The 65,281-nt window shown below is 38.1% G+C and overlaps 3 protein-coding genes and 1 long non-coding RNA gene across 16 annotated transcripts in view; 2 read left to right on the top strand and 2 right to left on the bottom strand.

The window, feature by feature from the left end:
• Window positions 1-5,023: 5,023 nt before the first annotated feature.
• IQUB (IQ motif and ubiquitin domain containing) lies at window positions 5,024-30,808 on the bottom strand. 5 transcript variants are annotated; one of them, XM_074595592.1, is made up of 12 exons: window positions 30,698-30,808; window positions 29,725-30,202; window positions 28,357-28,518; window positions 28,078-28,253; window positions 27,678-27,833; window positions 25,518-25,728; window positions 21,247-21,422; window positions 16,281-16,451; window positions 14,777-14,953; window positions 12,844-13,092; window positions 8,652-8,837; window positions 5,024-6,531 (listed from the first exon to the last, which is right to left on the bottom strand). In XM_074595592.1, the coding sequence occupies exons 2-12, from the start codon at window positions 30,167-30,169 to the stop codon at window positions 6,364-6,366; spliced, it is 2,277 nt and encodes a 758-aa protein (XP_074451693.1). In that variant the 5' UTR covers window positions 30,170-30,202; window positions 30,698-30,808; the 3' UTR covers window positions 5,024-6,363. The 5 variants fall into 5 exon arrangements, with proteins under 5 accessions (XP_074451693.1, XP_074451609.1, XP_074451775.1 ...); XM_074595508.1 differs by lacking the exon at window positions 30,698-30,808 and adding an exon at window positions 30,544-30,654; XM_074595674.1 differs by lacking the exons at window positions 27,678-27,833; window positions 30,698-30,808 and adding an exon at window positions 30,544-30,654.
• Window positions 30,809-34,494: 3,686 nt separating this feature from the next.
• NDUFA5 (NADH:ubiquinone oxidoreductase subunit A5) lies at window positions 34,495-38,430 on the bottom strand. Its single transcript, XM_074595988.1, has 5 exons — window positions 38,326-38,430; window positions 37,850-37,894; window positions 36,049-36,165; window positions 35,262-35,327; window positions 34,495-34,704 (listed from the first exon to the last, which is right to left on the bottom strand). Exons 1-5 carry the CDS (start codon window positions 38,344-38,346, stop codon window positions 34,603-34,605), a joined length of 351 nt encoding a protein of 116 aa, XP_074452089.1. The 5' UTR covers window positions 38,347-38,430; the 3' UTR covers window positions 34,495-34,602.
• Window positions 38,431-38,501: 71 nt separating this feature from the next.
• Window positions 38,502-56,255, top strand: ASB15 (ankyrin repeat and SOCS box containing 15). 9 transcript variants are annotated; one of them, XM_074594759.1, is made up of 11 exons: window positions 38,513-38,816; window positions 39,019-39,180; window positions 47,535-47,663; window positions 48,172-48,224; window positions 48,320-48,451; window positions 48,871-49,029; window positions 51,089-51,334; window positions 51,939-52,110; window positions 52,483-53,053; window positions 53,624-53,777; window positions 55,247-56,255. In XM_074594759.1, the coding sequence occupies exons 3-11, from the start codon at window positions 47,548-47,550 to the stop codon at window positions 55,417-55,419; spliced, it is 1,776 nt and encodes a 591-aa protein (XP_074450860.1). In that variant the 5' UTR covers window positions 38,513-38,816; window positions 39,019-39,180; window positions 47,535-47,547; the 3' UTR covers window positions 55,420-56,255. The 9 variants fall into 9 exon arrangements, with proteins under 9 accessions (XP_074451288.1, XP_074450860.1, XP_074451013.1 ...); XM_074594912.1 differs by having other exon boundaries at window positions 38,533-38,875; XM_074594847.1 differs by lacking the exon at window positions 39,019-39,180 and having other exon boundaries at window positions 38,533-38,816.
• A 7,848-nt stretch (window positions 56,256-64,103) lies between these two features.
• The window catches only part of LOC141746298 (uncharacterized), a 2,338-nt gene continuing 1,160 nt past the window's right edge, over window positions 64,104-65,281 (top strand). The window contains exon 1 of the long non-coding RNA XR_012588301.1: window positions 64,104-64,205. This is a non-coding gene — a long non-coding RNA (uncharacterized LOC141746298). The remainder of the gene's footprint in view (window positions 64,206-65,281) is intronic.

Here is a 65,281-nt window from a genome sequence, read left to right as displayed (position 1 = left end):
AATGAAACAACAGAGAAGCTAAAACAAGGGAGAGAATTATGAAAGAAAGGTATATTTTCCCTGTCTCTTTCCATCTGGTAATATCTCAAAAACTGGATTATCCCTTGGTTTGAGAGAGATCTTTTGGAGGGTGTTTGCACATGGTAACCACATCACACACAAGTGAGATGGAGCACGATTGGTGGGTACGCTCTCCACGTTCTGCCTTATAGAAACAGTCTTAAAACTTTTTGAAACAAAACCAGATTGTTTTCTCTCAGGTTACCATATTACTTATGCACAAACTTTTAACTGAAAACAAACTGAATTTTCCTTTTTTTTTTTTTTTCCACCACAGTTTGGGAACAACTGAAGTGAAGAAAGCTTTGGAAAAAAGGAATGAGAAGAACCTATTGAGTGGGATTTTAATTTGCCTCCCTCAGTAAATTTGGCTTATAAATGCGTCTGCATATATTTTCTCCTTTTTCTTTTTTTTTCTTCACTCCTAAATATAAAGATTTTTTGCCAAACGATAAGAAAAAATATACCTATTGCAAGAAGCTTTTTCAAAAAGATTCCTTTCTTTCATTTGATTAAAATGAGATGAGATCACAGTGGGTTTTTATCTGTGAGCAGGAACCTAAAAGCACTTCTGATTGATGTCTGTTGGTATACACAAAAGCACACACAGTTTACTGTCGCATCTTCCGTCGGGCTTTTTCCTTGAAAACCCACAGGTGACCCTGAGGCCAGATTTAGAACTGCCTGCACATGAAGACTTTTTTGAATCCAACACAAATTCAAAATACTGAAACTCAGATTACCGTGAAATCATTATGAAACTGCAATGAAGAAAAAAATACCATGCCCCATAAGCATGTGTCTCCACTTAGCTAAAATAATTTTGTTAAGAGAAGCTATAATATTGACATACCTCGTATTTACATTCTGCTCCTACCCATTTCCCTGGATGTATACACGCTTTCTTTTACAATTGGATGCCTACCACATATCCTATATATTATTCCGTCAAAGTTGAAATAAAGGACTCATAAAAAATAATTGGAGAGAAAAGGCCAAGATGATGGAGGCTTAATTTCTTTTGCTTATGAATCCTTTTCTTAAAAAAAAAAAAAATCCTCTCAAGTTCAGAATTCTAGACTCCCGATGTAAAAAAAATTGAGTAAGTGTGAATGCCAGATTTGTGTGGGATGAAGGTAAATTTAGGACTGTAAGTCAGGCTAAAAGGGATGACTGTTGTATCAAGGACAATTTACCGTGCAAGATAAGCCAGAAGAACTATCTATAGATAGGTGACAGAAATAAGTGCCATCCATTCTGCATGCAAATTTGATCATTGAGCAATAGGTTTGGGAGCTAACATGGTACTACAGCAGCATGTTAAAGAACCTCTTCCCCCAGCTCAGGTAATAGACATATTCAAATTTAGGCTCTTCAGAAAAAAAAATAATAATTAAAACAAACCAAGATTTGGATTTTTTTTTTTTTAATCTCAGTTACTATCAGTATCATTTACTATTGAAAAAGTATTTTCCATATGCCAAATAATGGTCAGCAACTACTTTGCTACCCTCACATATTCAATTTATAATCCCATTTTATCACATTTTACAATCATTTTATTACCTAAGAAGGGAACTAATGCTTTATCCATTGGGACAACTCTTGCGGGTAAGGAGGTGGAGGGAACAATTACTCCGAGTTCTTCTTCCTTTGAGACATAAATTGGGAAATTTAGATCCTGGAAAAAGCATGGACTTTCCTCTTGGGAGTGGAGAGGCAAAATGCATGCGTTTCTTTGCCAAATTAACATATTATCCACTTGTGCATGCGGGAAGAAAGCTGGAACTTTTCCCACTGGAAATGGATTACCAGTGGTGTCGGAGATGGGTAGAAGGCAAATTTTGCTTCGTGCTTGAAGAGTCCTGCTCACAAGAGAGTCCTGTGAGGTAACACCTGCAGATGGTAATTGGCCACATGTCTCTGCTAGTGCAGAAGGAGAAATACAAGCCATAAGGACCAATCCCCTTTTCCTGGCAGTGCATATCCACATCTGGGAAAGAGCTGAGGCAAACCCAGCATGTCTCACCAGTATTTCAGAAGCGTGGATTCCCCATGGTCTCAACCTCTAAGCTACGGTTTAAGAGACTATATAAGCCTATCGCTTTATCCGTTTCTCAGAAGTGAAGAGAGCAGGTTAGAATGTCACCTTACAGTCTATTCTCCTTTGAAGAGGCACTAACACTTTGCAATCGTTTGTTTTCATTATCCTGGAAAGACCTAGGCTCCAAAGCAGATGCCTTTCTACCAACAAATTCCAAAACCATCTTGTGAGTAACTCTGAAATTCAAGCAAATATGATCAGCTGTGATTTTAAAGAATTTATTCAGTTCTAACAGAAACTGGCTGATCTGACCCTTTTTCTGAATAGTTTTCTTTTCCTAATAAAATGCAATGACTTCTAGAAATATAGTATTTTTAATCTTATTCTCATCTTTTCCGTCAGCTTTTCCAGTATCTGCCACTGTCTGATACAGAGAACACTTTCATTCTTCATCCTTGTCCAGTATCTTTTCTTAATATCACTTGTAAGCTACATAAACCGGTGAAGCAACACAGTAACTATTAGAGAAAAGTTTAAAATTAATTCCTTTTCAAAACAAAATACAATTATAAATGCGATGGACAAAAAGGGGGAGAAATAATTGTTTTTAAATTCAGTAAATTATCATCAAAACATTTAAGATGATCATAGTAGCAATTAAAGAAAACTAACATGAAGGATTTTATACTATTTGCAATAATGCTAGATTTTTTTTTTTAAATGTTATCCTATTTTTGAATTATGTCGGCTTTACCCTAACAAAAGGATTCAACTAGCTACTACCCAAAATATTGAAAATACTTTTTCCATTTTTCAACAACTCTCTTTCAATACATGATGTCCTCCAAAACGTTCAATCTCTATGCTTTCAAAAGCCATTTTTGGATACCAACTTAAGGACGACATTAGTTTTCACTTTATACAGGTAGTCACTTGTTTTGTGGACTGCCACGTCACAAACATTAGTCAAGTATCCAATTCACTATAATTGCAACACAAATTTTTAACTATTTACACAAGAGCTTCCACAGTGCAATTAGATGGTACTGCCATTATCAGGGACAATCTGCCGGACTTCTGCGTAAACCAAAAGAATTGTGTGTGTGAGCAGTTCCCTAGCAGGCCAAAACACTAGTTTGCTTGAGAATACTGAACTGAATATAGAATCTAGAACTTTTCAAGCATAACTCTGTAATACTGTGTCAGATGTGGGCCTTTCAAATCAAGAAAGGCTTTGATAAACTGGAGCAAGTTCAACAGAGGTCCACTAAGAAATTCAAGGGGCAGAAGCACTTGACATGTGAGGAGAGGCTGAAGGAACTGGGCTTGCGCAGCCTGGAGAAAAGGAGGAGTGGGAAAAAACTGATAGCAGCTTTCCAAAACTTAAGAATAGATTATCAAGAAGATGAAGCCAGGCTTTTTACAGCTGTGCATGGTAGAGGATGAAAGACAATATACTCTACTGAAATTAAAAACTTTTTTTAAGATGAGAACAGTCAAGCACTGGAACGTGTTGCCACTAGAGTTTATGCATTGTCCATCCTTGAAGATTTTCAAGACCGAAATGGACAGACCCTTGAGCAATTCAGTCTGAACTTATAGCTGACTCTGCTTTGAGTCGGAGACAGAATTCTGAGGTCCCTTCAAACCTGAATTATTCTACAATTTTGTACATTCCTTCTATGACAAGGTGAACCACTTAGTGGATGAGCGAAAAGCTATGGATGTTGTCTACCTAGACTTTAGTAGTCTTTGACATCATTTCCCACAGCATTGTCCCGGAGAAACTGGCTGCTCATGGCTTGGATGGGCATATACTTTGCTGGGTAAAAAAACTGGCTGGATGGCCAGGCCCAAAGACTGATGGTGAATGGAATTAAATCCAGTTGGTGGTCAGTCACAAGTGGTGTTTCCCAGGGCTCAGTATTTGAGCCAGTTCTGTTTAATATCTTTATCAATGAATGCACCCTCAGTAAGTTCGCAGACAACACCAAGTTGAGTGGGAGTGTTGATCTGCTTGAGAGTAGGAAGGCTCTACAGAGGGATCTGGACAGGCTGGATCAATGGGCCAAGGCCAACTGTATGAGGTTTAATAAGGCCAAGCGCTGGGCCCTGCACTTGGATCACAACAACCCCATGCAGCGCTACAGATTTGGGGAAGAGTGGCTGGAGAGCTGCCTGGCAGAAAAAGACCTGAGGGTGTTGGTCAACAGCCAGCTGAATACGAGCCAGCAGTGTGCCCAGGTGGTCAAGAAGGCCAACAGCATCCTGGTTTGCATCAGAAATGGTGTGGCCAGCAGGACTAGGGAAAGAGATCATCCCCCTGTACTTGGCACTGGTGAGGCTCCACCTTGAATACTGTATTCGGTTTTGGGCCCCTCACTACAAGAAAGATATTGAGCTGCTGGAGCGTGCCCAGACAAGGGCAATGAAGCTGGTAAAGAGCCTAGAGAGGAAGCCTTGTGAGGAGCGGCTGAGGGAACTGGGGTTGTTTAGCCTGGAGAAAAGGAGGCTGAGGGGAGACCTTATCGCTCTCTACAACTACCTGAAAGGAGGTTGTAGAGAGGTGGGGGTCAGTCTCTTCTCCCAAGTAACAAGTGACAGGATAAAGGGAACTCAAGTTGCGCCAGGGAAAGTTTAGATTGGATATTAGGGAAAATTTCTTCACTGAAATGTTGTGAAGTATTGGAACAGGCTACCCAGGGAAGTGCTGGAATTGCCATCCCTAGAGGTATTTAAAGGATGTGTAGATATGGTGCTTCGGGACATGGTTTAGCGGTGGACTGGGCAATGTTCGGTTAACAGTTGGACTTGATGATCTTAAGGGTCTTTTTCAACCTATCTGATTCTATGATTCCAAAAATCTTTAACACCCCATGGCATTGAAATCAATGGACTAGTGACTTTTCACATTTGTTTGAATTATTTCCTTACTGTTTATTTAAATCATCCTCTAGGGTTGTAAAGTACATTTTTTAAAAGCTGTTTAAAAAGATAGGCGACAAATTTATAAAGACTTACATTACTATCTATATGATTCATGCTTTCCTTCTTGCCATTCAACCCATAATTTTCTACAACAATCCTTTTAGCAATCTGGAAGAAGCCCAATCTCAGCATCATTTCCTATCGTAGGGCTGAGATCCAGGAAAGCACATAAGTCAACCGGAATGCTCAGGTGCTGCAATTTTACCATTAATTCAGTACTGAACTGAAATTCAGAATCTGAATTTAATGGTAAAATCGATGGAAAGACTCCACTGATGTTAGAATGCCCTGATCAGTCAGGTACTGGTTCTGCAGTTCATGTTCTGTTGAAGGAGTCAATCCAGTTTCCAGCTGTTTGCTGCCAAATACATGCTTATTTCCGTTTGTAAATACTACTGCTTTTTCCTATACAGTTCTATTTGTCAGAGCAAAAGGTTTTGTCCTGGGTCAATACTATGTCTAGAATAGAGGTTTCAAGCAGAACTTTTTGACTTTCTGTAGGACTTTATTGAATGTACACCATATCATATTTTTCTCTGTAACTATAATCAAATATAAGCATAAGGAAATAAGTTTAGGGGAGAATTGAATTCTACTTTAAATAACACTAGCTCCTCAAAAAATAAACATGTTCCAAACAGTCTGCATTTTGTACTTCAAATTATAAGTCTGATTTACAATAACTTCAAGATCTTGGATACAGTAATTATATGCTGCCAGTTCCACTATGACCATCAAGGTGAGCTATAAAAAGTAAAGTTATTCTTTTGCACAAATTCTTGCAAGGCAAAGCAGCTACATTTTGAAGGGCGTATCAATTCCGTTGATCTGTAGGAATTTAGGGTTCGACGGGGTTTCTGCCTTATATGGTTAAGACAAGAGAAATAGATTTAACACAGTGTTTATAGTATTATTTTTTCTAATTAAAAGGTGACAAAGAATTAGCTAATTCCCCCAACAGGAATATTACATTACATACAGAATGTTCCAAGCCACACAGGGACACACAGAAATGCAGTCATTGCTCTAAAAATTTAGAATTTACAAAGCTCATCAACAACATTTTACTTCTTAAATAATGAGGTTATAAAACGTGAAATGCAGTTATATTGACTGGCCAAGATCAAATTATTTTATCCTTAGAAGTTTATTTTGATCTGTGTAATACAATTAAGGTATTGGTGAAAAAGTAGATTTCTTTAAAACCAAGGAAATTGTATTAATCAATAATTCAGTTAACTTCTTTAACTTCAGTTAACTTCACCTAAGAGTTATGTTTTTATCCCAGTAGGAATAGGCGTAGCTATTAAAAATTCATTTGCATTAGCCTGGTTGTCACTCCTGTGCAAAAATGATGCCATTGCTGGAATCTGAGCAAAGTAGTTTTTTGCCCGGATATGCTTACGTTTTATTCTGTGAATAAATGCCGCTTCATAAGCCTGAAAGGAAAAAAAAAATCCAAATCCCATTAAATACAATTAAAATATATAGCAATCTACATGTTGTTTCATATTTCAGACAGTACAAATAGTGACCCTTTACTAAACCAAGCCAGATAATTTATTCGTATATGATAAAAAATTAAATATTTTGCAGTTCTATACTGCTACCTTATGGCCCAATAGTGAAAATTACTAACAGCTCCTTGTGCAATATTAGTCACCTTTTAAAAACAGAAAAACTTCTGGCATTTTTTTTATCCATTCAAGATAAAGCTTATTTATTTCTTTTTAGGTAAGAACATCTGTACTTACCTTTGAAAATTAAAAAAGGCAATGCCTAAACATCAACATTTGCAAGGTGACGACTATAGGAAATTTACTTGACAAGAATCAGAGTGATTATTTCCAAATAATCATGGCAGCAAGCATTTTGCAGCATTTCAGTCAGCCTTTGCATTCATTGGTGACATTTTCCTAAATTTCTAGTGACCAGTAGTAGTTCAGATGATGTAATAAATAACCAGAATATTTAGTTGAAAAAACCCTTTGCTATTGCTATAGTCACTGTTATGAATAATTGCTATTGAAGAAAGTGCTTGAAAGGCCTATTTTTTTGTTTCAGTGAATGAGAAACAATGATTCAACTTCTGACATTCTAACTTTGCGTCATTTTCCTTATTTCACTTTTTTTTTTTTTTTTTTTTTTGAAACAAAGCCTTGACCATTACCAGTGAAGAAAGGTAAGCCTCACTATAGCTGGTCCACTTCTAATTTTTGTAGCAAAAACTAAGTGAAAATACCTTACAATTTTTAGGTAGGCTTGCATACTTTACCTGTTGCTTTTCTGGCCTAACTCCTATCTCCACTGGACCTAATCAAGTTAATGGCATTTCTTTCCCTATGACATCCAGACTCATGAAGTTAAACCAGGTAAGTGCATAATCAGAATCTTTGCTTGCCATAATGCTAGTAACATAAATTTATGGGTGCAGAGAAGCATCGCTAGATTCACACTGTCTGAACAATCTTTGTTGACTGAAAGTAGACAAAGGAGTCAACAAAGGAATTTCCAGCTTGAAATTGATTTTACCTTTAAAAGCTAATGCTCACATAAACATGTGTCTGCTTAAGACACAAGCTGGGCACACCACACACAAAAAATATCATGGATGGCGGGATTCCCTTTACCTTTAGAATTACCTGACTGGCACATTTCGCCCCCAAAGCACACCTTTCTTTAAGGTTGCAATTAATTTGCTCTGTCAGTTTATTATCACATACTCTTAAGACTTTCCAAAAGAAGGGCAATGCGTAACAGCTGAAGTTGCATTTGTGATGCACACATATTGTGTTAAAGATTGAATTAGGAACACCCTGAACAAAAGGACACTACACAACAATGACCTCAGATCACTACTTACATAAATAAATAACCTAGAGGTGAAAGGCTTAATAATCCATTACTAATTGCAGGACTAACACAGCTCACAGGATTCTCCCGTGCCATAGAAAACTAAATAGTCTACCATATGATGTCCAGTGGAATAAGATATTGACCAAAATACCATGTTTAGATATGGAATTTGGGGGGAGTAGTGTAAGAATACACAGTTTCAATGACTTCTTTAACCAATTCTTAATTTTTTTTTTAACTCGGAAGAGCAATTATGTTTTAATTGCTTAATTGCAAGCTATGAGATTACATTGTCGGGGGTAATTGAACGAAACGTATGTAAGAAAGTAAATTGAGACAAATTTTATTATGACAAATGGTTAAGTTCTAGACAAAGAGCCATGCTGTTATTTGATGAGAAATTTATAAGGCCAGAAACTAATGAGGCCAGAGCATGTGCAAGAGCACAGGCACACAACTTCGGGAGAGAGAATCAGTGCAAGACAGAGTTCAGGTACATGGATGCAAGTTGTACACGCCAGCTGCCCTCTGTACTAGTGGCTGTTCTATTTAATAGTACAGATGGAATAATTTCAATAGTCACATTGGGACAATTTAAACATGGATGAGTGTAAGGATTAAATTTGGTCAAACATCATTAGTCACAGGATTCCATAAAAACATAACATAGATATTGTAAAAAATTAAACCCATCAAATTTTACCTTCTCAAGGTTACACAGCTTAAGATGTGCATCTGCCTCATCTTTAGTGAGGAGAATAGTGTTCCATGGAGACCACTCCCGCTGCTTATCCCATCTGACCATAACCAAATCATAGAGGTCACTGCAGGCACTGAGAGCTGACTGAGAGCCCCATATGTTCTCAATCATGTACTGCAGATCTTGATGCTGAAATGGAAAACAGGGTTAAGAAGGAAGCAGCATGTTTCATTCTACAACAAAAGCATTGCAACCATATAAGAAACCAAATAAGCTTTGAGTAAAAATTTTTCTATGCGTATGTCATATAATCATTTGGTTAAAGAATGTCTAGACATCCACATCTTCCTTCAGCATAGCGTGGCAATTATTAACTGCATTTTTCTTGTATCATCTCTAAAATATTACATTCTTACTTTGATTGTCTCTGCCAATGGCAATTCGTATTTTGTGTTGACATCCTGATTGCTTAACTGCTCTTATAAAGCTTCCTAAATCTCATGGCTTTTTTTCTTATCTAGCATGCTTAAGCCTGTTCAGACCTTTCTAGTTAATAACGATAATTCTTCTCTGTCATTACTGAGATGACTTCCCCATTTCATTCTTGCATTCAGAATTAATGTTATTCGATAAATGACTTATTACACTACTAAATTACTTAAATCTTACATATAATCAGAATAATCTGGCCTGGAAAATGTGGGAAATTGGGACAAGAAAAAATCCCAGCTATGACAGACCCCAAATCACTGCCTGCTCTCTTTCTTCCCCTCCTTCTGCTGTTAACATATGGAGACTTTATTGTGCTCATGATACCGTTGCTCATTTTACCAAATGAGATTATAAGATCATAGAATGTGTTGGGTTGGAAGGGACCTTTTAAATGTCATCTAGTCCAACCCCCCTGCAGTAAGCAGGGACATCTTTAACTAGATCAGGTAGCTGTGCTACAATAATAACAAAAAATAATAGAAGGTCTGTTTGTAAAGGTCCTCTAGTACAGAGAGGCCTTTAAGTGTTCTTTTAACTTATGTCTAAGGCTAATTTATGTCAATCTTAATTTGTTTAATTTATTACTAGCCACCTGAAATCAATACTAAATCTTGATAAACACAGCCTCCTGAATGAAAGAAAAAAAATAATAAAAAATTGGGACAGCAGTTACCACTGAACTTTGGCAAGTTTTACGGTCACTATTAATTTTTCTCTGTATTAGTCATGGAAAATTATTAGAAGATTTTTATCTACAGGAGTCTGTAAACAACAGACTTTTAAATAGGCTTTTCTCCATTTGAAGAAGGCTAACCATTTGAAGACGACTCATCCCTCTAAAAAGAAATATTGACTTAATTAATTAAATAACAGTGTTTACATGTTACTTATTAAATTCCTGATAAGGGATGAACGAAACTATACCAACACAGTGCTTCAGTGAAATGTAGCTTTGTGTATACTCGTCCAACTTGCTTCCAAAATCCAGAAGCCCATGTAAATTCTTGCCAGGGAAAATGTAAGATAAAAGCTGGGCTTAGAACCTCCACTGGTAGTAAATCTCTGCCTACTGATTCCAAGAACATAGAACTGGTCCTACATCTGGTCTTAAATCTCATCCTACAGGGCCTCCTTTATTAGGTTTCACTAATTGGCTTCTGTTTTCAGTATTTCCTCCTTTTCACAAAATTTCAAATAACTTCAGTATCTTCTTCTTAGAAGGCAGAAATTCCTAAGTAGACAAGCAAGTATTTCTATTTTTGTGTTAAGCTACACATCTCAAAAATTACCAGAACCTGCAAAAATCTATGCTGAGGCATATAAGGGTCCATGTAAAACAGATCAATAATTTGACTCTGCCTTTTTTCTGGTTTATTTCCTTTTTTTTTTATGCATGAAAAATAGTCAAAAGCTTATTCTATGTTAAAACTTCCCAGGTTATGGGGAAGAGTTTGATTTGAAAGACTTCTGCACTTTCTAAAGGTAGGCATGCATTTTGCTGTGAAATTTTACAGCTAATTCATTTTAAATGATGCTTTCCCATCTCCCCCCAATTTGTTCTGTGCTCAGGAGAAAGAGAAACAGCCTTCAAGTACTGTCACCTGACAGGTTAGGAGCAAGTATCATTGAATGCTCAGCAGGTGAGACTGGGAAACAAGGGTAGACAGCAAACCTACTAAAGGAGTTAAGTGTATTTGTAACTTCAAATGAATAGGACATTGCCATTAGGATTTTGCTCATCAAGAAAAAAGTCAAAGCCATAGTATGTACCATCTATTCTAAGGAGCATGGTGTAGTTAAACTCTCTGAAAGAATAAGAGGCAGCCTCAGGCCTTGACATATTTGCTGAACTAGTTCATTTTGATACAAAAAAAAAGTCTTTAGCTGCAGTAAGTGGAACTTCCTGGAGCTACCATAACTCTCACCAACTGCTTTTTGCCTTTTAAAACTTAGCAGCACTCTCATAGGTAGTCAACCCAAACACAGTTAGAATCAGTATGCAAGATATCTGAAGAAAAATCCTTTTATCTTATCTCAAAAGTCTGGCATCTATCTACAGACGATACAATCAGAACCAGTAACGGTACTGCACTGGTCAATGAATGAAGCTGTCATAGCTGCTGCAAAAGTCTTTTAGTTGTGCCCAAGTCATTTCTAGATGCCTCAGAGCTGTTTTCTGCATATAAGCGCAGAAGGGGGACAGATGGTTGTTGGGAAGGGAAGGGGAAAAAAGCAAGTAACTCAGAAAAAAATTAATAATTTAAGGAAATGTTAGGAAAAAACCCAGGGCAATTAGTGATTTAAGATACAAACCTCTGTTGTTTAGATATTTACAGCTCTAAAGAAAAGCTTGTTTGGATGAAAATGACACAGTATCTAGAGATGTTACAGTGTCAAAGACACAAATGGAACCGCAAGTGAGGGCTTTCGGTAACAGCCGTTAAGAAGCAGTCATGTTGCAGTGGTAAAACCACAAACGAAACTGCAAGTGAGAGCTTTCAGTATCAGCAGTTAAGACGCAGTCATGTTTCAGTGCACCAACAGCCACCAGCCATCAAAGTGATGTGATGTGAGACAGGTCAAAATAGATTTTGGAGGATGTTTATATATTAAGATAAACGAAGTTAGACACAGACAAAAAACTTTTCAGCTTAATTGAAAACTAATATGGATGAACAATGTCTACAAAATCCAGGTTCTTTGATAATATTTTGTAACACAGGCATGATAATTAAAGAATCCCAATCTTCCTTTTGTCAGCTGACATTGACAGAGTGCTAAACCACAGCATGGCTTCTTTCGATAGCAGCGGGATATTGATGACTGGCTTTTGTTTGCTTGTATGTTGTTTCAGACATACTGAAAATACAGTTGAAAAAACTATTCTATGAATGTTGATGCTGTAGAGGTTTTTATTACTAAATCTCAGAAAGTTAAAATAAATCTTGGCTGTTCAATATTTTCAATAAATAACACTTTGCAATTATCTCAGGTTTAAAACTTTCCCAGTAGATGTTGGATGTCAAATTCTTTTGCTGACAAATTAATAATAATTAAAAGAGAGGATTTTCTGAAGACAGAGGCAAGAAGTTCTTTGAACTGAGTTATTTCAATAATGATTATTAGGAAATATTAGCTACTTAGTAATATCTCAGAAGATTACAGATGATGGCAAAAAATTTAGAAAATTAAAATATTTAGTGAATCCCTCTACTAATAAATGCAAAACAATAAAACTTCCAACTACACAGATATTCTACTGACATAGAACAGGAATGTCAAAACCTCAGCCCCTTTATTTTTTTTCCTTCTGAGAACACAAGGCAGTTTAGTTGTATTATTAAAACAGGGCAAATAATGGGGCTTAAAATGTTTTATTAGCATTATTGATGATAGTATCTTTAAGGAACAGGATAGCCATAGCAGAATCAGAAGAAGAATTTGGATCATCTGATTCTTTGACCTGTCAGCTAGACTTCTACCTTCTTTTAATGTATAGCTTGTAACCACTTTTAAAAGTACAGCTATACTACAAGAGCTTAAGTGCTTCCTCTTTATGGTATGGAACATACCATATCACAGGAAGAAGGTTTTGTAGCTTTTAACCTATTTCTCAACCTGACAACAACATACACAAAATAAAAGAAAAATTATAGTCAAAGCCATTGATTTCCATGAGTAGCAAAGCTCTTTCAGACAGTACCTGAACTAAGAAGACAATTTTAGCATCATCCTGATAATCAGCTTCAGACTTTCTGAGATTTTCTAGTATAAGTTTGTACTTCAAAAATGCTTCTCGTCGCCGAGCCTCATTATCAAGCTTGCAACACAAGCGACATCTGCCAATGGTGCGGGAATTAGCAGGAACAGGAAACTCACTAGATGGTAAGTAATTTTCGCAACTATGACAGAAGTTAACATTTCTATAAAGCTTTAAGGGATCTGGTGGAACCTAAAAGATTTAAAAAAAAAAAAAAGTTAAATTACCACAAAGTATCTTTGTATTACTTGTGTGTCACCCTAACTCTGTTAGAATACATTTTACATATATTAATGCAAGTATTCTAATATGTAAAAGCTAGTAATATTTATTTTAAAATATCCCAAAGTTTGGGGTTTTTCTTTGTTTGGTTGAGTTTTTTGGGTTTGTTTTGTTGGTTTTGTTTGTTTGTTTGTTTGTTTAATAGAAGACAAAAGACATTGTATTTTCTTATTGTATTTGTTAAAATCAATTATATAAATCAGTCAATAAATTTTTAAGCTATACAAAGATCCTAGACACTATGTCCCAGTACTCTTGCTGTCAATTCTATGTATGCAGGTTGTCAGACATTTTGGAAAGATGACAACACAGAGAAAACAGAAACTAATTCTTCTGCATTTAATTTTCCACATAGAATCTTCCCTTTATGTCAAAGATTAAACTCTGAGGTTATGGGCATATTAATATTTTGGCATAAGAATATAAAATCATCAGAGCTGCATGTCCAAAAACAATACAGGGGAAGATAATAAACTAAACTTGCTAATGACCTCCTCACCCTCATATTGCTTCAGGGGTTCTGGAAAGAATATAATGCAGTCTGTGCAGAGGGACCAAGTCTGTAACTGGGTAGTTTGAATAGTCTGATAATCCAGCTACCTTTTTTGGTCATCTGCCTTTTTTTGAAAGTACCCTAAGGATTTGGTCTCTTTTACTGTCTGTTGATTAACTGCCATATTTTTTTATGGTCTACAGAAGGTTACAAGATTCAAATACAAATATAGGTGCAATTCAGCCTTCAACTCAAGGTACAGTTAACCAAAAGCTATATAGAAGACAAAGAACTCCCATCTCTAGTCTCTCCTATGACACATCTAGGTAACCCTGTTCATAAATCTAGTGTAAAATAACTGTTAGGTGGTTCTAAATCTGACTAACATTTACTGACAGATTCTCAGCTCCTGAGATATCATCAACCACTGTAAGAGGAATCCTCTTCTGACAGATGCAGAACACATGTTTCTGCCTAAAGCAGCGACATATGATAGCATATTTTTAATTGTAATCCGTAGTCAAAAAATAAAAACAATCACACAACTTGAGAGGTGTCTACCACTTTCTCCGCTTCCTAGCTATGTCTTCTTCTCATGAAGTAGCAACTAGTTGTACAACAGAAGCTCATAACATCTCTTGCTTAGGTACAAACTCATTAGGCATCACTTTGACAATGGCAATGCTCTTCCTTTCTGTATGCATGGGATGCTGCCCCTTCCTTGTCCGGTGGAAAAAAAAGATAATTGCTCTCTCTATTGGTTCCCCATTTGCTATTACATTTTACTGTTACCATCCCATAAGATCTACCATTTATAATTCTCATATTTTTTATTTCACACATAGAGTTCCTGGGTGCTCAGTGCTACCAGCCATTCATCAGGTTCTTATACCCATGTCTATGCCCCATGCCTCCTATATGATTTTATAAGCTTATTTGTGTGAAGCTTGTGTACTTGCTACGTTTCACTTCCTGAGGAAGTCTTCCAGCAATTCTACAGCAAAATGTAAAACAAAAAAAGCTTTCATTGTTTTTCATTCCCTTTCTCCACCATCCTTAGTTCAATGGCCACTACATCAGACTGCAAAATAGGAATAATACCTTCAGTATCCTAGCAACTTCAGGGTTAAACTTTGGAGTTTTAATATATTGAAGAAATAATGTACAAATTCTTTTCCTCAGTCCTTCTAAGTTGCATTCTTTCACTTCTCTTGACATAAGATCAACTTCCCTGTCAATTAATTCCACTATTTCCTGTGTTAATTTACATTCATGTTCCTGAAAGAAAACACAAAGGAAAATAAACTCCACAACAATAAGGAAGCAAATAAACAAAATATTTGTAATGCAGATATGAAAACAAACTATGGATTCTATGCCAATCAGCATTCATACCTCTGTATGTTCATGTAAGAACATGTTCATAGAAGAACCCCTTAGTGTCTTAGGAAAACAATCTCCAAGAAAACTAATGTAAAGAACTAAAAAAACTGAGAATGCTTACAGATTCTGCTTTAAGGGGCCTGTACATATACCCAAGCTGTGAGCAACTGTAAACCTTGAAGCACGAAAAAATGCTAAGCAGAGGCACACAACATGTGCAAAATTTTCAGTCTCTAAAAGCCCCAAGAAATATCTCCCTAAGAAGCTTCCTTTGACTATGTCATAGGAAGTGTAATGTATATACACACTAGATGGTTAAAAAACAACACAAAACAAAAAAACAACGAAGCAAAAAACCCCACCACACAAAAGGTATGGGGGACTGCAGCAATACTGACTTTTATTAAGATGGGCAAGAGTTCACAAACCAGCAGTGCTCCCAATGCTATATGGAAAATTAAATGCAGAAGAATTAGTTTCTGTTTTCTCTGTGTTGTCATCTTTCCAATATCAAAATTCTGGTACTACCAAAGCAAACAGCAAGATGTTAGTTTGTTTTAATAAGACCAGGAAGCAGCACTCTATTCTAGTCTGATGTCAACAGAATCATCCTGAAAGTATCCTGAAACTCACATTATTCTTCTTGTAGGTGAATAAATAAATAAATAAAACAACTATGAAAGACTAAAAGATATGCAACCAGCTTGTAATTCACTGGGAACGCTGGCAGCAGCACTGGGGGTGGGGAGTGTGGGGCAAACGAAAAAAAAAATATAAATCAGTATTTGCCACCCATAAAACTGGTAACCCAACAGAGACATAAGGTTCTAAATAGACATTTCAAAGAACTGAAAAAAAAAAATAATAGCCACTGTCATCTCTGCCATGGTTTTCATCAAGTTGTTACAAATATTAAGTTAATCTTTGCAATAAATTGTATTATGTATTAATATACACAAAAAGTCTAAAATCATGAAGTTAAATTCTAACACAACTTGAAGAAAAATGCACGCATCAAAGTGAAATATGAATTTAGAGTATATCTAGAATGGAAATTACACTCTCATGCCAGGTGGTACACTAGGATTTCTCTTGCTGCAAGCTGATCATCCTGGCATCTGTCTGCCAGAAGAAGTATTGCTTATGTGTCAACACAAATAAGTGACTGTATCTTTGGGAAGCACAGCTTCAAGCCAAATATAAATAGAAAAATAAAACATACCTTTACTGTACGTCTGAGTGTTAACAGCACATCCAGTCTCTCGTCTTTTGGGATGTCATTCATGCTAACGCTGCGGTAGATTTCCAATAGTTCTCTCGCACGGAGTGTGTACTGTGTATCCATTTCAGTGACTTTTCCATCATATGCTTTCCACCTCTTAGGTTGTGCACACTGCAGAAACAATTTGTATAACTGAGCTATTATAATCTGATCACCAGCTGAACAAGTGCATTATGTTACATCAAATTTCACCAGAGGTGAAAAAGGTACTTAACGTTAATCCTTGACTAATAGAAAAGACTAATTCTATTGTCAGTATTTATACAGTGCCTTTTCCACCAGAGCAAGTATTCAGTTGCACGCTTTGTTTAAAGTGGCAGGTCATGAAAATTTTGACTTAGAGTATATTAAAAGTAAATAATATTCTCTTACAGGGATATGCTATACTTATTTAAAATGAATTTACTGACAGTAGTGTTAGAATACATTTGCTCTGTATTTCATCTTGCAGTCATAAATCCGTCTAAACTATCAGTAAAAATCAGTGGAACTGTTGACTGTGTAAAGATTGCAAATTTAAGGCCTCAGAATCTACTGCAGTACAAGATATCTCCAGGGAACTGTTCTATTTATGCTAGCTATAGATGGATAGAAGGCACAGACTTTGTTAAAACTGACTAAGGCAGAGTATGAGTTTACAGCTTATTGGCTACTTCACCTAGCTTCTTGTTTGCTAACTTAACAACGTATCACATGTCTAATACTTTAACTGTCTCTTTGCACATCTTTAACTTCTAAAGACAGTGAGAAGTTACATGGTGTCTTACTGCCCCACTCAGTTTGAAAAATCCAACCATTCTCCTCTTTCAAGGATTTGGTTGCAAACCACTTTGTTTCATAGCGAGGTAGGTACCTAAATCCAACAGAAAGATAGTATTCAAAACCCTTTCCCCATCATTACCGAACTCCACTCCCTTTCCTTAGCTATTTGGACAGCTATTTGGAACCTCATTCTGCACATTAATTATCTCTTTCACTATATTTGAAACTTAAGTGTTCACAAACACTTGTGAACTTCACTTTGCAGTCTCAGTGAGAGTTAACTACAGTAACAGTTCATGCAGCATTCACATGCCAAGTAGTTTTCTGGATACAACCCCAGCATTGACGTAAACATTATTTTGACCAAATATACAGGCTTGCTATGGTGATAAGTCATAAAAATACCAAGAATATTAGACAGTTAGAACAGATATGATCAGTCACCACCACAATTAAAATAGAGCTTTCCTCACTTTTAAATAAATAAATTATAAAGTTAGGTAAGCAAAAGAAAGACAAAAATAATCGAGAAAAGGATTTAACATGGAAAAACTGACATTTAATTACATTATCAGTGGGGGTGGAACTCTAATTAGAGGAGGCACTGTTAATCAGAGGTCACAATTCAGAGCCAAAACCGATTAAGAAATGCAATAGCAAAACCAGACATTAGTAAAAAACAAAACTCTTAATTCCTTAGTGAAAACTTTGAACTTCTGCAAAACTAGAGACGATTTTCTCTCTGTCATTAAAAGGGAGCATTCTACTGCAAGTTCATGAAACTTTGTTTCACTATCTTTGTACAGTGCCAGAAATTCTAAAACAAAACAAAACACAAGAAATGAAGCAAACAACAAAAAAACCCTGCCACCAACTTAGAAGCCATATCATGCTGTAACTCCTTTGTAGGGTAGACTGGCAAAAATCACTGTTTTCCACAGGGTAGTTAATTCAGTACCTACATTTGATCTTCTTCAATTAAATCACTTATAATAAGACAGGAAGGTCATTTGCTTATTCTAGGGAGACTCAATGGGTAGGTCATTAAATTTTTATAACCTAGGAAATGGTTATTAAAACTAGGTTCTTCTGATAAATTTGCAACAACCCATATATGAGCTAGCAGTCTCAGTATTCCAATCTGCAAATGACCCTTAACACAGATCAACTGTATTATGATGTCATCTACATTATTCCATTATTCAAAGTAAGATATCATATCTGTAACTTCTGTAATTTTTCTTACTACCTCATCGTAACTGGGTATTATCTAAAATAAAATAATATAAAAAGGAAGAAATTATGCAGCTTTTTACTGAAAAAAAAAAATAAAATACAGGGGTCTTGTCAATATGAAGATTTCCAGTAGGTCACAAAGAATCACAAGCTCTCTGATTTCAGGACTATTTTCATGTATTCAAGATTGATGTGAGAAAACTAAAACTTTGAGATTTTTTTGCCAACTCTTTCTTGCCTTTTGGTTTGCTGGCAGTGCTGCGGAGTTTACAATAATCCTGTTATCTGTATTACTTCAGAGAGCAGTACTACTATAACTGCACTCTGCTGCCAATGCATGAAAGCAGAAAAAAAAAAAAAACACCTGAGGAGAGAAACACACCACCACAGACACAGAAAGAAAAATTTAAGAAAAGTAAAAAAAAAATCCATAGGATTGGTGCAGAAACAGCACATAGCATGAAAGGTATGAACTGAGCTATAGTTAATAATTACAAATTCCTTTAAGAAGATACGACTGCTGTACAAAAGCTTAATCAAGTACTTCCTCTTCAAAATACAAATGCTGAAGAAGAATGAGCTCAGCATATAAAAGAACTGCCTCGAATGTAGTGCACACACAACCAGTAACAACCACTGTAAAAGCACACACGCGTGAGGAAGTACATGCTTAAAGCAGCAAAGAAGGGAATGAAGGTTTCCATGGAGAAGCAAGTTTCATATAATTTTGGCTATTGCAGCAAAGTGAAATGCTTGCAGTCTTCAGATGAGAAAGGTGTTATTTCAACTTTAACTGGCAAGCGTCCAGATTAACATTATCGGCTCAAAGTTCAAGAAGTAACTAAATAATCTGTACTCTAGTACTCCAACAATAAATTTCATACTACAGTTTAAAGTGTTTATATTGCACTGTTACAGACATAATAAACCACCCATTTAATTTTGATATTTCCAAAATTCTTTTTAATTTATTTTTTAAAAATTGTTACTTACTTTACCTCTGAGTTAGGCTACTACCTATGTCAACAGTTGAGAACAACACTACAAACCCTACAGCTGACATGATAAAACAACATGAGAAAAGTAAGTTGCAGTAGTCCAGAGGCTCACTAGATTTTCAAACTGAAAAGAAACCAGTCTCTGTAATGAAAAACACAGTAAGTGCTTCAGAAACACGTCCACTGTTTGGAAAGGCAGAGCATGCCTTGTCTCTCTTGTCTCCTGAATCTCCAAATGTCAGTTGTCACTAGGAATTCTGGTACTGAAGAATATTTTGCTTCCAATTCCTAGATGTAAGAGAACTGTACAACTTGTGAGAATATATACTGGAAGTAATTGACAGGACATTGAAAAGCAGTCCTTAAAGGAAAAATAAAGATAGAGACTCAGTTAAGAGAGAAATAGATTTACTTTGACTGTTCCAGGCTTCTTTTTCTGAGAAAATAACAAAATAGATTATAAATAGTAGAAGCAAACATTTAACATAGAAATGATTCAAGGGTTTGATATCATTCCTAAATATTTAGTTTTCTGGTTTTTTGCAGTCTTGAAAGCAGTAACGGAGAATACAATCACATCACAGCAATAAACTTGGTAACAGTCCCACCAACTTTTCACATAAGTAATTTTTTCATAATGAAGAAAGGTAATAGATTGTATCAAATAACTTTTTACAATCCAGTTCCCATACATCAGTAATAAAAAGAATAAAAAAAAAGTCTCTTTTGGACAAAACTGCCATTTTTACTTCTGAGCACTGAAAAGTCAAAATTAAAAAAAAAAAAAGATAGTAAAATTTTTGTTCCAGTATTACTTTTCATGTCACATACTATGAAAACAGCCAGAAATTAAACTATTCTTTTTTTCTGAGGGGATGGATTGCTGAGATATGTACTCAAAGGATTTTTTTTTCTATTTTACATTAAGGTGCCATTGAATCTAATGCTATTCTAACTCATCTTTGTGTATGAATGAGTTCTTATCTCTGTTTATAGATGAAAGCCTGAAGAGCACTTATGTTATGTTTCATCCCTAAGATTATACAAGAATAAAATCTCAAGTTAAAGTTCTAACACAATTGGAACTAGTGAATTAATAACTGAATTCAATATGATACAAGATTCAGTCAAAGTTCTTCTGGGTTTCTATCCTGTACATGAAAACAGAATAAATGCTTTCCCTTAAAGACAGACATATGATGATCAAAGGCCTGTGCTCAATGGGGAAATGAATGACAAATCTAGTTCCTGAAAGATAACATTTCCTAGTGTTTTCATTATAGAGAACAATGAACAGAATATACCAGAGGGATGACCACTTAGTCATTAGTTTTGATTAGTGAAACTGATTACTTTTGAAAGAGAAGGTAATAGGCAGATTTTTAAAGTTTCAAAAATAGATTAGGAAAGAGCATAGTTTCCTACATCACTGTAATGCACACAATACAACATACAGAATGATATGCAATATCCTGATGCTTTATAACCTCATTTTCACCATTCTGAATAGTTAGAATTTGAGCCTTTAATCCTGTTAACAGTGCCATCAGAATCATGTTCTTTATGCAGAATAGTTGCATAATACAAAAATTCATCCACTCAGTGCTATTTTTTTTATATAATATATGCACAACTACCAGTGTCTATGGTAAATCTCAGATGACAGTCTTAAAGATACACTGTTCGTCCTTCAATCAGTCACAGAGCTGAGAAATTCTCAGCTTAGAAAAACAAATTTGCTGAATTGTATTGACAAGAACAACTAGATAATTTGGATATTTATAACATTAGCATTCGCATGATTAACTGTTAAAGCTACAAAAGTTACTTTTGGCAGCTAGTTTGCAGATGTCTTTTCTGTTCCTTTACTTTGTTATTCTTTATGTTCAGCCTGAAGTTACATCACTGACCTTAGCCAAAAAGTACAGTATTGCTTTCTGTTGATTCTCCTCATTTGCATTTAGTTTGTGTCTCCCAATGGACGCAATCAGCTGTGCCTCTTGTTCCAGAAGTCCACAAAATGCTGCCTTTCTTTCAGCGCCAGTAAGAGTTCTGTCAATCCGTTCAGTCTCCTCCTGCCTCCATACTATGAATACAAATATTTGGAGTATTCATTACAAGGTCTTTTCCAGTGAAGCTTCTACTTTCATACTTAAGAAATAACATAATTAATTTTCACTATTTGTTAAAAGCTAGTTTCTATGTTAAGGAATTCATTGTTATGCATATTTTCGATACAGGCAAAATGGCTCACAAATTAATGTAAGTTATACAGATGTTCTGTGAGAGTATGTGTACGTACATCAATTCCAAACTGCCAATTTGTACTCCAAACTCAAAGACGGGTTAGGAGAAAAAGGAGTTCTATGTGAGAAAAAGAATTTAGCTCCTGTGAAAATGTGTGATAAAATGATTTCTTCACAATTTTGCATCTAAAATAACTAAACTAACTATTTGAGTCTCAAACAGCTCCAAAAGGGATGAGCAATAGCAACTTTTTAAACAATTGCTCATCAAAGTCACAAGAAAAGATACCAATCTCAACAGATTAAGGACAGCATCTTGCTGTGGTACCACTAGTACTCAGTGCTGGGAATATTACTGCTTCTCTCTGTGTAGATAAGTAAAATCTAAAGATGCTTGAAGTCCTCCAAAATTTAGATAAAACTTGACTGACGGTCACGTTTAGCACTCCAGGTCTTACACCGAATATTTCAGTGGTACCACCTTTTGCCATTTAAAGCAGATGGATGTGCATTAACAATTAGACAGTCATTGCTTTACTCTCCTTTTCCTCTTTTACAACAGAACCCTTTAAATGGAAGGAAGTAGCATGCAAACCACAGGATGGTAATGACAGCAGCATGTGAATCAGTACATGCTGTGTAAGAATCTGGCCTTCTGACTCTTATGGTCAAACCACCAAACCACAGGTGCCTCACGCACTTACAAATTAGAGTACTTAATGACAGAAACCCACAGATGTATACATACGCGTCTATCACAGTTTTTGTTTTGTAGTACCCATTTCTTGCCTATAACTGCTGATACACAGACTACCTGCTATTACAGAAATCTGTTAGTAAAATCAAATTCTGTTCACTGAACAGTGTTTTCCTTTGCATACATTGTAACAATTTTTGCCTTCTCTGAAGAGTCTGTTCCATTTCAAATCTCTCTGGAGTTTTGTAGGGAATTGTATAAGATCCAAAACATCAACATTCCTGAGTAATATCTCAAAGTGCTGTTATTGTTCCAGAAGAACAGTAATGCAAAAGCAAAACCCAGCATAAAGAAAACAATCCAGTATGTGATGCACATTTACTGGAAAAGCCTATAACATCCTGTATCAGGTAAGATTAGTGGCAGGAGGAGGGAAAGGAGGAAGGTTTATTTTCTGCCTGTGGCTTCCTTATCTACAATACCTTATGTTTACCACTTCAAAATATTTCAATTCATTTCCTTAAGGCTCTCCAAGCTTCAGCATTAGTATGACAGCTGTCTGACAAGTTCTGAGTACCCAAAGATATATTTTTAAATAAAGCCATTTCAGCAAACAAAAGCACTGTATAGAATTTAATTTACATGAAGTGTATATGCCTGAAGGGGGCAGCAACTTCAAAGAGCTAATAAATACAGTAAGCAATTTTGTACTTAAACAAATGAAGAAGCTGTCAATTACCATCAATACTCACCTTCTGATTCACCACACACATGCAATCAAGTTTAAAAACATTCCTCTTAGATTATGTGTTCTACAGACAGAGATTTTACTCATTATCATTTTTATTCTGGTTTTTATAAAACAAAGTAGCTCATGCTTTTCAAATAAGTAATCAACGTCTCTATATGTGGACACAGCGAATATATATATATACATCTCATTAGCACCATACAGTCAACAAGCAAGTCTTTGTACCAACAGGAATTGCTTGTGCTGGCTGACCCTGTAATAGTATCTCCCTGTTATGATCAGCGGCAATAACCTTCACAGATCTCTAGAGGACAATAGTCTCATTCTATTACTGTCACAATGATTTAGCTTGTGTAGACTGTTGACACTATAAGAATGTAGAAGTAGTTTCAGATGCAGGTAGGAAAAAAAACCCAACAAACTTCGTAGAACCACTAAGCTCTGTTAAAATAAAGACCACGACTGCAAGTCTCCATGTAGAGAAACAATAAGTCAACACTGGTAAACAAAAACAAACCAAAAAGATTGATACCAGACCATTATTTTTAAGAAAATATTAAAAAGATATTTCAAATACTGGAGTTTGTTCTGTTCCAGTTTTGAAGCGGCACACACTTTTTCAGGTTGCCTAGATATCGAATTCCTGAACATACAAAGCTGCAAGTTTTGTTATTTGTGAATCAAATGACATTAAAGCAAAAGAGACACTTATATAACCATAAATTTTAAATCTAAAAATATTAGGAATCTCAGCACTCAGTCACAACTTTAACTCGGCTTTGTTGTTTCTATTGCAAATAACACTCACCATGCTTTAAAAAAAAAAAAGCGGATCATACATTTGATAGCACATTAGCTAGGAAAGAGAGTTTTTTAAAGAAAAAATATCGCGGGAAATCAGACACTAAGTAGCAGCACTTGCCATAAGTGGAGAGGAAAAAAAATATTATTTGATACCTTGGCTTTTGATTACTTAGTCTGACACACCTTTAAAAGGGCTTGATTCTTGTGAAGTGAAAAGCTAACTATCTATGAAGAAAAAGAGGAGTGGGGGAAACAACCCCTAGCAAACCACAAATCTCATGAAGATACCATTCCCAAAATTCTGAAGTTTAAGACCAGTAATAATTTTTACATTTGTCACAAACAGTAATATTTCTAAGTCATTTCTACATTCAAACAAAGCAATTTGTACAATGCTTCACAGTGTATGACAGGATTAAAAGATTAGCATATGACTTGGGAATCCCTGAGTCATGATCCTGAGCTCTTGGAATAACACATACCACCGAATTTATGCTCAGTTTGCCATAGAAGAAGTATCGGGGATGGTTTAAGGTAGGTCAGGCAGCTTTGTAATGAAGCAGGTAATCCATTAGGCCAGTCCTGCTAAAGGGACAGTAATATCCAAACTGCCGAAGAGTTATACCATAAGCAAGCACTGTAGCCTTAGATAATATATGAGTTATTACAAGTCACAATGCAAGCCTCTTGCTTAAAAGGAGACATTTTAAAAAGAACCCTTGCAGTTTCATAATATGCTGGCATAAGTCCACTGCTTTCTATTGGTTTTGCTTTTCCAAAAGAACATAGCCTAGGGTTTTTGTTACATCTGCAACATTATTTTCCTGTAAATTATGTCAATTATCTGCAGTATTCACCTTATTTTTCCAGGAAAGTTTAGAAGCGTTTTGCCTATATTAGGTATCATCCACCCCAACAGGAAAAGTAAATCTTTCAGGATGCCCTGTAGGATTCCTAAAAGATTGTTTAAAATATTGACAACACAGTTAGAAAGAAGAAAAAGCAGGAGAAGATGAGTAGGACAAAAGAAATAATATATTCTTTATAAATAATAATCATATATTGTAAAATTCTGGGCAAAATTTAATCCATTATAAAAAATATCTATATTAAAAGAGGAATGATCTTAATTTCTTCATGGTACTATTTTCAGCATCCTAAACGTGGAGTGAAAAGATTGAAGTAACTCTGATACAAAAAAACCAGTTCCTGTTCTCTAGCTGACCTTACCATGAATGAAAAAAAACAAAAAAACCAAAAAAACCCAAAAAAAAAACCAAGCCCCAAAAACCTGCCAAATAGCATTATTCTACAAACTGATTATTTCCTAAAAATGTGTGCTGATTTTGGCTGGGATAGAGTTAATTCTCTTCATAGTAGCTTGTATGGTGCTACGTTTTGGATTTGTGATGAAAACTGTTGATAAGGTAGGGATGTTTTAGTTATTGCTAAACAGTGCTTAGACAGCATCAAGGCCTTTTCTGCTTCTAGAAATACACGAAAGCCAAATAATTCTTTAAAAATTAAAGAAATTCCACTGTAAGTCAAAAAAAAAAATCAAGGAAGTATATATAGAAACATGTCAAAAACAGAAGAATTGGTTCTAAACAAACTGTACTCTTTTGCTGATTTAAAAGTATCCCTTTAAGAAAAAAAACAAACAAACAAAAAAAAAAAACTTACATTCTAAAGCATTGTACAGCAGCTCAAAATCATCTTTTGTTTTAGGGTTCAATCTTCGTTCGTGCTCCCTTCGCAGTTTTTCTTCTTTCTCTTTTTTTCTCCATAACTCTGCTTGTGCCTCCCATGCCAGTCTTAACCTCTTTTCTTCCCTCAGATTTTGTACTACATTTATAGCATGCCAACGACGGAAATACTTCTGTAATACTATAACCTATATGTGATACAATACCAAAGAATCATGAATTTAAAACAATACAGCATTTTTTTTCTTAACTATTATTTTTTCTAGCTATTTAACTACATTTTCTAAGATTTGTCTTGTACTCAAACTAATTTAAATATTTGACATTGTACATGACAAAACCAGTCATGTACTATTAGTCAAAACACTAGCATGCTGATTTATTTAAGTAACTGCAGGACTTTAATCAGTGAGTACAGTGGAGAAGAGAGGTTCAAATAATCAAGTTAAAGCATAAACTGCAATTACAAAATACATTTTTCTTTTTCAAATCTCTCCTTAAAAAACACCTTTTGCCAGGTACTGTTTTTATTCTTTTCTCTTCAGCTTTGTGGGCAGAGATCCTCATTTTACTATCCACTTATATATTGTCTAGATTGGGAATTTAGAAATTTAAAAGAAATTTTGCAAATACACGTCTAAATGCAAAAATCAACACACATACACACAAAATCAACTGCACTTTATTTGTAAACAAATAATGAAAGTGAAGTTACCAATGCTGTTATGACAGAAATTAAAAAAGAAAAATAAAAAATCCACCTTCCAAAGCTGTGGTTGTTAAAGACTAGGGAAATGTCTGTAATATGCTAAGGGTGCACAACGCACAAGCCTGAGCTGCTGCCAGCTGAGTTAACACTTCCACCGTAAGCAGTTTAGCCAGGTCAATACCACGAGCTAATAAGCATTGTTCAGTGTTGAAGGCTATCAAGCACAAATCCACACTAATACAGTTATACTGTCTCTGGAGGTAACGTGAACCTAACATTTCTCTTGAATTTCTCTTCAGCTAGTATTTCAACATGGAACTACACTGCACCACGCAAATCCATCAACTTGAACCAACACCAAACTGATGTCTCTTCACTGTGCATTATAGATTACCTATAGATACATTACTGATTTCAATAGGTGGCACTAATGATCACAGTAAAAGATGCTGGTAGTCAGTTAACTATTTGGCTTTCACTTCTACAAAATGCTTATTGCCGTCAGCTGATACTGACCAAATAAGAAGTTCTTACAGACAGCTTCTATCCTGAAGATTTCAAAGCATCTTGCCAACCATGTTAATACAATTATCCTACTTAGACACTTGGGGAATCAACTGTTTCTCCATTTAGTTACAGTCAGACTATTTTAAGGAATCAAATTAACAACTAGAGCATTTACAAAGCAGTGCCCCACCTAACATGGTGTTTGGCATACTTAAGTTAGACGTGCAGCCACTGAACATGTGGTTTTCAAAAAGGAATTTGGAATGCCTAAATGGCATCCTCTGCACAATGAATATACAGAATCTGTCATTAGAATTGCCTGCATGAGGCAACCCAGCACACCAGAAAACCCCACAGACCCATTGTGTGTGTTTGAACAGACAGGTTCTACCATAATGACAAAGCAGGCAACTTGAACACAATCCAAAACAGATTGGTTTGCCAAAGGTAACCTATCAAGTCTCTTAAAACAAACAAACAAACAAACACCCCCAGAAAACACAAAACCCGAAAGTCAAATGCAGGTCTCCAAAATTCTAACCCCATACTCCATCCATTTGAGGTCAATCATTAAGCATGTAGCTTAGTTCCTTCCAAAAAGATCATGAGAATGCTAGAGGGACAAGCCTCTTTTAATCCCCAATGTTCTATATGGAAGCTTAATTGTCACTGTAAGATAGAAAACAGTAAATTCAGAATGCTCAACATTTAAGAAATTGCAAGGTCTCAAATGTGGCTAAAAACACAGAGCAAACACACACTTCCCCCATATCTGAAAGATTGCAAAATGTGAAGATTAAGCTCATATTTTGCAGCTCACTTTAAAATTCACTCTTTGAACACTCTGAACACTCATTAAATATTCACATAACCTTCGTAATACTTTGCTTTACAGATAGTTTCAAACAGGTAAGAACTTACTGCTTCAAGTCTACGTTTATGGTATTCTTCTGCTGTAAGATACTTTCCAGGACTTATTAGTTTGTCAGTCATGTTTGACACATACAGGCCAATTTTAGTCATCTGTGTTGATGTTGTATTTCTTGTTTGTTGTGCCTTATTTTTTTCAAAAACTGTCTGGGGAAAAATGCATGTCTGATTATATCAAAATATACAGAAATTTTTTTCCCTCATTACAATAAGTGGCAAAATGAGCTATTTGTAACAAAAATCGCAAGACTAATGATATTCATTCACTAAATACTTCCAACTGCACAGTTATTTCTCATCTATTTCCTCATTCCTATTGGAAATAATTGTATGAACATTCTATTCCATGTGGCAAAAACAACATTCTAAGACGACAGTACAAAGCCATTACCTGTGTTTCTCTACAAAGTAACTGAATTCCTCTGTCAGGTCGTTTCTTGGGTATCGTTTGTGATCCTGCATTATGAAATTCCACTCCTGTTATCTGATTCTTAAATCCACCCAGAAATGGTTTATGATAGGTAGGTCTTTCGATTGTCACAACTACATCTTGGAATGAATCAGAATCTGTCAAAATCGAAGTTCCAAGATAGAAATATGGTTTATTGTAGTAACAGATTGAGATTAGAGCACAATCATATATTGATATGCATGTAAAAACAGCATTTACCTGTTTGTACTCTGACAGTTATGACATCAGGCATGTGGTAATCCTGTTGAACTGCTTCTGCAGGAAAATGTTCCTGATGAAGATATAACTTCACAGGCCGGATAGCGTCCTCAAAGTTAGCCCTAGTCCTCCTAGAAGTTTCATTATCCTCAGTCATGCTTCCTAAAAATCAAAATTAATTCCTGATAAGCTTCTCAAAACAAACAAACAAATAACTCTTTTGAGTTTATCCTGACATGATTTTATTGAAACACTGCAGAATAATCGTAGATTTTTGATCTGGAAAGACAGTCTACTTGAAAGATGAAACAGTATTACCATACACTTTTTAAAGAGATATCTAATGTAATACTGCCACCACATAAAGTCATTTGTATTACAATTTTTTAAAAGTTACAGTAAGTAAATGTAATTATTTGCAAATGCATAATTTTAAATCAAAGTTACCCATTTATACAGTGAACTTTCATTGAAAGTTCTTACCTAAGCCTGCTCCGATTTAGACCAGATCTAAGCGTGCACTGGCTGAATCATTCGTCTTGCACACAATATTTGACGTTGTGGTGTTTATTCAAAGACTATATTCTGAATGAGATCTACTTAACTCGAAGTTCCAGAAATTAATTCTTTTTGATTTAGAGATAAGAGTCTATCTGGCTTTGGTACAGTGCACTTTCTAGGAAGTGATGGCCAGCTACTCAAAATGAGAGCATCCAAATGCAGCCCAGCCAAGAGGAAGGCAGTCAGCAGATCCATACTCCGAAGAGTCGCTCACTGTGCTCACCTGCCGAGCAGGATGTGCTGCCTTCCACTCTGAAGACCTAAGAAAATGGGGTGCTGAACTGGGAAGGGGAAGTAACACAGGACACCCAAAACAGAGAGGAACGAGTGCAGGAAACGATGGAGTGTCTCAGGGACTGCAGAAGAAAGGCATGGATAACGGAAGGGTGGCATGTAAGTTACAGGGGAATTTAAAAGTAAAGTGTAAAAAGTAAAATTTAAAAGTAAGGTGATTGCTATGGTCCAGTCTAAATGTCAGTAGCCCATGTACTCATGTGAATTATGCACTGCTGTTTTTCAAATATGTGTGCAAAACACGTATACGTGCTCACACATATTTCTGGAAACGAAGATCACTATAAAACGCCATATTAGCCTACAAATTGCTACTGCAAATTGAGAAAAAGAATACATTACTCACCTTTTCAAGAACGTTTTATATGAGAATTTAAAAAGTCACTTTGAGATCAAAATCCAGCAAACATGGACAGAATAAGGGCAGGGGGTGCAAGAAGCCATAATCAAGTTGAAGGAAAAAAACATAAGTCTTTAAAGCCTTAATGTCCAACATTTTAATAACTTCTTTACCTGTTACTGACCCACTTGCTGTATTTGCAGATTGTACTGAATTTTGAGATATTTTTTCTTCCCTTTCTGAATTTCTCAATTCAAGTAAAGTAGAATAATTCTCATTGGTAACAGGAGATGTGCTCTCAGGTGATGTGCTCAATGGGGCATCTGGCTCAAATACATCTTGCTCGTTATTTCCGATCCCTTCTTCAGTGGCTAGTCCTTCTCTGGGTAATTCCCACCGTGCTAAACTTGGCTGTTCCTGTTCCTCCAGAGCCGACTGCTGCTCGCAGCCCTCCTCTGACTGCGCAGTGCCTGTAGCTCCTGAAAGCAGAGGCTTCTCGGCTGGGTCCCCACCCTTGGCCTCTCTGACTGCTCTTGGTTGTGAGGGTGCAGATGGCTGCTCTGCACCTGACCTTTCCATTTTAACAACTTCAAAGCAACTATCCGATGTATCTTCCATTTCCTAAGGTATCAGTTGCATGTTTTAACCTTTCTGCAAGAATAATCACAGTATCTATTTAAAATTGCAAACTAGGACATTTCTACTACACAACATACAGGTGACTTAATATCCTGAAAAGCTTTTCCTCTATCTCTTCACAAATAGCCTATTTGGAATAGCACGAGGGCTTCGCTTCCGCTAACAGCAAAACATTTAACATCTTCTCGTTGGTCTTTAAAAATAATAATACTGCATGACATTGTGAGCAGGCAGTCAGCATAACTCTTATGTGGATATAAAGAATATATATATATATTTATATAGATAAGTATATAGATTTTTATATAGATTTATAGAGAGATCTTTATATAGATTTTACAGAGGAGTATTACCCAGAGGCTGAACAACTTTAAGGTTTTCTGTGCTGTCACTGAAACGACATGGGCTGCAAGAATCCAAATCCTGTATTAATGAGGAAAAAACCCAAACCCAACACAAGGGAGAAGAAGCACCCAGCAGTCGCCAGGCAACGGGGTAACTCCCTACCGAGCGCCCACGCGGGCGGGCACCCACCGCCACCCGGGGCCGGTTGGGCCGCTCCCCGCGGCTCCGCGCCTCCCGACGCCCGCCCGGGGCAGCCGCCCTGGGCGCGGGGCGCGGCGGGGACGGGCGGGCTGCAGCCGCGATGCGGGGCCGGGTTGGGTTCTCTTCGGCCCGGTCCCCGCGTCCGTTGGTTTCCCCTCACGTCTCCCGCCGGGCCGCCCGCGCCGGTCCCCGGTGGCGCGCGCGGTAGCTATAGCAACTGGGGAGGGCCGGGGCCCGCGCGCATGCGCACCGGCGGGAGAGGACACCCCCCGGGAGGAGAAAAGCCATTTTTGGGGCAAAAGGTGTGAAAGGACAAAAGGCGAGCGACCTCCCCGGCTGCATTTTACCCCACCGCGGTGAACGGAAACGCTTGCAGAAACTTGGCCTTACTGTTTCCTCCAGGTAGACACCGGCCTGGGACCCGGCCATTGTGCGTCTTGTCCTCTGACCCATAGCAAGGTGAAGATGAGCTCACGAAAAAGCTTTTACCGCAATTAAAGACACATGAAACCGAATTTCCTGGTGTGATTTCTGAGACAACCCACATGTTTCAGCCCACTACAGGAAAACTGAGACTACACTGACTTCACACAACTATTTCAGATGTGACATAACACAATTCTGTGTCACAACCCTGGGAGAATCCCAAAAAAAAAAAAAAAAAAGGCGCTGTATTTCATCAGGCATTGAAATGATATCCATACCCAGTAACAGTATGTCACCATCGCTGTTACCAAGTTTCACAGTTGAGCATTTGAACGTGGACCTGGTTCTAGTTCTAGTTGCCAGCTGGGGTTAAACCCCGACACCACAAAAGGAGGACAGAAATTCCCCATTACTGCTGTTAATGCCCTTTTTTTTCCAAAACCTGGATTGAACTTCAACTCAGGGTAGAATAGGACCAGTAGTAAATCCATAGAAACTATGGGATTTTGTGTCACTTTGTCACTATTACATAGTCAACCTGATTAAACATTCAAACTCACTTTCAGTTTGTAAGATGATTTTTCATTTTTTTTCCTAATGGAACAGCACATCCGCTGTAAATAAAAAAAAATAAAAAAAAAAAATCGAACTTTCACTCATCTCCCTTTGAACACAATCAGAAATTATGTCAGGTGAAAACAGTACCCTGTTTAGAATCCACTCACTCAAAGCAGGTGAAGCGGCACAGATCGCAGGACAGGAGTAACAAAGCCTTCAGCACTGCAGTCTGAAAGCTGCTTTTCTGGTTTAACAGGCTTTGCCCCTTCTTGCAGAAAGGGTGATTTTCACCCCCATAACGACTTCAATCAGACTACCTCAAAAGTGTTTTAAAGATCTAAAGTTTGTCAACTCTAAGGCTTGCAGTGATTTACCTTATTACAGGAAATAATGATAAAATCTTTTGCATAATCTTGTATTTCCAACACAGTTAATGCAGAAAAACCAGACAAAATCATCAGTCTCCAATTTATGCCGTGCTAGCATATTCATCTTAAAATAAATTATTTGCAACATAGTACTCCTAATATACATTTTCTCTTTCCTATAAAATATGCGTGTGCTGTTTTGTTGCTACACTGTGGATTTAAGTATCAGATGTATAGTTACAGAGTTAATCACAGGTAAAAATTACTGTTTCTCTTTTTGGCAAAGATGTATTTTTAAATTAGCAAGGAACAAGGATGACATGAACTACAAAACACTGTACAAAAGACATACACCATTACATCTCAAAACTGCAATCCATTTTCTTTCCTCCCTTTGGTCTCAATAACTGCTATTTAAAGTTGATGCTACAACATAATACTAATTAATTAGCAATCTTACGTAACACAGATTTATTTATGCTAAGATAATGAAATCAAATTTAACCAATGATATAATAATGAAAATAAATCATAACACGTTCTAAGAATTTGATAAACAGCTCAGAAAGCTGAAAAATCCTTATTAATGACTCAGTAGAACCTTTTTACGACTCAAGTTAATTGATTCTTAAATTAAAGCATTTGTGAAGGCTAATCTAGTGTTTTGGATAAAGAGATTTAGGAAATTATCCTATTTTTCAGTCACGTGAAAGAAACACTTTAGATAAAAAAAAATCACTGAGATCACAAATTAAGAAATATAGCCTTAAAAAAAAAAAATCCCCTCAAGGTAGTAAACAACTCATACTAGGGTCTGCATTGAGGAGGTATTTGTGCACTTGGGGAACAGAAAACGCTGAGTGCTGAAACTCAGTTTTACAAGGCCAGATAACAGCAATGGGCCAAGAGAACAAGACCTCCTCTCCCCTGTAACACAGCTCATGAGCTTCTGGGACAGTTATTTTAAGTCACATAAATACAGCTTTAGAAGTGGGGAAAATAACTGAGCAAAAAGAGTTCAGCCAGTGTCTCAGTTAAGAAAGAGTAGAAAAAATTCCAATAGCTCTCACCATATTCTGACAAACCTGCGTTTGTTAACTTTAGCAAAGTTCTCTTCTGGAATGCCATCTAGTGGTTTTCTCTCTGAAGAGACCAGCTTATACCTTTTTCAAGACTGAAAGAGACTTCGAAACCAAACAACGAAGCAAAACATTTTCTGCTCTTTCAATTTTCAAAATGTCGACATTTCTGTAACTATAGTAATAATCGTTGAAAAAAAAGCGAAAAACCGCAGTGAAAGTAGTCGTTAGAGTCAGTACATTAGCTATACTTACTAGTTTTTCTCTTCTGTCCTACTGCCTTAATACCTTGATTGTATGAATAAAGATGTCATTAATCATTAATAATAATGATGTCACAGGTAAACTTAACAAGCCTAAGGACTACGACTTACAGCTATGACAAAGTATGTAAGGTAATGTAGTGCAGTGGCACTCTTATCAACATTTAACAAACCAGATTTTTGTCATACAGCTACGTTCTTTAACCTTCCAAGAACTTCATGAAGAAAATGTACGGAAAAAATGTGAGTAAAGGGAAACTCGCAGTATCCTTAGATCTAGTTTGGATATTTTAATTTGGGCCTATAAGCTTAAATCTGTAAACAGAAGTTTTCAGAAGAGGCAGGCACTGTTTCCATTTAAATGCTTGAAAGAACCTAGCCAGATGTGTCCAGAAAGATCTACCATTTTTTTTCATATTACTAAGTAAAATTCAAGGTCTGAATCAGTAATATATAAATATACATGTTTACATACAAAGCCTTTGTAAGACCCCAGTACTACAGCTTGTGCCGCATGTGTTATGCTAAGTATGGTAACCAAGAAACCTGCTCCCGCTGTCATCTGAAGGGACAGTCCTTCCTTCTCCCCCTCACCCTTCTGATCTTGGCTCTTCCAGTGCTTCCCCCCGCGTCAGAGTTCATGTTTATGTGGGCAGCAAAGTCAGCCAGTTTAAGACAGAGATTCACACGAAATCTAAAACACTTATTTTTTGTAAGCCTAGTTTTCATGACCTCAGACCCCTGATCTCAGTATCTGTGTGGTCATAAAGACACCGGCAGCGGCTGGCAAAAGCACACCACCAAAGGTGGGAGAGAACGGCGGGATCATATTTTTATACGACTTTGATTTTGATTTCAAATGGCCTATATCTGTATTTGTTAACACGCAAATACAGATTATAAAATAACTCAGAATGAGGCACAAATACCCTGTTAATAATAAATCACAAACGAAATAAACCAAGAATTGTACAACAGCTGAGAAGAATTTTCTTAAAACCATTTTTGCAAGAAAGTGGAAGCAGTCTTTAGATTGCTAAATATAAGTGGACATTATGACAAAATATATTTTTATCGAGTTGTAATCTTTAATTTAAAGACAACAGTCAGTAACAACAGATTAATAATTAACTTTTTTTTTTGACTTTCAAGAGGATATACCCTTTTGAAAATTATATCGGCCATCTCCACTGGTCAGAAGGAGGTTCTTCAACTAGAGGCTCCCATGGTTTCCACTGTATCATTTTTCTTGCCAGGGAAAGCTCATTTTCAGCCTGTTAATAAACACCATACACAAATTCTTAAATTCTATACAATTGCCAAAGTACTAAATTACTTCTATTTCAGTTCATTATCTCAGTGACGTCACTACCTATCACAGTCAGGGACTATCACAAATTGCATCTATAAATACCAAAAGGAACAGCGCGTTTTGAGAGTTTGGGGTTTTGTTTTTAAAAAACATACTGAATCACCTCCAAATATTCAAACACCTAGTCATTCGCAATAACAACTTCATGGCATTTTCCACTCTATTTGGATTATTTCCCAATATTATTCCATCATTTGCCCTGTGCACTGATTTAGACTCTGTAAGAAGCAGTGTTGGTATACATAGTATATATGTAAGCAGTAATTGTGTTAGGTTTTAGCATGGTCACCCCAACCACTACATGACAATTCACGTTCAGATTTTTTTTTTTTCTGTTTGCTTGTTTTGCACCAAAGGAAGATACGGAAAACTGCCAATTTTCTGAACAGAAGCTCAGCCAAAGGAACACTGAAAACCACTACTCCCTTTTGTACCTAATGTTAAATTTGCCCACTTTACCTGTACAATGACTTCTTCTATGTGACCGCTATTCAGTTTGTCCTGTAGTTTTTGCACATCAGTCTCCTGTGTATTGAAATATATATAAATACATATTTAGTTTTACTGAGAAGTAAAAAGTCTAGATAAAGCATGAAAACAGTAATTTAACCAGAACACACTCTCGTCTTCCTCAAAACTACCATCAAATTAGATGGTTTTTGTTGTTTTACATTATCAAAGAAATCTCACACACTTTTCTTACTGAAAAACAAACATCAAACTCTCAATGATAAACACAAAAAATGAGTACTATTTAATGACATACAAAGAAGCCTTAGCAGCTACAGGCTTCAGTATGTATCTCGAAAGAAAATTTTAATCTTAGCTTTTTATAAAGTGATATGCAACCTTCCAATTATCACCTTAAATAGACAATACCACTATCGCATGGTTTAATATACCAAAAAGTGTTTTAAAATGTCAAAGGCAAGGACCGTGCCAAGACACACGCATTTTTTGTGCAAGCATATGGAAATTACCACTGTTCTACAAATCTTGAAAAACAACCCTATGTTTTCTTCTAATTTTCACAGAAAACATCAGCAAGAAATTAACAATTCTTTTTAATACACCATCAGAATATTCCAGTCAATAACAAAAATAAACCTCAAGACTTCAGTTATTTCCGAATTGATACCTGAAAGTTACATATACTCCTGAAAAACAGCCAGTCATTTTGAAAATGATTCTTCTCATCCTAAAAATCTTTTCATGTGTAACATTTGTGAAACATCACTGTACTTACCGTTTGCACCAAATTAAATCGCTGATTCACAATCTGCTCAGTGTATTTTCTATATGCTGCATCTTTGGGAATGGTCTGCAGGACACCAAGGATTTTTGTGTATAGTATTCGCAGGCGCTGAAGTGATAACAATACATGGTTAAAATACATAATTAGAATTATTTAACTTCCTGTCCTACTTAACCTACTAGCTAACTATCTATACACAAAATACAGATATGGTATTCAACCCAGAAATGTAGCATTAACAAAATAACTAAATCTGAACCACAGAAGTCTGTCTTGGGTAAGACTAGGATTTATGGGGACTTGGAAGTTAACATTGTCAGATTCCTCAAATAAAAAAAAAAATAGTTGCAATTTCCAGTACATTTGATGCAAAAACGGAAACAAAAAGAGCTGTGTTTCTAATACTAACCATACTTTTGAAAAAAATGAGGCAAATTCATGTCTAAACCATCAGTTTCTGAAAAATTACCCGGGAAAGATATAAAGAAGCACATAAGCTACCAAAGCATAACTACTTTTTATTTTTTCTGGGCACATCTCCTCGTGCTGGTGCAAAGTTTTGAGTGACAGATTTAAATTAAACCTGAAACTTTTATTGCAGGATTTAAATGCAGTGATAAAAGACACATTGGGGTGAAGAAATTGCAGCTTTTGGGCCATGTGTTGGCTGGGTAACTGTATCTAACTGCAGAGGAATGGATGTCCTATAGGAACAATAAGAAATAGAAGCAGAATACTGCAGTCAAAGAAACATAAAGAAGAAAAAACAGGAAATGAAAAGGGGACTGGCACAGAGTCTATACTTCAACTAAAGCATTGCTGATTTCTTTCCTCTTGGCTTTAAGTCACTGAAAAAAAAATTTATTAAGTTCACCCAGGAGGTGTCTGACAAGGCTGTAGACGGAGCTAGAATAATTTGTACAAAACAATAATGATTTTTTCAATGGGTCTTTTTGACACTGTTTCTAAGCAGAAGCACTTTTGAAATTGAGTTGTTGCATAGTGGGAAATTTCAAAGCACGGAGAAATTGAAGAATTACTGAAGTCCTTTCACAGGTAATGGCTGATGTGGCAAAGCATGATGTTTGAGCAACCTGGTCTAGTGGGAGGCGTCCCTGCCCATGGCAGGAAGGTTACAACTAGATGATTTTTAAGGTCCCTTTCAACATAAGCCATTCTATGATTGCATGATACTTTCATTACTGAGCCTGAGGAAGTAAAAAGAAAGTACCCAATTGCTACAAGAACCACCTAATGTGGTTCCTGAGAGCCACTGAAGTATCCCATTCTCAGCAGTGCTTCCCATCACAGGGCCTTGATGTGGCTTTGCACCACATGGTTAGCCTCTATCATGTAAGGCTAGCCTATCCCCTTAGCATAGGTCTAAGTAATTTCAGTACTTTTTGGAAACACAACACAACAAAGTAGAAAAAAAGCTTTATGCTTGTAAAGCAGAAATTACATTTATGAAGAACTGAATTTAAAGAGTTCTTTGCTTTTGCATTGGAGATGAGAGACATCAAAAACCAGTTCATAGAAGTACTTACACAAAGGAGGTTTTTGAAATCAGCACATGCAACAAAAAGTACATGTGCAAAATAAATCCTAATGATATTAATTAATCTTTTAAGAATTAGGTTTTTTTCCTGTGTCACTTTGGAACGTTTTTATACTTTCATTAAGTCGGCATCTCTTTAAGGTACCCAGTACACCTGCGTACGCAAATACATAACAAAGAGCTTTGACCTCACTGACGACATCCATTAAATACAGAACAAGACACGCGACATACCTCATGAGGGTTTTCAGCTACAGCCAATCCTACAAGTCCAGTGGTCTGCACAGAGAGCACAGAGATTTATTATACTTAAGCATCTATTCTCACGCTATCTGATTATTTTGTTTCGGCTCAACACACACCTAAGAGGGACCATTCTGTGACATGAGCCTCTGCCTCCCACCACGCACAGGCAATCACACTAATCAGCAGTGTTTTGACCCGGGCACACGCAGGGGAAGAAGACGAAGAGAGGGAGAAGCTCGCATGACAACTCACCTCAGCGGGAATCCTTCCCGCTGAGGTGAACCCCGGCCTACCGCCTCCCCACACGACGGGGCGAGCGCGCCCCGTCTCCGCTAACGGTCGCTGCAGCCCCGCCGCCCCCCATAGGCCGGGGAGGGGAGCCGAGACCCCGCTCGGACACCCCCTACCCTCTCCCCACAGACCCGCCAAGACCGAGCAGGGCAAGGACAGGAAGGAACCCTCACCTTCCTGAGCGCCCCCGCCATGGCTGCGCCGGACGCCCCGCCCACCCCCGCCGTGCGCCTGCGCGGCGCCGGGTAGAGGACATGGCGAAGGACGCCGCACTGCGCGTGCGCGGAGGCCGCACGGCGGTGGCGGAGCGGGGCGGGTCGTGGCGCCAGGCGCATGTGCCCCTGCGGGCAGTGGGGCCCGGCGCATGCGCAGTGCGCTGTGGGGCGCTGTGCGCGCGCCGAGAGCGGGCCGGGGTGTGGTGGCCGCCGTGGTGGAGTGGGGTGGGATGGGCCGGACCGGGCCGGGCCTGCGGTGGCCGCGCCTCACGGTGCGGGCCTTGCTGCGCTCACCCATTTTAAATATAAGCCTGTGTTCTGTTACTGTCTGCGTGAAGCGGCTAAAGGCAGCTTATGTGCACTTTGTAGAACTTGGCCCTTTCTAAATGAGGAATGCTCCGTTGGAAGAGCCATGAGGAGAAACGCGTGGCGCAAAAATCATAAGTGCTGTACGTTGCATGTAGATTTTCAGCACATATCTAGCAAAGACGTGGTGTGCATTTGTTTGGTATGTTCTGTATGGCTGACAGCAGTACTTTAAATCAACTGGTTTTTGCCAAGCGATCGCTAACTAACTGGCAGCAATGAGTGCTCAGAACTATTATAGGTTCATACTTTTTGTGTTGTTTTATTTTCCAAAATGTTTTGCAGAGTCCAAGCTTAGTCCAAGCTTCAGAGTTGCTTTCAAAGGTCCCTTACATGACCCAAAACAACTCTGCCAAGCCTTAAAGCTTCAGGAGTACATTTGGCAGCTGCCAGAAGCAGTTTTGTGTGATGTGTACTTGGAAATGAAGCTGTTTATGTCCGCCCAAGGTGAGATTTTGGTGTAGTAGGTGGGACTTGAGTATGTGTCTGCTTCTGTCACTCTTTCCTGAAACACTTAGGTATTTAGGGTGTGCAGAAGTACATGAATTCTAGTTTTCTGCAACATGCGTGTAAAAAATAAAGACCTCCCAATTCATAACTGATACAGTGTTCAACAAGTATCAGTTGAATACAAGTATTTTTATGCCTGGGAATAGGGTCTAATTTAGAAATAATGCAGAACAATTCAAATATTACATATATATGTATGTGCTCTTAGCAAAATTATTGTATTAAAGGGTTGTATGCGCATGTGTTTATCAGTCAAGTCTTCCTAAGGGTAACCTTCTGCCTTAGGGAATGGTCATAAATATTCTGAAATTTGTTTAATAAGCAGAAGCATGCATATACCTTCTATGAACTTTAGTTGCGAAATTGGTTTGACCAAGAATTTGTGTTGAAAGTGGCTAATTAACTGCAGAATCAAAAATGAGGATCACTGTAATATAATATGGCAAATAGGTAGTTTCTGAGTTAATGTGATCAGTTATTAAAGCAAAAAAAGCAGTAAAATACTGATGGAAAGTGGAAAACTCAAATAAGAGTCTTGAGATGGAATAGGAGAAAAGACCAATAAAAAGACAGTTTAAATTATTAGTGGAGATAAACATGATGTTCATTTGAAGATCCAGTTGGCCTTGTATTAAGTCTTATCTTTATGGCCTAGCTGCTAATTTAAAGGGTGAGTTTTGCATAGTGAGTAAGATTTGGTAATAGCTGCGTTGGAACTTTATATTGTGTTTACTCCGGACAAATTTTTCTTTATAATTCCTTTGGCCTGTTCACGAGCTCCTCTTTGCCATAACTGGTAACTAAACCCAGCAAACTGAGTTTCAGAATATCATAGAGTTCTCACTGAATGCTAGTCTTTTAATAAAATATGTGCTACCTCCATTCCGTAACTAAAGCAAAGCAATTAGTACAGTTTATATCAGAATTCAGGGTTTGTGCTTCTCCACTCCCAAGAGTTCTTTGAAATTGCATCAGAGAGTCCTGGCGTTTCTTTCCAAGGCATTCAGAATCTGTCTTTCATATCAAAATCAGTTTCTTTAAAAATTTCAGCCTTTTTTATTGGATTTTCTCTGTGGTTTTCCGTTCTCTGTGGTGATCCTGATTACACTAACTGACAATGTTGTTCAGTGCCTGACGAACTTTAAGCAAATTAGCTCAGTTAGCATCATTCAAACACTAGTTCTAACCATCTGTTCAGTCAACCCAAGCACGTAGGTGTCCTTGCCACATCCTAATACAAAGAGTAAAAACCAGTAAGATATATTGATGAGACAGTTCATTGAATCAATCCAGAAGTGATACAGTAGGAATTTCTCCAAATTGCCAAACTCTGTTTCAATACGTAATTTGCTTGAATATATAGCAACTCCAAGACTTAAGAAGTGTCATCAGAGTACATTTGCTAATATACCTGGTTTTGAAAACAAAGTCCCCATAACCCCCAAACTAACCACGTAGTATTTCACAGTTTATTTTCTGGAGGACTGGGGACTCTGTTAGGGGTATTATCCTCTGTGTTAATATACAGCGCGTAGGCACCCTAAGGTGGCCTTGCTATAGCTGTGACTTTTGTCCCCTTTTTTGTCTCACCAGTGAATTTATATCACTGTGAGGTCTTGTAAATTGCCATATGATTTGATATCTGGACAAGAGTCTTATTTACTCTGCCTTTACCTGCATGGAGCGTAATTGACTGATGGATTTATAAGTAGTAACTAAGTGAGACCAGAATCAGACACTATTTAGATAGTAATGCAAAATAGTATTGAAGAGACCTGAAAAGCAAAACATTGCCATGCTTGTAATATGGATAGTTCTGATAACATTCTTGTTATGTAAAGGAAATTAAAAAAATCAAGGTAAGCAATTTAAAATTATATATTCTTTATATATATTATAAGTATGTATTTTAGATATTTTTATTGTATAAGAATATATTTCTGTTCTTACCAGCTCTTGGCTAATAGTGGAGCACTGTTTGTCTGCTTCTGTTGTACTGGCTTTTTTTTGGAGGCTCACCACACTTAGTAGGTCACACTGGCAAAAGAAGTTCCAATGAATATTATTTATCATCATTAAATGGTTTTCTTGATCTTGTGTCCAAAGATGAGATGCACGTAGTGCCTTAGTTAAGCTTGCAGTTTTATGGTTCTATAAATGCAAGTGAATCATGGGGCATGGAAGAGTTCACAGTGTACAATTTCATTTCATCAGAACAATTAAAGATAAGTTGGAAGTTTGTTGTTTCAATTTGTTATGTTCCCTGTTTGTCTGTTTGTTTTGCTAAATAAAGATAGTAACTAATTGGTTAAAACCAAAAGAAGACAGAGGTGTCGCATCAGTGACATGTATGTCTAGCTAGAGAAAAAAATTCCAGCTTCTTCCTCATCCCAGGTTTGTGGTTCAGCTTACTGGATATTGATATTCTTGATGTTACTGCTGGGTTGTTCAGGTTTTGCATCACTGCTGTTTGTGGTGCTGTGCCACCTTCTTCTTTGGCCAATTTCAAGTTACTAAATCTAGTAAAATAAGTACTATAATTGGCTGTCATTGAACCTGTAAAGTTTTGCATCATATTGGCCTGAGAGAGAGAGAGATTAGTGTTTTGTGATGTAGTATGGCAGGATCTACAACTGGTTGAAGGCTAAGCCTTCTCAGATTTGTTTTAGTTGATGTAAATATGTTACCAGATTTTGTTAATGTAGCCCTTGAGATTAAGTTGGCAAATAATTTATTTTCTTAATGAGAGTTGTTGAACCAATGAGGGCACAGATGGTCTTATTATATCGTCCAGACCTCGTGTTACATTTGACGAGATTTTAGAGAAGTCATGTGTAATACTTTCCTGTGGGTCAAGTCTGCTTATGTTACAGTTGTACAAGGTCAGTCCTTATTTTATCTAGCAACTGCGTATTTAATTTTAGAAGTATCACAGGACACATCAGCTTGCAGGGCACCATTCCTGGCTGTTCAAAATGCAGGCCCCAGAGTAACAGTGGCAAGATAATGGGTTGAAAAGGTGAGAATATGTGTTATGCTCGCCAATTAGACTAACAGTGAAATAGTTTAAAACTGTAACATTTAATAGACTGAGTCCAAATTTAGATTGCTATTAATTATTTTATTGCTATGAATAACCTCTTTGCATGCCTAAGGGCCTTCTATTTATAGAGAGTAAAGCTAGGATTGTCTAGTTTATTTTAAGGATAAGAAATTAGAATAACATTAACACTCACATAACGTTAACTTTATACCTATGTGTTTAAGAGTGGTGAATGCTCAATACGCTTCTTTCCAAGGAGAGATGCAACTTCCATGATTAGCAAGTAGTTCAGATTTTTTTCAATGAAAACCCAGTAACATAATTTAAGAGAGCAAAACTTTTTTTTTTCTTTTATGGAAAACAGCAAGAAATAATCTCTTTATTTTTTCAGGCATAAATGGAAAAAATATCAGAAAAAATTCAGACTATTCCAAATGTTGCTGAAGGAAAATATTCTTTGTAATACAAACACTAAAACTTGTCTAGAGAAAGCATTTGCAATTGTTTCTAGTGATCTAGTGCCTAGATCTGTAATTGCAAACCTTCCATTCTTGAACAGAAGATTTTGCAGCTGAGCTTTTTAGCTTTTTCATTGCTACATCACGTAATGTAGCAGGGCCGTCTCTGCTGCTGCTCGGTGTACCAGCCATGCTGTTATATTCCACAGTGATCCTAGTGGAACATCCGTGCTTCAGTCGTACCTTGTCACCTCAGCACAGTGTATTACCAGCAGTGATATAGCAAATCAGGCTCTCAAAGCACGTATAGACCCCTGGCAATGTGTCCAGCATTTGTGGTGTGGTGAGCTGTTTGCCTTATACTTACTCTGCCATGTCACAGTCACTTGCTGCCTTACTAACTTTCTCATTTTATAATATATTATTAATTTTTGTGGTTTAAGATAATTTGAAAACAGTACACACAACAATTCTGAAATACTCCTTATCTAAGACCTTTCTGGTTAAGTCTGTGTTCAAGCAGAGCTCTGTGTTGCCTGTGGCAACACAGTTTGGGGGAATACAGCAAAGCAGGAGATAGCTGACCAAACGGGTATGGATGTTGTATTACCAGAAAAAGGAAAACAAGTTTCTATGATGACCTGTAAACTGATTTCTTTTGGAGATAAAGGGGAGGTAGAAAGGAAATACATTTTTTTCCAAAAATGAAAGGATTTTCTTACTAAATGACTGTCCTGCAAAATGCTCTGTGCTCTTAACTCTTCTTGGAATCAGTGATGTTGGAGGGCGTTGATCAAGTCACAGGACTAAATCCTATGTGAACATCTTCATAAAGATACTGTAATATATAAAAAAAGCCTTTTTTTAGAAACTTTACAATGTGAGGGTCTAATCTAAGGCTAATATGTCCTCAGGAGTCTTTTTGGTTCAGGTTCTGGGGTAAATATAATATGATGGGCTGTAGTATAATAATTTTCAGTCTCAGTTCTCCTAAGGACAGCAACTTCAATAGGGCTTGCAGGGCATGAACGTCCATCTGTGTGGATCTGATAGAATGATCGTGACTCATTAAAGAGATGCTTCAAAAATTTCAGCAATGGCATCAAGTCTTCAAATGGAGGGTTTTCAAAACAAAAGGTGTGAAGAAAGGAAGGTGTTTGCCTTTAAGATGTTGTGGAGGAAACAAGAGATTATGAATGTTACACGTTTTTCCTTAAATTATCTTAGTAAATTAACTGTTTAGTCTCATTAGGAGCACCTCCCAGCTGCCGGTGTAATTTATTCTTTTAAAACTGCTAGTCTAAGAGAGATTTTGTCTTTGCTGTCTAAAAGGTGTGTCAGTCTTAAGAAGAGTGTATATTTGAGGGTTAAATAATGGAAGCTTTAAGGTGCCATCAGAATTAGAATTAGTGAAGATAAATGCACAAAAGAACCTTGACTCAGAATTCTCCTGCCTGTCAACAAAGTGCATTGCCAACAGGAGATGAGGACGAAAGGCTTGGTTTCATGGCCTTGTTGATGATGAGAATCTTACACTCTGGTTAATAAGAAACCTGTGGCAGCATTTGGAAGAAAAAGGTGGTCAGCTGCTTTGTTTTGTGTAGCTTTTTGAAGTTGCTGTGTTTTGTATTGCGCCTTGGAAGTTTGGCATGGGATGGGATACCTTCCTTTGTGCATAAAGCAAACTATATTTAAAAAAAAAACCCAACTTCTTACTAATTTCTTACTGCTGCAACAAACTTGGTAGGCTTTCCTAAGCTTGTTTTGATCATACGAGTTTCAGAATGTTGTCACCATTGTTTTTTAGAATTACGGAGAAGTTCGTATTGTCTGTCCTGTCTAACGTGACATCAGTCAGTCAGCGTTCTTGGTAATTTCAGAAATCATTTTTGCATGAGGAGTTCTACCTGAACTTCAGTATGCCAGGACATAACTTTGAGAACTTCTAAGCATTAATATGATGTGCAGCAGATTTAACATGAGGTAGTATGTGAAAAATTTTGGTACGTGTGTCTGCATTGTGCTGACCAGTTCATCAGTCTAAATTAATGTGTGGAATGTTCTTTTGGACTGTTATGCTGAAGCCTTGACTGGGGACACAAAACGAAGGAACAAAGAACCCTTCAGAAAAGTGTTGTCTTTTATGAACAACATAAAGGTTTATTCTTCTAAGCTCCAAAAGAAAATATATTCATGAATATATTCATGAATATTTCTTTATTATTATTTGTGGAAGGTTTTTTGCAGTCAGAAATGACAGTCAAGACCAAAGTTCTGTATTTTTTCCTTCAAAGAAGATGGGACTGAAGTGGAAATTTTTTCCGCTTTCCTTCAGATTGTCCATCCTTGCAGTTAAAAACCTGGTCCATGGTTCCGGTACATATTGAAAGAGGTGGGAAACTGCATTATGTGGGAATCTGAATCCAGGAGACCTTTAGCTTCTGAGTCATTCTCACTCTAAGCCATTACTAATTTAATTTTGGTTTGCAAGCTTTATCATAGTATACTAAGTAGTCAACTGTTTGTGAATGGGATTATAATGGTAATTTACAGGAACAATGCAGAAATTAGTCTTCCCTTGAAGATCATTTTTAGAAGATGGCATCCAAATAATTTCTACAATGTTCCTTCTCTATTTGCAAAATGACTAGGACACCCCACAATGATCGTTCTGTGAGAAACATACCACAGATGCTTAGTATAATTGTTTAATATTTGTGCAGCACTTTGATGATGATAAGTGTTCTGTGTGGTAGATACAGTACGTTACTGCGTGAACTGTGAGAGCAGTAGTTTAAAACTTTTTTAAAAAAATAATTCAGTATCTGGTGTCTCCAGTCTGGTTAAAGGACAAACGCATTAAGCCACTAAGGTTGAATCAGAGAAACTTTGTCAAAACACAAAGCCCACTTGTAGAACCCTGGGTACGTACAGCTAGGCATATATTAACTTAAGTTTTTGTTGCTTGTATATCTTTTACGATATATAAATGCTACATTTTACACTTCAAGAACCTACAGGAAGATGAAAAGAGCAACATTCCTGACCTTACAGTTATAGTTATAATTACTAGCAAGGCGTTCAGTTGATGTGATATCACTAGAAAAAAGCATAGGGATCATAAGCCACAGTTAAAGTTGGTGATATGATCAGATTGAATTTAAGCTGGTGACTATAGTTAAAAGGTTTGACATACTCTGTTACTAATCCACTGAGCCTTCCAACTACTCTCACACCTTGAAAATAATAGCTGCATGGCTTGTGTACTGAACTCTGTGAATGTCCATTAAACTTCATGGCTGCAGAAGTAGTGTAGAGACTCCAAAGTCCTTAGTCTGCTTTGATAGATCATGCCTTGGCAATGTAAAAATAAAGCAAGATTTGCAAGTATTTGCGGTTTGTGGTTGTTTGGGGTTGTTTTAACTATATTAACGATCATTAAAAGTGATAATTAGTTACACAAACCATTTTAATGTTTTCTTGTACAACTACCTCTCCGTGAAGTCCAAAAATCTTGTACATTATGATATTAACATAAAGTAGGTTTTGAATTTGGTATTGTTAGTCTCAAATCCCTTATTTTTCGTTTGAGAAAACATCCCCATCTGCTTCAGGAGAGGAGAGGTGAATACAGGTTGCAGCTGAAAACTTTTCATGGAATCATAGAATCATTGAATGCTTTGAGTTGGAAGGGACCTTTAAAGGTCATCTAGTCCAGCCTCTCCTGGAATAAGCAGGGACGTCTTCAACTAGATCAGGTGGCTCAGAGCCCTGTCCAACCTGAGCTTGAATGTTTCCAGGGATGAGCATCTACCACCTCTCTGGGCAACCTGTGCCAGTGTTTCACCACACTTAACCATAAAAGAGTTCTTCCTTATATCTAGCCTGAATCTACCCTCTTTCAGTTTAAAACCATTACCCCTTGTCCTATCACAACAGGCCCTGCTAAAAAGTCTGTCGCCATCTTTCTTAAAGCCCCCCTTTAACTATTGAAAGATAGTAAAGTTGTTCTCAATTCAGAACTGGATGACGTGTCACCACCTAAACTGTAGTGACATCCTGTGGGCTTTCACATAATGAAATCCTGTGTCCAGGTGGCACTGATCGGTGGATCCATCTTGTATCTGCTGCCAGTGCCACCCTGGGTGGAGGAAGGGGGAAAAAATGCTCTTTCGCCATGCAAAAGAGTCAAGTTAGTTCGGAGCTTCTCTGAAATAATTTGATGTTTGTGTAAATCCTGAATAAGTACAATGTGTGATCACCCTTAGAACTGACATGTGTTTCATTCTGAACTGCAGACCCTCTCTGAGAATAATTCTGAAAAAAATTGAGTGTTTTTCTTTTTTGTGTCTGTAATTTTTAAATGTATATGTGTTTATGTTCATGAATTCCTTGTGTATGCCTGTGTTTGATAGGAATCATTCATGTGGTGATAACGGTTCATTATTGATGCTTGTATGGAAATCATATATTCACTGACTTGATGATCACAGCTTTCGATTATGGTTCACAAATTCTCCAGTGTTTGTCTGTAGATGACAAATGTAGTGTGTGAACAATAAAAAGAGCTTATCCTACATGGCATGTCTAGTAATAAATGTTTCCAAGGTTGTTTTCTTCACCATTTTTAAACGGAAATTCCATCATTTTTAACTAGGAATAAACTCACCAAAACATTATTAAATTAAAAGAAATTTATGGAAACACCTGATTTTATTATAAAAAATACCTTAAGCAAGATATGATCCTTACAGTATGTTTCTGTATGTATTTTGAAATCATCATTACAGCTCACCATAAAAAATGATGGATGAAAGAGAAGATTTGGTTGAAGATCTGCTCACTGAGTATGCCATACAGCTTAGCATTCAAGAATCAAATGGAGCCAAACCACCATTGTCTTCCAGCTATAATGACAGGTACTGTCAATTCAGTGTGTGTTAGAGATTATGCCATATTTTAACAGTGTTTTGAGACATTGATATTTAGTGCCTTGTATCATACTTAAAACAGTTCTTAGTTTGACTCTTAATCTTCTTTCTCAGTAAAGCACTGTCTGAAGCAATGATTGAAAAGAGTAAACAAAATACAAATGTTGATTTTGTTCTTCCTAAAAACATTTATGAATCTGAAGGCTTTATTTCTATAGTGTGGGGCAAATACAGATTTTTAGTTCAGGTCAGAATTCTTTACCAAATTAGGAGTTTTATCAGGTCAGCCTGCAGCACAAGTTGCGCTTAGCTCGAGAACTTCGAGTATTCTGAATGTCCACAGAACAGGTGTAATTTAGGAGGTCAATCAAGATTGTAGCTGGTGTATTCAAAGGAAGGTTGTCTGAGATGAGAACCTAAAGGAAAACATTGAATAAATAATATAATGCACCTACTTCCTGTTTATATTTTCTATTTTCTGCTCTTTTTTTGATAGTTTTGTACCGCCTAGTGAGGAAAATAGGAAAATTGTAACATCCATAAAGCAAGGTAAAACCCTAAAATAAAATAGTCCCTTTGGAAAAATGAGCTTTCCATATGTTATTTTTCCAACTGCATCTCCTTTATCTGTTGGGTTTTTTAAGGTCATGTATTTGGGCTCCAAGAACTTGTGAAACAGAAATATGCTTTGGATGAAGCTGATGAAAGAGGGTGGTTTCCACTGCATGAGGCTGCAGCTCAGCCAATTCAGCAAATACTTGAAATCATTTTAGATGGTAAGGCAAAAATATCCCACAAGATAAGGGGAGTACCAAAGAAACATAGAGCAATAAGCAACCATCCACAACCACAGGCTAGAACTGTTTACTAAAAAAAGTGTGATCAAATCTTCCTTGGAGCATTTTGCTTATGTTGTATAAGTATTCAGGCAAAATTTCTTTTTGGGAAAGTGGCATCAATTTACACCAGCATAGAACTTGGGCAATTTTTAATGTTTTGTTCAGAAACCTACAGACAGAGCAAAACTTACTGTGCACTATTCAGTGTGTTTGGCAGTACCAGTTAGGTTAAGTTAAACGTAATTATAAGTAATTTTCATGAAGACTTAGTGTTTAAGGATTTCTGGTACACGTGTATGTCTTAATAGCCTCGCACTTTAATTTTGTTTTATCTTTTCTTACTTTCTTACCTCTAGCATCTTATAAAACAATGTGGGAATATAAAACATGCGATGGAGAAACGCCATTAACATTGGCAGCAAAAGCTGGCTTTGTGGAAAATGTACGAACGTTATTGGAAAAGGGTGTTTGGCCCAATACCACAAATGACAAAGGAGAAACTCCACTTCTCATTGGTAATTGCCTCCTCTCCATGGTTTTAAACAAAGTGAATGGCAGCATTTCCCTTCTGCTAAGTACTTGCCCAACTACTCCTGTTGGCTTGTGTGGTTTAGGTGCTGGTCATCTTTTTAGATGAAACTAAATGCCCGGCACTTGATGAAATGTACCCAGTGTTCAGTTCAGCACTCATGATGCTTTAGGTGATCACTGAGCTGCTCTTAAACATGCTCCTGATGCTTTAGGTGATTGCTGAGCTGCTCCTGAGAAAATGGGATCTATTTTTTTGTTCAAGGCACTTTCTTGGTATCTTCAGGTGCTGTAAGACCTTTAGCAACCTGGTTCTGTTTGACCGTCTTAAGGTAAAAGTATGATGCAAGAATAAGGTGTTGCTTTAACTTGAATGTAACTTTTCGGGAGGTCTGGAGGTATTGGAGATTTTTAATTTTATCAGATGATTTCTTTGGGAGTAGACAGGTATTTTCAGTTTCAAAATCTCCCGTCTTATTTCCTTCCCCTCTTGCACTGAAAATGAACTTCAACTGCATTTCGAACTAATACCCCAATCTAAAGAAAGGTGATTCCTTTGGAAGATTTTATGCTATTGGAAGACTTAAATGAACTTTACTATACATGAGTAATTTAGCTGTATGAACTTTTATCTTCTGTTGAATGTCGAAACATCTCCGTTCTGAAGAGAATCTATGAAATTAATGCAATATAAGAACATACAATATTTGATACAATTATCAGTATTAAGATATTCAGTTCTCTGAATTTTTGTTAACTTTCATAAGATGCGATTACTGTATTAACGTTTTAAGGCCTTGAGGTATTTCCAGAGGATTCCTCTGCTTTGTGTTGTTTCAGCTCTTTTGAATAATTGTAAGACTGTGAAACTTTTAAGCTATTTTCAGCCTTTGCTTTTAGTGAATCCTGCAAAGAGTAACTAGAGCTTATGAAAAGGGTCTTTCCCCCTTATAATGACAATTTTTTTTCCTAAATATCTCTTTATACAAACTCCTGAAAATGTGATTTGTCAGCTATGTATTGTTTATGTGATGCTTTCTATGTTTTTGTGTCACTTGACGCTGAAAATGTGGGTGTAGATATTGTTGTGCATCATACATTTCAAGCTTAGTCTAGGGAAATCGAGGATCAGGTGCTTAACGCTTAATAGATGATACTCATGATTTAGTTACTCCTTTTAATTTGAGCTCTGGATTAAAGGGCTGTTCAGTACAAAGGCAAATTCTGAATAAGGATCTGGCTAGTGGGATGGTTTCTGCTTCCGTGTACATTTGGTAATACTCTACTTCAAAGCAATTGTGGATCATTATGGAGACTGTTGCCTCTTAAAAACCTTCTTACTTGTATAATGGGACATTCACAAAAGTTAAATTTTCTCACCCTGTCATGCTCATCTCCCTCAGCTGCCCCACCAGTCAGTGGAGAGATCAGCTATTCCAAAGGGTAGTTCAGAAGTAAAATTAGACTTTTACTCAGGATCACTATTTTCTATGTAAATAATTTGCAGATGTAGTTACCCATGAGTATTTCAAATCCTGAACCTCAAAAGGGCAGAACGTGCCCTTTAAGTGTGACAGATGTCAACTGTACTTCGTCTGACAACAGCCACTGAGTACACGCTAGGATTAGAGTTACCAGGTGACAAAGTCACAAGTGGAATTTTCTGGGGACATTGTTATGTTTGCACCAACTTCAGAAGTAAGAACCGTATTGAATATTATGTTATTGTTATTGTTGCTTTTCCTTGTGTTGCACCTGCTTCTGCTTTCTCAGAATCGAAGTGGTGCTGCTTTTGCCCTTTGTGCTCCAAACTGACATATTTTCCAGCTTGTGTTGGTTTACCTTGATTTCCCGAGCAGCTGACATTACCATTTATTTACCAGTAAAATGGATGCCCACATTTCTAGGACTGGAAATCTTTTTAATTTCCTCATATCAGTGCACAAGGAAAAGCTTTTCTAAACTTACTAGATGTCTTTAACTTTCAAGGCAACATACCTGAAAATGTAATTGTATTATTTTCTTCCTTTTTAAAATATCTTCAAGCTATAAGAAGGGGCTCCTTTGAAATGGCATCCACGCTGATTAAACACAACTGTAGTATCCACCAGCCTTGTGTAAAACGTTGGTCAGCAATGCATGAAGCTGCAAAACAGGGACGCAAAGACATTGTTGCTCTTCTTCTGAAGAATGGTGGAAATGTGAACCTTAAGGATGGATACGGAGTAACACCATTAGGTGTTGCTGCCGAGTATGGTCACTGCGATGTGCTGGAGCATCTTATTCATAAAGGTATGTAGTCAGGTAAAAGAGAAATATACCTCTGCACTGGCATACATCTTGCCTGGTTGTTGAGGTAGTTTAGGGTGATCATGGAAAAGGAAAGAAAGAGTAGTGATGAATGAGAAGATTTGGTTTCTTGGAAGGAAAGAAAGCATCTATGAATGTTCCTGCTAAACCTAAGGGATGCTTACAGGTTTCCATAATGCATGTGAGAGGAGTGGCAGAGTTGACACTAATCCATTTCAGTCAAGGAGGGACCTTCTTGCCCTGCTTTATTTCTCTTTACTCCCTTCCCCACCCTCCCTTGTACAGAATTATATTGGTATTAATTAATGAAAAGAAGAATTTTTGAAATACGCAAGAATTTTGAAAATCCTCAGGTATAACACTAATAGTCAAAGCAGACCCCACTCAGGTGAGCATTTGAACTTGTATCTGTACAATTCTTGTTTTGCCTTTGAGTTTTAAATTTGCCACAGGAAATATTTCTTGATTTAGTAAAGTTTTAGTTTAAATACATCTGAAAATGAAGAGGAAAGTCCTCTGGGCTTGTTTTTATGATGATCTGCAAATCATTTTGGATGTAATTATATGCTCTGCATCCTCCTTCAAGGTGGAGATGTCCAGGCCTTAGCAGATGATGGTGCATCGATACTGTTTGAAGCAGCCGGAGGAGGTAATCCAGACTGCATAGCCCTTCTTTTGGAATACGGAGGAAGTGGCAATGTGCCTAATAGGGCAGGACTGCTTCCCATACACAAAGCGGCTTATGAGGGGCATTACCTGTGAGTATAAGCTTGGACTTTACATTTTCTTTAAGACAGAATGTGGCACAAGGTCACATTGAAGACGACTGTGGTAAACTTGCAAATGTATAGATCATTTATATTTCAGAAGTGTCTGTTACATTAGTTTGAATTAACTTTTAAGTGTTTTTTAGCATAAACAAAGCAAAATGCAAAACATACTCCTTAGAACTAAGTGAAAACCACTGAAACAGCTTTGAGCACTATTTGACAGTGCTCAAAACTGGTGCTTCTGTGTTTGGATCTTCTTGTGTAAAGTGTCTAGCTGGTAATTTAGCATATAGCTGGATGAGGGTCATTTTCTTCATGCGTGCAAGTGATGCCTAACTAGTTTTATTCACTGTTTTTTAGGGCCCTGAAATATCTCATTCCGGTCACATCCCAAACTGCAATCCAGAAAAGCGGGTTAAGCCCTGTTCACTCAGCAGCAGATGGCCAGAACTCACAGTGTCTCGAGCTCCTCATTGAAAATGGGTTTGATGTCAATACTCTCTTGGCTGAACACATTTCGAATAGTTACGATGACGAAAGGAAAACCGCACTTTATTTTGCTGTTTCTAACAATGACATTCTTTGCACAGAAATATTGCTCAAAGCAGGGGCAAATCCAAACAAGGATCCTTTAAACTGTCTTCTTGTGGCAGTGAGGGCTGGCAACCACGAAATTGTAAGGTTGCTCCTATCTTACGGAGCAAACGTCAATTGCTACTTTATGTTGGTTAATGATACGCATTTCCCCAGTGCCATTCAGTATGCTTTGAATGATGAGGTGATGCTGAGGCTGTTGCTCAATCACGGATATAATGTGCAGATGTGTTTTGACTGTATGCATCAAGATATCTTTGGAAATTCTTTTGTGTGGTCAACTCCAGAGGATGAGATTCTCCCCGGGTGGACTTCTTCTGTAATAAAGGATAATCCAGTAAATACATACCTTCCTTCCTTCTTTTCACTTTGCTGTTTCCATTAGCCAGCTTTAAACATTCCAGATTATTGTGCAGAATTAAGATTAATATACTGGCAAAATCCTTTTTTAAAACACTCTAAAAATAAACCAGCCATTTTTAATTTTCTACTCTGCGATAGAGAAAATTATGTACATAGACTTAGTTTTAGATTGGAGTTAATACATTAGAGATTTAGGAAGGAAGTTTTAAGAAATAATGGGGCAGGATTCTGGAATCTCTGTTCCTGTCCTAACCAATGGAGTAGATGTGTTTCCAAAGAGAGATCGCTGTTGAACAAAACAGTGCTGCAAATTACAGCAATGTTATAATAATTACTAGCCTTCAGGCGCGTCCACATGAATTAAGGGATCACAAAGGTTAAGCATGGAAGAAAATGGCTTTTAAAGTTACCTACCTAGGCGTCAGTTTATGACTGTTAGAGGTCAATGCTAATACTTTGTTTAAATTATCTTGTGTAATTGCTTTAAAATTTTGGCATTCTCCACAGATTTTGAAATTATGACTTGATGTGTTTTCCCTTTCAGTTCTGTGACTTTATTGCTGTTCCTTGGTTGAAACATTTAGCAGGAAAAGTGGTTCGTGTTTTTATAGATTACATGGATTATGTTCCTCTATGCACAAAAATTAAGTTGGTCTTAGAAACACAGAAAGAATGGACAGAGATACGTCAGATATTGGGTAAATATCTAACTTCCAGTTAATGATGTTATGATTTGTTATAGGAGACTTTAATTGCTTATGTGAGGTCACATTCACCCAAAGTGTTCTAGCAGTCCAAGAGTGTACTAGCTAAGAACCAGGTTGTGCCTGTCATCCGGTCCTCATATTGAGACAGATCTTTTACCTATTGCCACTGGTCATAAAGTACTCAATCAGACTGGAATATGGCAAACATGCACCTGGTGAGAATTAAGGAATGTCACTGTTGCGTGAGAAGCCCTTTTAGTTAAGCAAGACCACTGAGGTACTTCTCAAAATCCTCATTAACTCATGTGACACTAGTCATTGCACAGCTATGGGGCACAGAATTTTTTATTGAGGAATATGGCTCACATTTCCATCCTGTTTCCAGTCTACTGATCATTCAAGGATTATCATAAGAGCATGTTTTAGATCCCATTATGTTTAAGGTGGTAGGTGGTGACAGTGAGTGTACCATCACAATCTGTGTACCGTCATGTCCTAACTCCAATTTACGTGATATACATCTAGACTTGCAATTACTAATACTGTAGTTGAATACTATTTCTTATGTATGCTTTACTTCTGAAGTTCTACACATTAGCCTGGGCTTTCCACCATTGGTGGCACCAGCAATAGGTTACACCCACCTTAACTTAAAAAAAAATAATCTGCTGGGGAATGTATTAAATGTTCTCTTTGCGTGAATTAATTTTATTTGACTTTTTTTTTTAATTTTAAATAGAACGTGATTTAACATCAGCTGTTAAAGATCAAAATAATTATGTTTAAAACTGGTACCCTGTATTTAATTTTGCTTTAGTATTTTACACTGGAGTGCAGAGGAAGTCCTTTTTGTTACGTGTCATGGGAACGTCCAAATAATTTGATAGTCTTAACTACTAATATTTCAAGTACCTTGAAAGGTTTTGTTATGTTTAGGAAGGCTAAATTAAACTGAGCTTTTGACTGATGTAAATTCTGATAATAAGTATGTGTTTAGAAGCCTCAGCAGGCCCAAGCATCCTGAGGTCTGGTTGTGGTGCCTTATTGATAGAGCAGAAATGGAAGGTGCCACAGCTGGGCTCAATGTGCAATTTTTAAGGCGTGCACCTAGGGAAAGGAGAGATTGTCAGTTACCATTGATTATGCTAAATAAGATCCTCGTTTAGGTGTTCAGCTGGATGCTTTGGAGACAGATTACAGTGTGTGTATTTCCAAAAGTAAGACCAAAAAGGCAGATACCTGGTGGAAGAAGCTTGATTAATATCAGCACCATGTATCATCACAATTTTGAAGTGAAAAGAGTGGTATTTTATTGAGAAGTGGCAAAATAATAATGATGCAAGGTAATAGATTTTGGTATTAATTTTATTGGAGTAAGTTTGGGGACTGTGAACTGGCTTACAGTCATGAATAATGGCATTGATTTTTTTCCACCATTTCTCTCTCACTATTGTTTTTAGATAATCCTCGCCCATTGAAACATCTGTGTCGTCTGAAAATACGTAAAGTCTTGGGGCTAAGGAGACTCCAGAAACTGTCATCCATGAAGAAATTTCCACTTCCACCAGTTCTCAAGAACTATATCCTATATAGAGAATATGATCTGTATGGACAAGGGATACAGTTAGAATAGTTTGTAAAAATAACTGCATACAGTTTGTAGTTTGACTCATTTCCTCACTATTTTTTACTAGCTGAAGACCTGCTTGGTATTTTATATACATTGACAACATTTTGATACTTGTTTTTAATAGCTCTTCTATGGGAACAGATTTGTCTTCAAAACTAGTACATTAAAGCTCATGTTTAACACATTGTACTATCTAAATATAGGCTAAAATCAGAATAAGGACACTGTAATAATTATGTAGAACAGTACCCTTTAAATGGGAATTCAGAATAATAATAAAGAATGAAAGAAGAATTTTCCTGATGGACTTCCCAATGAAGATGATAAATACAATTGCTGCTCTGAGTTTGTAGTGTTTATCTGTAAAAGAAAATAAATGCCTAATTTAGCTTGGCAAAGAAAATTAAACCACTAAATGCACATAATTGGCATGAAATGTAGCACATTTTGTACTTTGAAAATCACGTTCCTATTATAAAATTCTCCAAACACTTCAAAGATTCTTTTTGGCTATTTTTCCAAAGCGTTTGCTCCCAGGCACGTCTGCGGTGTATGCATTACTGCATGTTTTAATGCTTGACAAAAGTTAGAGGGACTTTAAATAGGCTGTTTTAAAGAAAGAGTAGATTTTGACAGACAGACAAACGAGGAAATGGAGCAGCATATCCCCTTGGCTGAGGAATCTTGCAAGGTCATAACTGCAGTTATGTTTCCTACACAGATTTGACAGACCACTTCTTGACCAGACGAAACAACACTCTCAGCGATGCTGTGATGCACTTGGCAGAATGCTTCTGCACATCTAGAGAAAAACATCCGATTAAATGTTCTTTAAATTATTCTGTTTAAAGTGGATTGCACTTACTCCTTTGATATTCTACCATCCCTTCCGTCTTGGGGAAAAAAAGACAAAAAAGAGTCCAAACCCCCGAAATTCAGAAAAGATTTCAGTTGGTGGATGTCAGGATTACATAGTGCATAGTCAGAGTTTAGCTAAATATGTAATTTAAGAGATGTGCTGGTGGTCACACACACACACTCACATAAACCAAAGATCAGCTCAAGCATCCATCTGCCCTGCTCCCTACTCTGACTTTCCCTTTCCTTTGGAGCTGCTTCTTATTTGCTGGATGCCATTGTCATATATAACTTATTAACACCTCAGTCAGAGATATAAATTCCACTTCCCAAGGCAGCTATATCAGTCCTTTGTGGGCCCCTCTGTCCTACAACAGATTTACAGGAGCAAATGGACGGAGTGAAAACTACTGGTCTGGGACATGGCGAGGGTTGAATAGAAGGCTCAATTGCTGCTGCGGCTCTCACTAGGACTACTATTGGTCTGGCTTTCCAACGCATGTCCTCTGGTTTTTTGCCGGAAAAATCTCTAGGTATCTGGTGTCTGGGCCAGGCCCCTGACAGGAGGATGTGCTGGGTGACTGGTGACTCCAGGCATGGCCTGAACGCAGAGAGCCCAGTGAACCCAACATGGCTGTCCACGGTCAAGGCTCCATGGGCCAATGCCTCCTCGACGTACCGGGCTAAATGCATGTATGCTGTATAACCTATAAACTGATATTTCTGTGTGGGAATTCCTAAACAGAAATACGGGTTTAATAATAATGTCTTAAATACCGGTAATTTTAATGAATACAGTGACCACAGCACAAGAATCTGAGTAGTCACATATCTGATACAGTATACGGCAACCAGCTAAGGAAACATGATCAAATAGGGCTTTAGACAGGAGATTTTAAACCCTTTCTGTGGCTAGAGCCAAATTCCATTAGTAATTTTAGTTCATGGGCCAAGGTTTATATTTAGGACTTTATACACGCCTCAGGCAATACTTACATTGCCTGCGGCATCAAAGCATTCAGCTCTAGGACAGAGCGTTGCCCCAAGTGTTTAAAATATCATGGACTTGTCCTTAGAATATCATGAGGTAAGCTAAAAAGACATGCTGTTATTGTGTCGATCTTTGAAACAATACATCCTGGACCCTTTTTGTTGTTTGGTAGCCTGTTACAGAAGGCAGCCTAATCCTGTTTTAAAGCTTTTCTGTCCTTCAACATTGAAGTTGGTTATTTATTGAAGAGTTTTTCCTCCCCCTGGATACTAAAGGAAGTACAACATTACGACAAAGCCTCTTTAATGCTTCCAAGGCATCTGTGAAGTGCGTGGAGTCAGGAGGGACAGGACTTGGTTTTAAATGGAATATAAGGTGAGATAGACACAGAAAGGGAGCTGTTTACCCCATGTCACGCTTATAGCACAGCTAGGAATTGGACACAAATCTTTTGGCTCCCATGTTTTGCAGCCAGGCCACTGAATACTGCTTTTATGAAGTTGAGTACGTGATGGTGGGAGCAGGAAATGAAACTGGTCCAGGGCAGATGATTGTGTGAAAGAGGCAAAGGCAGCAGCCGGAGGAAGAAATTGGTAGGAAAAAACTACTTTTTTTCCCTGCTTGGGCTGTGATTGAACCCTTGCAACACTGGGACTTAATTTTCTCTGCTATTTGGGTGTGACTCATGGGGTGTTCCACCGCAACCCAATTCCATGGCATGCCCACCCCATGGGCGACATTGGCTAGCAGTAATTAAATGCCCTGGCATTGATTCAGGCATGCTCTGGGGTAGGGACTCCTGTTGGTTTGGGGACAATGTTTGAAAGCAGAGGTGTCATTTGGTCTCTGTTTCTCATAAAATCTGACACAAGCAGCTGCACCAGACTGATGAGCTCTCCAAGGAGCCAGACATTCATCAGTGGTTACGTCAGCCTTTGCAGCACCAGCAAGATGGACTTTGTAGCTGCAAGAGTTTTCATAGCTCGGTGAAGGACCAAACCATAGCCATGAGTGCTGTATGTGACCAGCTGTTCCCGTAGGGGCCATAATGTCTTGCGTGCCGTCTATAAAGCTTCCATCCGCTGGCTACTATCTCATCTCGGGAGCTGGCTCGGCAGATCCTTGTTCTGGATATTGAGAGGGGTCAATTCTACTGTTTCACTGCAGCACTTACTGTTCTGTCTCCGGCTCTTTGTGCCTGCGCTGTCCTTTCTCAGACTGTTCCTGATAGTACGGGAGTCATGCGTGGAAAAAAACAGTCACAAAGCTACGGGCTCCTTTGTGTCTACCTTGGGGTAGGGCAAAGGGAGTTTTTCTGGTCCTTACTTGGGGCAGAAAAAAGCTTCTAAAATATCCAGCTGTTAGCTATGGTTTGCGTGGAGAAAAGCGACATAAATTCATGGTTGCTTATCTCTATAGAGCAGGTCTCATCTCTTTTGCTTTTCCATCGCTCCCTTTAGTATGCACCTAATCAATACTCTCTTGCCGTCACCACTGTGTCTTCTGTGTAACTAGGTTTGCCTCGCTGGTGCACTCTGCCACAGCTCCGCTCTACCTGCTAAATCCATCCTTTTAAAGCCTTCCCCCTACTATTCTTTTCACATCAGCCTTAGAACTGGTAGACCTCTGCTCAGGAAAATGGTATCGAGAAAAAAGTAATTCCAACCAAAGTGATTTTCAGCCTTAATGGCTCTGTTCTGCCTTGTTCTTTTCCTGACCTTTCTACTGGCAATTGTTTGTTTAGGCTGCAGTGATTAAAAATGGCACCTTACCACCCAGGGTGCCTATCCTTCAAAGCCTTCTTCTGCACCCTACAGATAATGACCTTGATTCAAAAATACACCGTCTGTCTGTCTCCAAATGCATGGAGCAGTGTTCAAAGAAACCCATCCCGATTCTTCACCAGAACAAATGCTGGATAAATCAGAAAGAAGTACATGGGTAAGTGCACCAAATTACTGTATAAATATTTAAAGGTATATATTGCAATGGGAAGCGTTTTCTCTCTAAAATGCTCCCTTAAGTGTCACTCACATCAGCAAAAGAGGTACTTCGATCAGGAGAAATATTCCCTGAGGAACCTGTGTTTCATGCCTCTCCAGAAAAGCTGTAAAAATATATTAGTAAATTGTTAGTAGTCATAAGATTGATATAACAGTGTAGCTCTGGTGACATGTAATTTTCAAATTCACATTTTTCAGTAGAAATCTCTGCATTTGATTGGGCAAAACCATTGCCTTATGGCTGCATAGTCTGTGCATAGTAAATATGGTACCCAGATCTCTCATCATCATTAATATGGACTATTTAAAAAATAGATATAAATAAAGACACTAAAGTAGAGAATTTACGTAGTTAGTACTGCTGCTTGTGTTTAATTCCCTATAAATTGCATCCCTTGTTTATATTGCTGGGATCTCCTTTTAAAAAAAATCTTGATAAACAGACACTGTTAAAAAAAAGTTACAAAACCCAAGGAAATGCTAAATATAGAAGTAAGCATTGCTGTCTGTATTGCTCTCTGTGTATAACGGAATAGAGCAATATTTTTATCGGAATGACAAATTGTAGGTTTAGCTAAGCTACATGGGAGAACTGTCTGGCACTAAGGCATTAACAAAGGGTTAAATCCATGCACTTTTAAAAATCACTTATAATTTAATAACTACCTGACCTGGACATGCAAATTACTGTGTATTTGCAAATACCACCACGAATAATATAAAGCTTACATTGGCAGATGTTACCTATTTTCTCATGCTTTTTTGGGGGGAGAAAAAGAGGTTAACTAAAGATCTCTAAACAGCACCCCATCCAAACCGCACTTCCAAAACCCACGTTTTTTGTGCACGCAGCAGTTCCTCTGCTACTTTCTTTGCAATACAGTGGCCTCCTGTCCAAACCTGTTGAGCAATATCGCGATATAATTCCAAGCAGCTGCTGTGGTCACCCTATGGCTGTACATCAGTAGGGAGTGAAACCATTTCTATATATAGCCTGTAGATCTGCTGGCAAGGTTTGTAAAGCACACTGAGATTCTTCCTGAGGGATGAGAGCAGCTATATGAAAGCAAGAGCATTTAAATCATGACTGCGTACAAAGCAGTTTATCGTTTTGGTGTGGCAGAAAGTGGCACCAAGGAAACGGGCAGCCTGCAGAGATGTGGTGAAGGGCTTGCTTTGAGCAAAGCCCTGGCAGGAATAGTTTGTGCTGTCAAAGATAAGCAGGTTCATCTCGCACCGTTATTACAGAACATGACATTGTACTGGCACAAGATGATTAAAAAGTATTGGCTGTGTAGGAAGGAAAGAGAACTAGGGATGGGAATGACATTTTATTCAGTAAAGTTTATTTTTCCCCCTTGCCTTCCTTATTTTAGTGTGATTCAGGTAGGCAAAAGGGACAATAAAGTCTTCCACACGCTTGCACCCAGCTGCATGCCTTGCTGTATAATCAAATAGACCTTCAGGAACCATGGATGAAGGACACCGGGTGCCTGTGCAATGTGGGCAGTGAGTTTTTCTTCTTTTAATCAAAGGTGGAGGAATTTGGTAGTGCAGGAACGTTCTTATTTGCACCCAGACGATTTTTTCCCTGGTGCTTCCCTGCAGCCAGGTCAACCTCTTGACTTCTCTTCCAAGATGCATCTGTACGCTCTTCCCATCAGCACGCTCTTCCCATCAGCAAGCACTATCAGAGCCATTCATTTCTTCACTACTTGCTTCACTAAGCAAGGCAACCCAAACACCCCCACCATCAAAATACACTAGATTACCAGTTGCCCCATGGCTTGTTGCTATATAGTGTTGTATATAGACTTCTGGTTATGTCCCCAGCAGCTGTTGGGAATGCTGTTTTCAAAACTAATCTGAGCAATAAGGCGGCCCACATGCACATGTTTTTGAGTGAAAGCTGATCACTGTTTGTGATGGGTCTGAGTTGTTAAGCTACAATCTGGACCTGGAATCTGCCCTCCCGGTAGCCTGGGTGTGCTGCAGGGGATCAGTGGGAAAAAATTGTCTTTGAGTTAGGATGCTGATTCCAATTCCCAAGCAAAGATTGCTTTTTGTTCAGGGTCATCATTAAACTTACCTCATTTTTTGTTTCCCCAGCATGGATGAAGGGAAAGATCTTTTTCTCCCATGTGACTCCCTGTTTACGGCATCACCAGGAGAGATGGACTGGACAACAGAATCATCTGGCATAGAGAAAAGCAGCTGAAAAATTGTTCCTTCAAATGCCTCCAGTGCATGCTTTATCCCATTTGCTCTGCTGATACCACTGTTAAATGTAGGTGATGACACATCCTTTTCAGGAACAGTGTGTTGTGCAGTTTTCACAAGTTATGCTCGTCTCCTGGGGCAAAGAGCTACAGCTTGTCCCATCAGTCTGCCTCGCAGTCCTGTTTAGGTGCCAGGATGCTGACCCCTTGTCTGCTCGGGCTGATTTGGACTCTGCATTCAACATGGGCTCGTAGAAGCAGCATACAGAAATTGAGACATATATAGATATAAAATATATATATTATAATTATAGATATAGTAGCTATATGTATTATATATGTACTATATGTACTCTTCGAGAGAACTGGATTGTTTGAGGGAACTGGGGTTGGTTAGCCTGCAGAAAAGGAGGCTGAGGGGAGACATTGCTCTCTACAACTACCTGACAGGAGGTTGTAGAGAGGTGGGGGTCAGTCTCTTCTCCCAAGTAACAGGCGATAGGACAAGAGGAAACGGCCTCAAGTTGTGGCAGGGGAGGTTTAGGATGGATATTGGGAAAAACTTCTTCGCAGAAAGTTATCAAGCACTGGAACAGGCTGCCCAGGGAAGAGGTTGAGTCACTGTCCCTGGAGGTTATTTAAAAGACAGGTAGATGTGGTGCTTAGAGATGCGGTTTAGTGGTGGTTTTGGCAGTGCTAGGTTGATGGTTGGACTTGATGATCTTAAAGGTCCCTTCCAACCTAGGCGGTTCTATGATTCTATTCTGTGATCCTATATATAAATATTATATGTATAATGATATATAATAATTATGTATGTATTGTGTGTATATATGTGTGTATATATGTGTGTGTATATATATATATAAAATGATATAGTTGGGCCAGGGAATGCAGGCAGGCAAGAGCACGAGGGCAGGAGAGGGGCTGTGCGAGGAGGGGAGGGAAGGGGAGGCCAGGGAACAGGCGGGTGAGGACAGCGAGGGGCTGTGCAGGGAGGGCAGGCGCGGGGGGCTGCAGGGACAGGGATGGAGAAGGCACTACAGCAACAAGGCAGCGGGAGAGGGGAAGGGGGGAGAGCCCAGGGGCTGGTGCCTGGGGGTCTGTGTGAGGGGGTGGCAGGAGGGACGGAGCCGGTTGAGGAATGAGGGGTGCAAAGGCAATGGGGGACAGTGGGGGCAAGCACTGCGGGCAGGAGGGCAGCGGGAGAGATGAGGGAAGCCCAGACGTGCTGTGGTGCATTGTTTTTAATGTGCTCTATGGCAATTGGAGCCGTTCCTGCGGCGTGGGACTGCGGCTCGGTACGAGCCAACGCATCTGTCTGACAGGCTGTCCTCAGGAGCCGTGACTGAAATAGCCCCTCTCCCGGGGACAGCCCTGTCCCGCGCCCCAGGACAAGGTTGTGCAGCCCTCTCTGTGCTTGCCTGTTCTTTTCCCTGCACTCACCCGGGTGGAAGTAAAATTTAAACTGTGGGTTTTGCCCTGCGGGGGGTGAGTACCACCCCTCAGAATCACAGAATCACGGAATGGTAGGGTTGGAAGGGACCTCTGGAGATCATCCAGTCCAACCCCCCGGCCAGAGCAGGGTCACCTAGAGCAGGTTGCACAGGAACGCGTCCAGGCGGGTTTTGAATGTCTCCAGAGATGGAGAGTCCCACCACCTCTCTGGGCAGCCTGTTCCAGTGCTCTGCCACCCTCAGGGTAAAGAAGTTTTTCCTCATATTAAGATGGAATTTTCTGTGCTCCAGTTTGGAATATAGGTGTTGCTCGAGGCCTTTCAGCCATTGGGCCAATGTGCCCGAAGTGTGGAAACATGCGAGAAGCAGAACAAAGTGTTGTTGTGTGCTGCTTGAGATAGTTATTTGCTTGGAAAGGAAAAAACCATTTAGAAGCGTATCTTCTTCTAAAACCAAGAAAATAGATCACCCAGGCTAGGAAAAACTGGAAGTCTTGTCTGCAACCTAGCTGTCACTGAGTGGGCTCCGTCCCACTCGAAGCCAGGAACCTGGGTGCCAAGTGTCTGCAACGGCAGAGCGAATCCTCCTCCTGTTTAATGGGTGCTCCCAGTTCTTATTTTCTCTCACCTCAGCCCAGGTCCTGAAGGGAACAAACCTTTCTATAATTCTGCTGATTGAGTGGTGAGTTTACGTGGCCTCCGCGTGGAAAGGTTTATTCCCTGCACGCGGGGTTTCAGCAGGGCCCTGGGGAGGTCGGTTTGGGTTTTCTCTGAGCAGGTGGCGAAGCACTTTGGAGGATTCATCCTAAACAGCAGCCAGTGCAACCAGTATAAACCTGCCCTCGCGTACCACGTGTGGCTCACACTCTGCCTTCCTGCCCTCGGTGATGGAAGGAAGTTCACTGCGCCACATCGCTAGCACAAGCTCTCTTCCTGACCTGTTTATAATGGTATGACCAAGCAGGTAGCCTGGGAGGTATAACAGGATGCTCAGACTGCTATTTTTTTGCTCGTTTGTTTTTTTTTTTCCCCCAGAAATCCGAACACGTATAATGCCTGAGAAATGGGGCTGCGGAAGGAGAACGAAAGGTTTCAGGCAGGAATGCTAATAACAGGAAAGCGGAATAGCTCCTCTCTTTGCAGCGGCGTTCCTCTCGGAAGTTGGAACCTGTGATCTGAGCTGTCAAAGTGTTGGGCAGCTTCAGCAGCGGCTGGAGCCCACAAGAACTGAGCCCTGACCAGCTCATAAGTGCTGCATAACGGTAAATACACACAAAAAGGGAATCCTAAGCTCCAAATTAGTGGGTACTGTCAGTCTTAAGGTCTCTGTACCTCCAGTGTTCCTCCTCACAAAGGTGGTAACACCTTCATGTCTCCTGAAAGGGCCGCTGGACAAAGAAACACGTTGGTAGTCTTGATATGCTGAAGAACAGGGGCAAACCAAAATGCTGACAGGCTGGTTCTGAAATGTGCATGATCCCTCCTGCACACTGAACAAGGGTAAAGGTCCTGGGGATTCGTGGTTCTGGGATCAAAGTATATGATTACAGAATTATGGAATTAAGGACTGTCTTTCAGTGCAGGCAAGGACAAATGTTATCCCCTCATTTTGTGACCTGTGAGTACTTAGCTCGACAGTTTTAGCATCCTTTTTATGTGTGCAATTTGACATGTGCTACAGCCTTATTACTTTTATTAAAATTGTTCTAGAGAATGTTCATGGGTCTCTACCCATCACCCTCCCTATGAAGAATGGGTCCTAAATTGCCACGAGTGACAAGAAAGGATCCAAACCTCTCATAACCTCACCTAACTGTGCCAATTTCCCTCCTGCTTCAGGGGACACATTTACAATAAAATACCTTATTCATCTTTAGTAACGTCTTTAAATTCTCTTATCTCATGGCTAGAATGGATATTAATGACATTTTATATAGAGAGAAACATCACCACTGGCTCAGTGTTGTATCATCCCTCAGCAATGAGTAGCATTGAAGGTAATATTCATGTTGCTGCCAAGGACTGGACTAAATCTTCCTTTGGAATATTATTTTAAAAGTGAGCAATGCGTGTTGCTTTTTGAAGTTCCTTTGAGTTTGGAAAATTTCAATTATACATAGAAAATTTTAAATAGACAATTCAGGTATCTGTTTTTTTGTACTTTGTATTACGGACTCTCAGCCCAGGAAAATTCAGAGGCTTACAAATCTTGTTGTATCTGAGGCAAAAATGAAAAGCGGAATGCTCAGAATTTTCTGGGAAACAGTATATTTGAATACATTTCATTTTTAATGGCATGTTTTTGCTTTTAATATTGTACATACTGATGTTGTACATG

Source organism: Larus michahellis, chromosome 1 (assembly GCF_964199755.1).
Source record: "Larus michahellis chromosome 1, bLarMic1.1, whole genome shotgun sequence".
Taxonomy (NCBI): Eukaryota; Metazoa; Chordata; class Aves; order Charadriiformes; family Laridae; genus Larus; species Larus michahellis.
Note: the sequence above shows the minus strand (reverse complement) of the source record. Positions and strands in the feature narration are given on the sequence as shown.

Coding starts and splice junctions, on each gene's coding strand:
- IQUB (XM_074595592.1), bottom strand. CDS start 30,169: ATGGAAGATACATCGGATAGTTGCTTTGAAGTTGTTAAAATGGAAAGG. Junction 21,423..25,517: donor GCTGTACAATGCTTTAGAAT/GTAAGTTTTTTT, acceptor TTGTATTCATAG/TATGGAGGCAGGAGGAGACT. Junction 6,532..8,651: donor AGCTGTGTAACCTTGAGAAG/GTAAAATTTGAT, acceptor TTTTCCTTTCAG/GCTTATGAAGCGGCATTTAT.
- NDUFA5 (XM_074595988.1), bottom strand. CDS start 38,346: ATGGCGGGGGCGCTCAGGAAG. Junction 35,328..36,048: donor GATTTAATTTGGTGCAAACG/GTAAGTACAGTG, acceptor TTCAATACACAG/GAGACTGATGTGCAAAAACT. Junction 34,705..35,261: donor TAGAAGAAGTCATTGTACAG/GTAAAGTGGGCA, acceptor GTTTATTAACAG/GCTGAAAATGAGCTTTCCCT.
- ASB15 (XM_074594759.1), top strand. CDS start 47,548: ATGATGGATGAAAGAGAAGATTTGGTTGAAGATCTGCTCACTGAGTAT. Junction 47,664..48,171: donor TCTTCCAGCTATAATGACAG/GTACTGTCAATT, acceptor TTTTTTTGATAG/TTTTGTACCGCCTAGTGAGG. Junction 48,452..48,870: donor ACTTGAAATCATTTTAGATG/GTAAGGCAAAAA, acceptor TCTTACCTCTAG/CATCTTATAAAACAATGTGG.